Source organism: Electrophorus electricus, chromosome 1 (genome assembly GCF_013358815.1).
Source record: "Electrophorus electricus isolate fEleEle1 chromosome 1, fEleEle1.pri, whole genome shotgun sequence".
Lineage (NCBI taxonomy): Eukaryota > Metazoa > Chordata > Actinopteri > Gymnotiformes > Gymnotidae > Electrophorus > Electrophorus electricus.
Window position 1 is genome coordinate 12795348 of NC_049535.1, and position 58504 is coordinate 12853851.

The window sequence follows — 58504 nt, forward strand, 5'->3', positions numbered from 1 at the left end:
GCTCCTGGACTGACGTGAGGATGAAGAGGGGCGCGGCGGTGCTTCTCCCCGCGATGGCCTCACCCGCGTAAAACCAGAAGTGTGCTGAAGTGATGACAGACTCCTGGCTGCTTGGAGAAGACTGGAAATAGTAGGTGAAGTGAGTGGGGGACGTGTCTGAGGAGGGGTCTGATGTGTCTTCGCAGGTAGAGTCTACAAAAACATATCCGGAGGGTTATGCAAAGTGAAAAAGATATCAGGGTATTCCTGATGTGAACGTTCAACTCCTGCCCTCTGTCCTAACACGACAAATACGTTTAAAATGTAAAATGAATCATCATACAATGGTTTATTACCTTTTCATGACTTTTCATAATACTTTCTTGACTTTTATAGTATTTATGATTTCTAGAATATTTATTGCTCACTCCCTGTGGCTGAAATAAGAAGCAGTTTATTCTCTTATTTTGGAATTCCCTTTCCAGCCAAAGCAGTAAGACAATCTCTTAAAATGATTTTTTATTGTTCAAATACCATGGCACGATTACTGAAGTTTCAAATGACTCGCACTAAACAAAAAAAGGCAAACGTTAGCTAAATTGATCAGGGCTGCTTCTTGTGCCCACACAGACGCAGAGCTACAGACCTGAGTTGGGGAACAGGATGACCTGAGACCCGTCCTGATGCCTCCTCTCCGTTCTCGTCTCCCTGCTCATTCGCCGGGCCCCGTGTCGGGCCGCCCTGTCCACCCTCTCCCTGGGGAGGGAGGGCAGCGTGTGCGGGGGGGGCCCGTCAAGCCCCAGACCATCCAGGATCCGCGCCTTCAGCCAGTCCAGCACCACCTCCCGGGGGGGGTCTTCTCCCTGGCAGCCTTGGCATGGAAGACAAAGCCAAGCCAACAGCCCGACCAGGGCGTAGGTAAGTAGGGGGGACCACCTGCACCGCATCCCTGTTCCTCTCCTCACGCTGGGGGATGACCTCTGAGACGGTACAAATTCTCAACCAGGTTCACGGCGCTTTCCGATCCGTGACCAGTCTGATTCGGAAAGACAAGGGAGCGAAAGGCCAGGTGACTAGATAAAATGTGGCTAACTTCTCTAAGATGTGTCTGTCCTCTGCCTGTCTGTCTGTCCTCCGCACCTTTGAGGTTGCGATCTGCTGTCGTGGTTTTGTGCAGATCTGCCTACGAATCCCCCGTGGTTTTGACGCTGGTATCTGGATTCCCACTATCGGTGTGTGGCCAGTGGGGAAGAGGCTGGCTGATAGAACAGTCTGGAAAGCTGTTGTCCCTTTTCTCTGACCTTGGGAAACCCACAGGGTTACAGTGTATAAGAGCTTCATGAATAATGCTCGCCAAAACTCCCAAAAACATGAAACAAAAGGCCTTGCATGCTGAAAACGACACAGTCTAGGCACTGTTTTACTTTAAGACACTGTCAAAGTAAGAATTTCAACATTAAAGAGCCTGCCCTGCAGTAAGGTGACCTTCTATATGAAATGGATGTGAAAATATCTTAGACCTTAACTGTTGTGTGTATGCGTGGTTACTGAGTCCAAGTGTGGATAGCGTGGACAGTGCCAACAAGCCTGTGCTCAGGGACTCTCCCCATCATCACTGTTAACTGGTGGCTTTGCGTATGTCCGTTTTTTTTTTTAGGTTTTTTGTGACTTAGCGCTGGGTTGCAGCAGAACCCTTCCAACCCTGCACCTGTTTTCTCACAATGCACAATGTGAACAGTGTGAATAAGACAAACACAGCTTACATTATCATCACACCTGACCTTGCCCAGCGAAATGCGTGCATACATGGCGGGGTGCCAGGGTTCACATGAACCGTGTCACAGCAGAGGAGGCAAAGAAGCAGCCACACACTTCTTAAATCCAGCAGCACCGAGATTACACAAACACCAGGACAGATTAGAATCTCCTTTGTCTGTTCTATTCTGACATTCTATTTATGTGCATCTTGTCACACAGTTACCATTTCAAAGCGGGCCACTGAGGTGGCTACCTTAACCTTTAGTGGCCCGCTTTGGCTACCTTAGTGGCCCACTTTGGCTACCTTAACCCTTAGTTGCCCGCTTTGGCTACCTTAGTGGCCTGCTTTGAAATGGAGACATTGACGGACACGTCGATGGGGACAGAGGCCAATGACAAATAAACAAGTTGAGCCGGGTTCTCATCCCTGATGCAGGTTTGGAATGACGCTGGCATTGCGCAGCTGAGGTCTAGGACCAATTACTGCCTGGCTTCAATTCACCCCACTGTAGCTATTATTCTTTAAAAAAAAGCTTGCTGAATGAATAGACAAAAATAATATAGGGGTTATGAAGTTGTGGTTTCCAGAGTCAAGATGTAATATGAAGCACACACAGCCTCAGACGAGTGGAGTGTAAATAACGAGTAACTGAAAACAAAGACACACAGAGTATTGTAAGCACAGAGCATTGTTATCTCTGACCCTGCAAAATCGCCTCCCCCGTGCCAGCAGGCATTAGGCAATGCGCTTTTCACAGCTTACTACACTTATAACTGGAGGCGAATTACCTTAAGCGACCAGCAGGTGGCAGGCTCCACCTAGTAATTCTTGTGAGGACAGGTGGGGTTTAAAGGAGTAATAAGACATTTTACCACCAAAAAATGACAATATTCATGAAAGTGATTTTTTAAAATTATTTTTACATTTTTCTGTAAAGTGCGGCTCACAAGACACGAACAATCAAATTGCTTTGTAGTTTTCAAATGAAACGTTTTATGAAAAGTTGATGCTCCTTATAGCATCCCCACATGGAGGTGGCCATGTTTAAAATCAATTTAGTACAGAATCTCTGAAACATCCAGGCTACTAGGTGTCAGTATAATGGGTGCCTTTGGGAAACCCATGGTTTCATAATGTGAAACCTTTATGGTTTGGCAGAGTTCCTCAGCTCCATGCTATCCTGGTGTATGTACTTGACCTATCATGCAATCCTCATATGGACAGTTTTGCCAAAGGTGTAAAAAAAGATGAAAGAAATTCAATATAAGTAAGCCCATAGTAAAGCTGCTTTTTTGGTTAAGCTACATTTGTTCAATAAAGAAAACATCATAAAAGGCAGATTATTTATAAGAAAAATAATAATTTGCAATTTAAAGTAAACCAATTGAAGTGAGCTTTATACTTAATTAGATTTAATCAAGTTAATTAAGTCTAAGCTGAAGAATAAGGCCTCACTGTAGTCTTTTTGCTGTGTCACATGTGTGAGCTCACTGGTTCTGTTCCTGGTAGACTGCTATCTTTGACCAGTGAATCAGACAGCATTCATTCAGAGCCATGTCCTTGTGCGCAGGAACTGTGGAGTTGTTTGGTTGGATAACAGGGCCCACTTGCATGCTTTGCGGGGGGGCAGTGGCTCCAGCTGTCACTTCCAGCCTGGTGCTGCTCAGCCGTCACCTCCATGGGGTAGCCGGAGAGGGTTAAAGGGCACAAGCTGGAAAAAAGACACCGGAGAAGAGGCAAAACCACAGAGGAACCTGGAGGTCCACCGGGGCTGGAGAAACATTCCTAGATCAGGCCCTTTGACATTGCCATTGGAAGGACACAGAGAGAGAGAGAGAGACAGAGAGAGAGAGAGACAGAGAGAGAGAGAGAGAGAGAGAGAGAGAGAGAGAGAGAGAGAGAGAGAAAGAAAAGAGAGGCTCCTGGCTCTGAGGTCTGTAACACCACCTCAGCACACGCTGGTGTAAACAGAGCCCTGGCCCAGTCTGGCTAATGGTGCCTGGGGTGCTGAAAGGTTAGCACAGGGACCCTGCTGGAAGGAGGCAGAGCATTCCGCTCTCTTAACTGGACAAAAGCAAGACTTCTGGGTGTCAAAGCATTCATTGGATTTTTATGGGAATGAGAGATCACAGTTCTCAGTGCTGGTAAGTTAAATTCTAATTTTGTCTGAGCTATTTTGGTGCAACACACTGATCCATTTTTATTAATTAGACTGCTATATGTGACCATGAAATGTGTGAGGTAAAACTTATGGGTTTACCGAGTCCGCTGCTGTTAGAATTTATGAATCATAGATTCACATCACAAATTAAAAAAAGCACCGTTTTAACAAATCCAAATTTCAACTAAGCATACTATATGCAGTATATTTAAATACTCACACATAATACTCCATGCAGCTATAAGTCAGATCTTAAAATCTCTGCATGTTACATGCATTGATTACGTTATCAGCCCTTGACAACTGAATTTTTGTATGATTAGACGTCTTTATGGAAACCTCCGAAGCACCACGGCTCACGGCGTGGCATGAAGGATGTTCCCTGCTGCCGTAAACCATCTGAATCACAACCCGATGCTGAGCAAGCAGCTTCAGGTCTGAGAGAGCCCGGGTGGAGATGTCATTCAGCCGGGCCACGGCCAGCTCGGAACTGCTGGCTCCGGACCGGCAGCGTCCTGCTCCACCCGTCTTCCTCCGCAAGCTGCGACGGGCTGCAGTGGCAGTGGGCTGTGACATCCGACTGCGGGTGAGGGTGGATGGGCACCCACGGCCCTCCCTTCGCTGGTACCATGACGACATGGCCCTGGCAGCCGACGACCAGGACTACGGGGGGCTGTGGATCCGGGACTGCCAGCAGGTGGACAGTGGACTGTACACATGTGTGGCTACCAACAACCTGGGGGAGGCCCGGACCTGCGGTCCACTGGCAGTCCTGGACCTGGGGCAAGGTAGGACACCTGGGGAACAAAGATGTGCTGGGCAGAAGCTGGCCTGCATCAGACATGGCCTTAAACACCTACTATAGCTTAATCTATTCTCTGTAGCCTTAAACACCTGCTATAGCTTAATCTATTCTCTGTAGCCTTAAACACCTACTATAGCTTAATCTATTCTCTGTAGCCTTAAACACCTGCTATAGCTTAATCTATTCTCTGTAGCCTTAAACACCTACTATAGCTTAATCTATTCTCTGTTGCCTTAAACACCTGCTATAGCTTAATCTATTCTCTGTAGCCTTAAACACCTACTATAGCTTAATCTATTCTCTGTAGCCTTAAACACCTGCTATATCTTAATCTATTCTCTGTAGCCTTAAACACCTACTATAGCTTAATCTATTCTCTGTAGCCTTAAACACCTGCTATAGCTTAATCTATTCTCTGTAGCCTTAAACACCTGCTATAGCTTAATCTATTCTCTGTAGCCTTAAACACCTGCTATAGCTTAATCTATTCTCTGTAGCCTTAAACACCTGCTATAGCTTAATCTATTCTCTGTAGCCTTAAACACCTGCTATAGCTTAATCTATTCTCTGTAGCCTTAAACACCTACTATAGCTTAATCTATTCTCTGTAGCCTTAAACACCTACTATAGCTTAATCTATTCTCTGTAGCCTTAAACACCTGCTATAGCTTAATCTATTCTCTGTAGCCTTAAACACCTGCTATAGCTTAATCTATTCTCTGTAGCCTTAAACACCTGCTATAGCTTAATCTATTCTCTGTAGCCTTAAACACCTGCTATAGCTTAATCTATTCTCTGTAGCCTTAAACACCTGCTATAGCTTAATCTATTCTCTGTAGCCTTAAACACCTGCTATAGCTTAATCTATTCTCTGTAGCCTTAAACACCTACTATAGCTTAATCTATTCTCTGTAGCCTTAAACACCTACTATAGCTTAATCTATTCTCTGTAGCCTTAAACACCTGCTATAGCTTAATCTATTCTCTGTAGCCTTAAACACCTACTATAGCTTAATCTATTCTCTGTAGCCTTAAACACCTGCTATAGCTTAATCTATTCTCTGTAGCCTTAAACACCTGCTATAGCTTAATCTATTCTCTGTAGCCTTAAACACCTGCTATAGCTTAATCTATTCTCTGTAGCCTTAAACACCTGCTATAGCTTAATCTATTCTCTGTAGCCTTAAACACCTACTATAGCTTAATCTATTCTCTGTAGCCTTAAACACCTACTATAGCTTAATCTATTCTCTGTAGCCTTAAACACCTGCTATAGCTTAATCTATTCTCTGTAGCCTTAAACACCTGCTATAGCTTAATCTATTCTCTGTAGCCTTAAACACCTACTATAGCTTAATCTATTCTCTGTAGCCTTAAACACCTACTATAGCTTAATCTATTCTCTGTAGCCTTAAACACCTGCTATAGCTTAATCTATTCTCTGTAGCCTTAAACACCTGCTATAGCTTAATCTATTCTCTGTAGCCTTAAACACCTGCTATAGCTTAATCTATTCTCTGTAGCCTTAAACACCTACTATAGCTTAATCTATTCTCTGTAGCCTTAAACACCTGCTATAGTTTAATTTATTCTCTGTAGCTTTAAACACCTACTATAGTTTAATTTACTCTCTGTAGCCTTAAGCACCTACTGTAGTTTAATTTATTCTCTGTAGCCTTAAACACCTCCTGTAGTTTCATACTACACTGTGGAGAGGTTGACCACTTACTTCACCTTAAAGATTTCTGCCTTCAGTGCTGACACATATTTATTCCTTGGTGACCTCTGACCCTTTTGACCCCATGCCTGCAGTAACTGGTTTACTTGTTAGGAAGCTCACAAGTGTAATGTAACCTAGATATCTATGCAACAGTACTGCAGCTCCCCAAAATGGAATCCTTCCACTGAGGCAGATTTCACTGCTACGACTCCCTCTGAACTACACGACTATTGAGGCAGGTTTCACTGCTATGTCTCCCTCTGAGCTACACGACTGTTGAGGCAGGTTTCACTGCTATGACTCCCTCTGAGCTACATGACTGTTGAGGCAGGTTTCACTGCTATAACTCCCTCTGAGCTACACGACTGTTGAGGCAGGTTTCACTGTTATTACTCTCTCTGAGCTACACTGCTATGCAATAGCTACATTTTTTGAGTGACATTGAACAGGATTCAGGCGTTATTGTTCCACAGCAATGAGTCCAAGTGAAGTTCTGAGCAGACTGTTCTTGTGTATCAGAAATAAAGACACTACCACATAAAAATCACACGCATGCACGCACCACACACACACCCCCACACACCTACCCACCCACACACACACACACACACACACACACACACACACACACACACACAGAGAGAGAGTGTGTGAAAGTCATCTCTGGGTCAGTTCACTACTGTGTATGCAGGGCCATCAGCTGTCAGAACTCTTAGCACCTCTCTCTCTCTCTCTCTCTCTCTCTCTCTCTCTCTCTCTCTCTCTCTCTCTCTCTCTCTCTCTCTCTCTCTCTCTCTCTCCCGCTCTCTCTCTCTCTCTCTCTCTCTCTCTCTCTCTCTCTCTCTCTCTCTCTCTCTCTCTCTCACTGCCCCAATCTCTGTCTGTCTGTCTGTCTGTCTGTCTGTCTGTCTGTCTGTCTGTCTCTCTCTCTCTCTCTCTCTCTCTCTCTCTCTCTCTGCCCCCCCCCCCATCTCTGTCTGTCTGTCTGTCTCCCCCGCTGTGTCTGTGGTTATTTACAGTGCGGAATGTGCCAGGTGTTGAGTTACAGCTCTGCTGTCACACATCATCCACAGTTAGAACTCTAGAGGCGTGACTATGGCTGATTTGATCTACATCAGAGCGTCAGACTTCTTGTCCACTTTACTTGTCAGCTGCTGAATCAAATTGTCCTACCCTGCATCCTATCTTAGCTGAGATGACCCGTCATTTTGCCACATGGACAATAATGCCACTTTGTGCATTTTTAGTCAGGCTGTCACTCCTGAAATGGTTTATATAACATGTTACACAGGTTTGGTAATGTCATGGATTATGTTAGAGAGGGTGAAAAAATCCATGGAATTTGGCCTTCTTTCAGTTTGCTAAAGTGTTAAAATTTTGTCATAATCCCTACATATTGCAGCGAGTGTCTGTCACAAACTGTTGGATCGGACTCATTTTGTGTACAAGATTTGAGTAATTCTAATTTAATATCAGTAGCAGTGCAGATCTGTAATATAAACATTTTAGCCATGACATGCTGCCTCCTCATTGTGTCCTCTGCTGTGCTATATGAATAAATAACACATATTTGGGAAATCGCAGAAGATTAGTGTGATTAAGATGTATTTGGACTAGTGTAATTGTGTCATGACTTGTGAGGAACACAGGATGTGTGTATATTTGTGATGGAGCAGCACTGGAGGGCGAATGACCCCCAGTCATGATCTGCTTGTGGTAGGCAATGTCAGGGGCTGAGCTGAGCTGAGCTGACTAGTGGCATATAACGATGCACTTAAAATAAATCGGTAAACACACCGGGAAATGTGCGGTATAATACACAGTTTATATTGTTTGTACTTTTGGACTTTCTGGAGTTTTTATGTGAAGGGAAGAATACAAGAATGAGATCTTTTGAATGAATTTGATTTATTATTGTATTATTTACTGGTTTTCAAATGTACATCGTATTACAGCAAGTCTTGTCACAACCACACAACGGAAACTGAGGAGACATAATGTGGACATAAACGTAAGCAAAAGTTGATGTAACTAAAAGCAACAATCCAACAATAACATAGAAACAATAAAACAATATTAATGATGGAATATGGCAGAAACAGGTAGAAAGTAACTTATACATGAATTCTGAATCTATTTTTTAAATTTTGGTATCATACTTAATCATAAATAAGTATTATTAAACTTAAAATACGTAAAAACCTTCTTCTAAAATGTGCATGCTATAATTTTCTCCTACATTAAGCCTCAGGAATGTCCCACTTCAGTGTCCAGCAGTAGTCTGTCAACACAGAGGGGTATTGCTTTTCCATACGATACATAATGGCATAGAAGTGTACTGGAACAAAATAAATTATGGCTAATGCAAAAATTCTGAAAACATTTTTGGATACAGTATGCAAAAATACATAAAAAACATGTATTTGTGTTGCATAGGGCCAAATGTTAACCAATATACTAAAAATAATAATAGTAATAATAATGGTTCATCACTCTACAACACACTATATCACTCTACAACACAGCACACTACAACACACAATATATCACTCTACAACACATCACTCTACAACACATCACTCTACAACACATCACTCTACAACACAATATATCACTCTACAACACATCACTCTACAACACAGGATATAACTCTACAACACAATATATCACTCTACAACACATCACTCTACAACACACAATATATCACTCTACAACACATCACTCTACAACACAATATATTACTCTACAACACAGGATATTACTATACAACATATCACTCTGCAACACATCACTCTACAACACACTATATCAGTCTACAACACACTATATCACTCTACAACACAGCACACTACAACACACAATATATCACTCTACAACACATCACTCTACAACACAATATATCACTCTACAACACAGGATATTACTATACAACATATCACTCTGCAACACATCACTCTACAACACAGGATATAACTCTACAACACAATATATCACTCTACAGCACAGTATATTACTATACAACACATCACTCTACAACACATCACTCTACAACACAGGATATAACTCTACAGCACAATATATCACTCTACAACATACAGGATATCACTCTACAACACAGGATATCACTGTACGATACAAGATACCATTCTACAACACAGCATATCACTCTACAACACAGCATATCACTCTACAACACAGGATACCACTGTACAATACAAGATATCATTCTAGATAGATATCACACACAGGATATAACTCTGCAGCATGGGATAGCACTCTACAACATGGCATTCACATGCAAGACTTCACAATGTCTAAGGCAAACGTCAAGCCCGTATATAGTACTGTTTGGCAGGATCCATAATTGGACACAGGTGTTCGGTGTCCTGGAACAGTGGCGTGCAGGGACGGGTGTAGCAAGGCAGGGTGGTATAGACGCTTGTGACAAGTCTTCCACCATATCTGACTCCTTGTATTAGTATCTTAAACATAATAAATGATCCGCTTTGAGCGTCAACACTCATGGGTTTAGAAACGGTGGCTCATGGTGGTGGATCAAGTGTGTTGGGTCTCGCTGGTAATGTACACACCTCTGCAAACGTGAGCACAGCAGCAAAGAAAATGTGTGGTACATGAGAGAGGAATCTACTTGAGGTTAGTCATAGCAGGGTATTCCCTAAATATTCATACAAAAATCCAGACCGCTAGTAGTATTACTGGCAGGAGATGCAATGTTCAGGAAATTAACACATACCATTTTCATTAGGTCTCCTAATGTAAGTAACCATCTGGAAATGCACTCTGTTCCTGCAACTGCTGACCATGAGCACTAAATCAGGATTGTCAGGATGGTCCCATAAGGATGGTAATGATATAAAGAAAGTTTACTGCTGCAAGAGTGATTCACAATAATGCTGAAATGAACGGGAGACGGATTAGAGTTCTTGTATGGAACCTGGAGTTCCTGAAGCCATAGCCCTACAATGTAACTAATGCTGCATCTGTTTCATCTGTTTTTTGCATCTGTCAAAGGTACATCATTAATCTTCACTTATATATTTACATCTGAATGGTAGTAATTTAAATATTCACAGTTTGAGTTTTTTATATTATGTTTTGGTTGTTTTAACCAATCAGAAAACTGCAAGAACATCATCCTCCATTATTTTGAATGCGCAGGCAGCATATAGAAGGGCATGCTATGCAGAGGGAAGGGCTTTGGATGGAGGAGCCTTGATGGAAGGCATGGGGTTGAAGTGAGGGGGTGGACTCCTTCTGTAGTTAGATCGGGCAGGAATTAACCATATCTATAAGATTATTACCATCTGAATTAACCTATAAGATCAATACCAGCTGAATTATTCTAGAAGATCAATACCAGCTGAATTAACCAGAGCTATATGATCAATAACAGCTGAATTAACCATAGCTAAAAGATCAATACCAGCTAAATTTTCCATAGCTAAAAGATCAATACCAGCTGAATTAACCTGTAAGATCAATACCAGCTGAATTTACCATAGCTAAAAGATCAATACCAGCTGAATTAACCTATAAGATCAATACCAGCTGAATTTACCATAGCTAAAAGATCAATACGAGCAGCTTCAATGTAGTTGTTTCTCTTGGGACCGATGTTTTTGTGGCATCTGGACTTTGGTGGAAAAATGCTTAGTTCACTCCTTTATTAACTAGTGTTACAGCAATTAGCGTTCCATAGTCAACCTTAACTGGTGTTCCGTACTCAGCCTTAACTGGTGTTTCGTAGTCAGCCTTAACTGGTGTTTCGTAGTCAACCGTAACTGGTGTTTCGTAGTCAACCGTAACTGGTGTTCCGTACTCAATCTTAACTGGTGTTGCTGATGAAAAAAGTAGGCAAGTTCATGTAGAAGGTACTTTAACTCAGCTTGGTCTTTATCTGCACATTTAACAAAAACTTGCATTCTTTTTTTTCAGTTTGGCTAGTGCACATATTTAAAATGACATTAAAGTGCATTATACAAGATTCAAGACTTTTTTTTTCAACTGTTTCTTGTAGTTATGTATGCTGGCTAATTAAATCAGTCTGTATAGCCTCGTGCAAACGAGGGTAATGATCTAGCAACAGATAGTTTACAAGTCCCATAACTGGGGTTTATGTGGTCATGATGCTAGAATGTTTCTCCGTGTGTTCTGTTCGAAAGTTTCATAGCAGCAGACTGCATTTGAACTGGCACAGCGGCTGCTTACTCTAGGTCAGCAGTACTTTGAGCAGGCCTGAATTTGATCATCTTAAAACTGCACTGAAATAAGACCTATACGTGTTAAGATCACAGACTGTATATAGTCTATGGTTTAGATGTGAAACTCCTTATTTCATTGGCTAAAATAAAATCTTATTGAAAATATCTCGTCTTTTAAGCGTGGCCTTCTGTTGTCGAGACTCAGTGCTTAAGCTTTCATTACAAATAATTATTTAGCTTGCAGACATTTTGTATTTAAAACATCGTCTGCAGATAAATGTCTGCGCCGAGATGCCCGTTTATGTGCGGTCCCCGTGTGAGATCGAGCCCCCATAAATGAGACATGCAGGAGCCTTTCTGTGGAGTGGACTGCTTTTACTCATCACAGCCTAGTAGCGAGAACGACAGATGCGTATTGCGTGAGGGTTTGGGTTCGCTGATTGCGGAAGCTCACGAGACTGCGCGTCAATCAAAGTGATGATCAAAAAGCGCACCTACAGACCCCGGCGCTCGCGCTCTGTGGCTTTTACACCAGCCCGAGGGGACTCGACGCGGTTCTACTGCCCTGTGTTGTATGCATGTTGCTCGGTCAGCATCCGTCGTGTGGAATATTCATGTCATCGAGGCTTTTAATTCTTGAGCGTTCGCGTGGATCTGCAGTGGATCGCTCGTCGTCTGCTGATCCCGTTGAACAGCACGCATCCAAACACGACGCGTGTCACATTTAGACAAACGCAGATGCATTTGAAAAGGAGCGTGTGCGCGGCAACAGCTCGAGATGGGGCGATGCTGTGTTGAGCCGGAGGGGGCGAAGTTGCACGGTCTGGCGGCATATCTCCTGTTTCATATCTTCATCTCAGCGGCGGCGTCGTTCAGGGATTCATGTGACGTCAAGGCCAGACGGAATGTATAATTGATGCTTTTTGCTGAGAGCTGGTGGCCCTGCTCACAGTCAGCACCTAAACAAAGGGAGAGGAGGAAACTGGAGAGAGAGAGAGAGAGAGAGAGAATGGGAGAGAGATAGGAAGGGAGAGATAGTGAGAGAGGGAGGGAGGGAGAGAGAGGGAGCGAGAGAGAGAGGGAGCGAGAGAGAGAGGGAGCTAAGGCAGCAGAAAATTATGGTTTAGCTTTGATTGCACAAACCTAATCCACCATCTCTGGCTCTTCCCCTTCTTTGCTTATCTCTGCTCTCTTCCTCAGTACCCTGTTTTTCCTCTGCTCTTCCTCACCTCTTTTAATGGGACCGAGGGAGGAAGAGTGAGTTGCCACAGGCTGAGCGATTTTTCTCGTTGCTCCAGACCAGGGACTCACTTCCTGCCGTATGCGAGACCTCAGCTCGCTGGATTCCCTGTAGCAGAGTTGGGCTTCCATGCACTCGGAGAGCCTGTGCATGTCGGCTTGCTTTCTTTCTTTCTCAGTGCGGCAGTTGTAGACATGCTGGTGGGTGCCTCTCCCATGCTGGAATGCAGGTGGATCTGGGTAGGACCCTCCTCCTCTCTCCAGAACTGAGGATTTCAGCCAACGTGCTTTGTAAGTTCCCAGCGAGGCTCATCCAGTGACACAGATCCAAAGTGCTAGCATCTGAGGAGACTTAAGTTAACTCGGGAGTGAGTCCTAAATCCAGAACGGGTTCTGCTGGGAGACTCGGTGTCTTAACACATGCGGGTTGATGGGGAGGCTGTCGCCCTGTAGAGGAGATTCAGTTCAGCTGGGGTCATGAAGAAAATCTGGTCAAAAAAAAAGATTCCAGGTAAGTCGCTCGGCGACGAGGTCACACCTTCTACCACAGAGAATGTGCTTGTGACTATACTGGAACGCACAAACACTGGAGCATCACAACTTTGTTCACATTTTTCTGCCCTTTCCGGTGCCTGGTACTTCTGGTATATTCTAGTATATTTTGGTGTATTCTGGTATATTTTGGTGTATTCTGGTATATTCTGGTATAGTGTGTGCCACCCATCTAACCTTTATTTAACCTTCATCTGAAATGAATAGTAAACAACTTTTTTAATGGTTGTGATATGTTCATGTTGACGTAACTGAAGATACTGTTTTTTTTTATTAACTCTGAAATGAAATAGATGTTTAGTCTTGTTACGTTTATGGCCACTATTGCCAGTATAGCTATGCATCTGAAGAATAAACATTTTATTTATTTTTTTGCTGGCAGAATGGCAAAGCAGAGATCAAGAGAACTAAAGTATACGCCTGGGGACATTTATATTTCCGTGTTACCATGGTAATATAAATCCCTCTCTTTGAAATGCTGCAAAACAGCATGACAACTGACTAAAAGCAAAAACTGGTTCTCTGGCAATCTATGCATCTCATTTAAATCTCATTTAAGTCGATGCTTTTATTGTATTGTCAATCATACTTTTTATATATTTATAGTTTGAAATATAGTGAGAAATACTGCTGTGTTCTTGCTCTGTCTGAGGGGACAAAGCTTTAGAAAGAATCACAGTACTGGTGTCATTTTAAAAAGCATTCACAAGTTATAGCTGTTGTTGTTGTTGTTGTTGTTGTTGTTGTTGTTGTTGTTCTTGTCATCGTCGTCCTTGTTGTCATCTTTGTTATTGTTCTTTCCAGAGAGCTGGACACTCTAGCTGGATGCTTGGAAGACTCACTCATGGTGTGTTTAGCTTTATGATATAATTGGTTTGTTTAATAATAAAGATTAAATATACATTGAATGGGCATACAGGCACTTTTTTAGGAGTGGGGGGAAAATATAGATTCAAGAATGAACATATATAAACATGTACTACTGTACTGGTAGTTCACAACACACACACACACACACACACACACACACACACACACGTACATTGTCAATTATCAATCCCTTAATACATTTTTAATATTCCGAGTTTCTAAAATAACTCCATGTTCTAAAGGACTTTGAGGGATTTTAGATTATGCAAAGATTTGTGTGTGATGATGAAATGCCAGTGAAATGCTGTGTGTGTGTGTGTATGTGTGTGTGCGTGTGTGTGCGTGCGCGTGTGTGCGCGTGTGCGTGTGTGCGTGCGTGTGTGCGTACGTGCGTGTGTGTGCGCGTGTGTGTGCGTGTGCGCGTGCGTGTGTGCGTGCATGCGTGTGTGTGTGTGCGTGCGTGTGTGTGTGTGTGTGTGTGTGTGATCTGTGCTCCTGCACATGCCTGCAGATAGACATTTGTTTCTATAGTAACAGTGCTCTCTTGTCCACCTCTCTTTTCTGCCGCTATGGAAGTGAAGTTTTTCGCTTGTGCAGGAAGCAGAGTAATGGTAAAGGTTGCTTTCCACTCTCTCTCTCTCTCTCTCTCTCTCTCTCTCTCTCTCTCTCTCTCTCTCTCTCTCTCTCTCGCGCTCTCTCTCTCTCTCTCTCTCTATCTCTCTCTCTCTCTCTCTCTGTGCAGTGCACTACACTTAAGGACTAATAGTTCAGATTTTTGCTTGCAGGCAGTGAACGGCTCACTGGACACTGAAAGACGATGCCATATCATTACAGAATATCCACAACACACAATATTTTGGTCTGTAGCATTGACCTGTAGGCTTTTCTGACCTGTCCTTGCACATGGATTTTGTTACACCAAAACCCTGACACTGGTGTTGTTTACTGATATAGCATAGCGCTTATTGCTTTTCACGTGTATTATTTGCTTGTCCACCAGTTCAAGTAAAGTGGCATTCGACAAAGCTGTAGTTCTTTAAATCGTCACCCTTTGCTTCCAACAGACTCAGACAACACAGACGATGAGAATGGGGAATCCCAGGTCTCCATGGAGACAAAAGAACGATCCAGGGTCCTGCAAAGTCAGGCAGCCAGCAGTCAGATGTCAGGTGACAGAAACAGTCTTCTCCTGTCATTTACTTAAAACACTTCTAGCACATTTACTCATAAAGCCTTCAGCACAGACCAGCATGCATCTCACCTTCATCCTAATATGCCATTATGTCTGTCCAGGTGGAGGGAAGGCATTGGTGGCCCCCCTGCTGGGACCATGTGACGGTCCCGTAGTGGAGAGGGAGATGCACACACTGGGCTCCAGAGCCCCGGGGCCGCAAGACTCTCTCCAGCCCGCCAGGCAAGCGAGCGCTGGGTGTGTGGAGAGTCCCCCAGTCAGACACCTGGGGGTAGAAGCCCTCGTACGAGCCTCTCAAATCAGTGTGTACTACCCGGCAGTGGGGTCTGAGGAAAGTATGTCCTTAGCCAGTGACTACTATGGCAGTGTATTCAGCCTGTATCGACAAAGGACGTTTTCCATATACAGTGTCCAGGAGTAAACACACCTACTCCTGACATAGCACAGCACAAAGCTTTGTGGTTTAAATGGGCACAATCCAAATTTATTTAGTACATCATCATACATTTTATTTTAGTTTTACCATTTACCATTATCCTTAGTTGTCATGGTCTGTTAAGACATATTTAATTTATTTTTGATTTTGCTTCTATTATTACCTTCCTTTGACTCCACTTGCTTGGTGAATCATCTTCGTGAGTTCTGTGATAGCATGCGCCCAGGACTGAAGCTCCTGTCTTCTTGAGTTCTGTGGTAGCATGCGCCCAGGACTGAAGCTCCTGTCTTCTTGAGTTCTGTGGTAGCATGCGCCCAGGACTGAAGCTCCTGTCTTCTTGAGTTCTGTGGTAGCATGCGCCCAGGACTGAAGCGCCTGTCTTCGTGAGTTCTGTGGTAGCATGCGCCCAGGACTGAAGCGCCTGTCTTCGTGAGTTCTGTGGTAGCATGCGCCCAGGATTGAAGCTCCTGTCTTTGCATGACTTTGCTATCCTGAATCACTTGATTTTCTGTTGCGATATTCATGATATAAATATTGAGTTTTATGGTCTTTGACTTGTTTGTTTGTTATGCTAAATCACTGTAGACTGACCATCTCAAAACTCATCCACTCTACCCAGTATAGCATGTTTACTCTGTTCTGCCATATTATCTTTTTAATTGTTGTTGTCATGACATTACATTTCCCTCAATCACCCTCATTCCAGGAGCCACTTGTGCAATTGTACAGGGGGAGCATCCCCAGTTATCCACACACAGCCCTCCCAAAATGCCCAGAGCCCCGTATCTGCTTCCGTCTTTACAAGCACTGTAGATTCAACCACAGCCCACAATGGCAGCAAAAAGCCAGAAGAGGAAGCAGAACTCCCTGACAAAGCCAGACCCTCCCTATCCACCATCTTACCTCAGAGCAGTGGCTCCCAGGACCCAGTCGCGCTAGTGGCTCTGAAACTCCCTCGGACGGCTCCCAAAATCTATGACAAGGTTAGAGCATTTGAGCAGCGCAGACACAGCGTCGATGCACTAGACGTACCCACGAAGGGGGTGGCACGCACTGGGGTCGGCCAAAGGGCATCCTGCCATGTCGAGGATGGGGCCACCGATGGCTCCGGGAGTGGCTCTAAGAGGGCCGTGTTTAAACAGAGGGCCTCCTCGCTGGAGGATCGGCCCAGCTACACCCAGAAGGTCCAGTGCTTTCAAAGCCGATTCTCCGAAGAACTTCAGCGTATCAAGAAACACGCTGGGAGACCCAATATCCAGAAAGCATTCTCAACCGAGCGCCTCACTGTCACTGATGAGCGGCCGGCAGGTAAAGTCCAGCCGATCCTGCCAGAGGTGATTGCTAAGTTTAGAAATGCGTTTGAGAAAAAAGGCAACATTGCCGAAGTTTCCCAAGAGCTGGCAATGAAGGAACAGTCGTCGCAAACAAAAGCAAAACTTTTGTCTGAAGCTCCCCCAGCTGGAAGCGGGTTGAGAATAGATTGCCGAGCGCAGTCTCCTGACAGGCCTGAGCGCCCATTAATGAAAGATTCACAGCCTAGCCGGCTGGTGGAGGAAATTGTCCCTGAAGCACCAGGGCAGCGTTCACTGTGGCTTGCAGGAAAGACCTTGGGAGCCAGACAGTTGGCTTCGCCTGGCAAAGCGCAGCCTTCTCCGCATGTCGAGCAGCGTGAGAAAAAGCAAAAGAACACGAGGCCCGAGCCCAAAGCTGTGGGGCCCTTGCCTGAGGACGCGGTGGGCCCGGCCCCCCCAAAACCCCCGAGGCTTCTTGCCACAGCCTCTACGTTCCCCAGGTCGTGGAAGGAGAGAGGAGAGAAGACAGTCCCGCCGCACCCACCCGGGCTGACCGTCCCCGCCCTTCCACCCGAAGACGAAACCCCGGAGGACGGCGAGCCGCTGACAGGACGCCGTCACCAAAAAAGCCCCAAACAAAAAGAGGAGAGGCGAAGAGGAGGAAGAAGTTATGTGTGGCAAACAACAGCTGAAGAAGAAGGTGAGAAAACCTGTTCAGATCAAATACAAAGGCCGACTGGACCTGGTTGTCTCAAGGTTGAGCTAAAAATACACGTGCCGCATACTCTTGTAAATTTAGCAGAACCTGTCCATAATATATTCTGATAGAATGGTTTTGCATTTTCCGCTCTGTGCAAGGGCACCACAGGACACAAATATTTTAAACCCGAGGGAGTAGATTAAACAACGAGACTGATGGAGTAGAGTAGATAATGACTTCATTTACTGTTTTGTGATTTCTTGTGAAGGGCAAATGCACTCCGTGGTTGAGGGGTAAGAAGAAGAGAGTGAGAGAGTGCAAAAATTTGCTTTGAGAAACAGCATTTTGGAAATGAGGTCCTTATATATTTATGTAGATATCTGAGCAGCCAATTGCACAATTACTTTCGGTCCCTTAAAATGGTAGGATACATTCTCTCAGTGTGGATATGTTTCCTCACAGTAAAGCTGACAGCCTAAACTTAACTTAACAGTCACTTGAGCACCATGCAAGAATTGTGTCACCTGCCAACCACTTGCATACACACAGTATACATGTATGTACACTATGCAGTTACCGTGCAGTGCAACCTGCTTCGGCATGGAGAGACCAGACACGGTTGCCTCCCTGTGATGAGGTCACCGATGGCGCGTTGCAGTGGCTTCCTGATTAACAACCACCTCGTGTGCCTGACTTTCTCAGAGGACTCCTTGGACGACCCCTACATATCTGCTGAAGAGGTCCCGGCGGGGGGGCCTGTGTTCAGGCTCCCTCTGAAGGACGTCGTGGCAGTAGCAGGCTCAGATGTGACGCTGGAGTGTGTCATCGTGGGAAAGTCTTCCCAAGGCAAGGCTGTCTCAACCACCCCCCCTGGCCACAATAAGCGTAAAGGGTTAATGGTGTCAGTAACAGAAATGGATGTTGGGCAAACTCTCTCTCATGAGTGTGGCCAGGATAGTGCAGGCCTGTGTCTACCAGCACTGTCTCGCACAGCTGGCTGGGGGTCTCAGGTTTTTAGTCAGAGTTTTCAGATAAGCAGTTGATAATTAGATCTTGGATTTTGGCCAGGCCTCCTTCTAGTCGATTGTAATTTTAGAAATTTCCTGTTCGTTTAGGATTTAAGGATTGTCAAACAGCTGTACAAATAATTGTTTTGTTTGACTGTGCTTGGATTGCACTGGGAATTTGGAGGCAAAAACTGCATGTGTGCGCGTTTGTGTGACAGATTTGTGCGGTGTGTTTCTGGTGTGGTTCTGAGTTCCGGTTCATGTTCGGCAGTGACGTGGAGAAAAGGAGGTGCGAGGTTGAGCGCCGGAGCCGGCTGTGAGATGAAAACGGAGGGGGGGGCGACACAGTCTCCGGATCAGCCTGATGAGACCCTGCGACGCGGGCACCTACTCTGTCACGGCAGCGGGAGACGGGGGCCAGACGGTGTCCTGTAGTGCCACGCTCTTCATCCAGTCAGGTGAATAGATCGTTTGTCACCTTCTCACCTTTACAGCAGAAGGTGCAATTCAGAGATTAACTGTACCATAGAACCACTGCAGCTTTCAAAAGAACACGTTCCCTGTTTCATACTTGACATCGTCTCCAATGACAGGCCTTTGAAATTGTAATCTAAGATCCTCACTGGTTGCCGTTGGCAACAAATTTTAAAAAAAGGAGCTTTCAGTCATGGATCTAAATGATGAGACATCCTTTTGCTATTTTTGATTTGTGGTCTTCAAACGAAAAGGGATTTTAACTGTTAGTCCAAACAGTGCTCCACCAAATAACCAGAACTTGATTAAACAGAGTAAGCTTGAGTAAGCATTTAAATGAACTTTACATTTGACTTATTTCTGGGGTCAATAAACCACTTGATGCATCAGTGCACTAAGACCGAAGAATCTTCCTTCTTGTGAAGCCAATCGGAAAGGTCTGTGCATATTCTGTGTATTCATTTCCTGGATGCGGGAGATAATCTTGAACACGTCAGGTCCTTCTTCTGCGAGCTGCAGCTGCTTTCTTGGTGTGTGTCTGCTATGTGGGGCTAGCGCAGAAGCCAGGCCTGTGTTCCCATATTAGGCCAGTAAGTACACAGTGTATTTATAGTGTCCCTTGTTCCTTCAAGTAATTGCAGCCTGTTTTCATTTCCCACTACAAGATTAATGTGTCTTTATAGCCAGGAAAATCGGTCACAGGTCGAACCTATTCTGATTTTTCAAAAAAAGCAAAGAACAAAAAGTGTGGATGGAGAGATTTATAGTGATTAAATGTGTTTTTTTTTGTTTTTTTTGTACTGTTAGGCCACATTTCATGCACTGTTTGTAGTGTCGGCTGCAAATTGCATTTTGTAAACCTCAGACGCCACGCACGGCACCAGCTTTGGTATGGCAGTGCAGTTTGTTATTTTGAGTCTGAGCATAAGTGGCTGAGTAAAGTAGGGATTATGAGAGGGAGAGCGAGAGTGTGGCGGGAAGAGGAAACAAAAGGAAGGAGAGATTGCAAATATAGATTGGGAACGTGGGCAAGTTATGGTTATGAAGTAAACTATGACAGGCTGACTTTTTGGAGATGCTGCCCTGCTCTGCATTCTGCTCAGAGACGCTCGGTGAGTACCCTGCCTGTGTTGCCTTCAGCCATGCCCACTCATTCTCCTCTTCCCACTAATTCTACTCTTTCTTACTTGATGCTTTGTTGCAGAATTCAGGTAAAAATCCACCTCCCTCTTGGCTTCTTCTTCTTTGGCTAACAAAAAACAAATGCAAATGCATCCTTCTGAGAAAGCAATGAGGTGAATTCAAACAATACCTTTTGATGCTTTTGATGTTGCTGTGTCGTAATCCACAGTTTTTACACTGCTCTCCTACCACGGTTTGACACCATGAATTAAAACAAACTCTTTACAGATCTAGTGAATATGTGTTATTTCTTCTGCTTTTTATTCTGGAATCTTCTTATTAATAATGAATGTGTTAAACTCCTTGGCAGTCCTGACAGGTTATGTCAGGCATTGTTGTGTAGCCTACTGTCAGACCACTCTCAAATGAAGTATTTCTGGAATTTTCCACTCGCATCGTGCCTGCTCAGGCTCAGCAGTGTGTCCTGTGAGTGCAAAAACCCTGATTGGGTCAGAGACCGAATGATTAATCAGCCGTGTTGCCAGCTGTGGTCAGTTAGAGCTCTCTCTCCTTGCCATCTGTTTCTGTTCATCACCCACTACCATCTCTAATCTCGTTCCTTGGTTGCTAACCTCTATGCTGCTATGGCAACCTCCATCCTGGAAATAAAGTAAAATAGAGTGGAAGTGTAGGCTACAGTTTTGGTGTTGAGTGGGATGAATTATCTATCTATCTATCTATCTATCTATCTATCTATCTATCTATCTATCTATCTATCTATCTATCTATCTATCTATCTATCTATCTATCTATCTATCTATCTATCTATCTATCTATCTATCTATCTATCTATCTATCTATCTATCTATCTATCTATCTATCTATCTATCTATCTATCTATGCCTCTGTTTCTCTTGCCATCAATATATATATATAGGCCATATAGGTTCCTGCAGCCAGTTCTGCTGTTACAGAAGCCATCTGACGTACTCGCTGTGTTGTGTGCCAGAGCCTGTCAGGGTGCAGGGTTGCCCTTTGACCTCCACTCTCGCAGCCTCTGATGTCGAGTTCCTTGGCCACATGGAGGAGGCCACGGACTTTGGGGCGCTCAGCAGGACAGGAGCGATCCGTTTCAAAGAACCCCCCGCGTTCCAGGTGCCACTGCACTTCCGCCTGCTCCCTAAATAACGAAGCCATCACGTGTGCGGCTTTTGTCAGTTGATGTGAACATCTCTACAGGTTGCACTGAGTGACCGGGCGGCGAGGGAGGGGGAAGATGTCACCATGTGTGTGCAGGCCTGGGGACAGCCAAAGCCAATGGTTTGCTGGTGAGAGACTTCTTTTGTTGTTACATTTTTGTTTTTGTGGTTTATTTTGTATATTTCAGAATTCTTTTTTTATTATAGGTTATATTATTGAAACTATTGAAGCAAGTTTAACTTAGAGACAGTGAGACGTATCTAATAAGTTAATTATTATGTTCTTTCAGGCTGAAGGATAGAATGAATTTCAGAACAGATGGCCAACACGAGCTCCGTGAAATGGACAATGGGAAATACGAGCTGAAAATCAAATCTGCTGGGAAAATCGATGGCGGAATTTACACCTGCAAGATCATAAATGAGTATGGTACCAAACAGTCGGAATGCCGACTGGAAGTGAAAGGTGAGAGGGACAAAGAGAGAGAGAGAGAGAGAGAGAGAGAGAGAGAGAGAGAGAGAGAGAGACAAGAACAGACATAGACAGACAGACAGATAGAGAAATAGAAAGAGAGGGGCACAGATGGACAGACAGACAGACAGACAGACAGGCAGATCTGTCAAGGCAACACTCGAATCATCTAACCACAGCACTTTGGCAGGTTTGTGATCTCCATGGCAACCCCTCTCTTTCTCAGATCTTCCTCCTCCAGAGTTGCTCACCATCGCCAGCCCTCTGCAGGACGTGAGGGTCTGCGCCGGCAAAACAGCCCTGTTTGAGTGTCATGTGAGCGGACCGCAAGATGCGGACGTGGACTGGCTGGCCAATGGCAAGCTCATGCAGCCTGCTCTGCTGGACTGCAAGATGCACTTTGATGGGAAGAGGTGCTGTCTGCTGCTGAGGTCTGTGCATGAAGACGACAGTGGCTTTTACACCTGCAAAGTCAGCACTGCCAAAGGTGGGCTTCCCATACAGGCTTAAGAACAAAGTTTTAGCAGTCTACATGGTAACGCCTTCGTGTTTCGCTGAACGTTTATTAACGTAAGTAATAGTCCAACATTTGTGCAAACCAGTATTTAGCCTGAAGTTGGATACTTTTATAATATCTGATGCAAATGTTTAGTATGTTGAGTGTGTGTCTTTCATGTGTGATATTCAGAGGAGGTCACTAGCAGCGCCCAGCTCACTGTCACACCGTCGGAGGAACCCCTCTTCACTAGAAAGCTGGAGGCACTGGAGGTTATGGAAGGTCGATCTGCACATTTTGACTGTAAAGTCAGCGGCACACCACCCCCTGAAGTTACATGGAACCACTGTGGTGAGAAAAAACCCACTAACCAGAGGATTTTGTATAATGCATAAAACTTTACAATGCATAAAAGCTGCCAACGTAGATAGCTGTTCTATCTTATATGAGCTATGCTAGCTTATTTGGCTAACTTAGCACAGAAGACAGCATAACATTGCAATCGACTACCACTCGGTAGTGTCATGGCCCGTTTCAGGTGATGCATTCCTTTCAAGAAGCGTCGCTTCTTTCCATTTATCAGACCAGCCAGTGGTGGAGAGTGAGAACATTCACATTCTGACTGAGGGCGGGCACCACTCTCTGCACCTCTCCTACGTTACCCTGGAAAGTGAGGGGTCGTACGTGGCCACGGCTCGGAATGCTCACGGGTGGGCCGAGAGCTCCGCCGAGCTGTACGTGCAGGAACCGCGGCAGGTCGTTTCCAGTCAGATGTAAGATATTGGCCGCGTTCCCCTGTCTCTTGCCACTGTCTTTTGCCTGCAACTGTTGTGACTTGAATGGTGTTTCTCTTCTTGTTGGCTTGCAGGTCGAGGTTGGAGAAGATGCCATCGATCCCAGAGGAGCCGGAGGGGCTGGATGGAGATCTTGAGCGCAGGATCATGCCAGACTTCCTTAAGCCCCTCAGCGATCTGGAAGTGCTTGAGGGTAGGGAGGCCATGCTGGTGTGTAAAGTGGCGGGCACACCATACCCCACCATCACTTGGTACCACAATGGGCAGAAGATCGACAGCACCTATGACAGGAAGATGACACAGTGTAAGTTGACCTCAGAACCTCATCTCACAGCTAACATTTTTTAAACCTCAGGGAATGTAAATAAGTGTTTACATTATGCTGAGCAGCATGGTAAAAATTACCAGGGCTGAAGCAACACCTTAAATAAACACTGTAGGTGTTGGTTCATCTCTGTAGTTTTTTGTCCTTGTCTGTAGGTTTTAGTCCATCATTATTTGTTAGTCCATCTCTATAGGTGTTAGTCCATTTCTGTAGGTGTTAGTCCATCTCTGTAGGCGGTAGTCCATCACTAGGCGATAGTCCATCACTAGGCGGTAGTCCATCACCAGGCGGTAGTCCATCACTTGCTGTTAGTCCATCTCTGCAGGTGTTAGTCCATCAATAGGCGGTAGTCCATCACTAGGTGGTAGTCCATCTCTGTAGGTGTTAGTCCATCACTAGGTGTTAGTCCATCACTAGGCATTTGTCCATCATTGTTTGATGTTATTCAGTGCTGGGGATGTTGCTCTAATGTTACACAATTGTTGTGTGCTATTAGGAGGCATAACATCAAGCAAACTGCACCAAATTCTTAGAAGTTGCTGCATCTTACTGTCCAATCCTCTGTTAAAGATATTAGCCTCCAGCAGTGTCCTACCCTGACTCACTCTATGATCTGCCTTCTCTAGACAGGGATGTCCACAGTCTGGTCATTCGTTCAGTGTGCCATGCCCACAGTGGCGTGTACAAAAGCGTCATCTCTAATAAGGTTGGGAAAGCCACCTGCTACGCCCATCTTTATGTGACAGGTGAGAGGACAGTGAGACTGAAACAGAGTCTGGTGGCTTTATATTAGCTGTGTTCTTCCTACAGGAGTTACTACAGACATTTTCTCTCAATAGACATAGTCCCTGAACCCCCTGAAGGACCTCCAGTGGTTGAGTCCATTACGGGAAGAAGCATCACAATAAGTTGGAAAAAACCAAAGAATCTTGATCCGTCTATTGGTAAATTCCTTTTTTGAATATATTTGCATGTTAGTGCTTCCTGTGCGGTTGCCCCTTGCATGTGTAACAAGGCCTTATAGTTAAATTTAAATTTAATCTTCATATACCATTGATTTGTGTACTTATGTTCTTTGTGTACTTACTTGTTCTTTGTTCTTGTATTTAAAGTCATTGTATTGGTCTAGGGGGGTGGTGGTGGGTTGTGCTGCCCAGATCATCGCATAATTACTGTTTTTAATTACAAGTTTGTTATGAGAGGTGATCAAGCTTGGTGTAATTTGAATAACAGAAATCAGCAGTGGAAGCATATGCTGGTTATGTTGAGCTCTTATTTAATAGCTGGAAGTTAAGCAGAACAGCACCGTAAATGTGAAGGTGTGACGATCTCCCCATAGCTCTTTGTCACGCGGGTCTCTTGCATATCTTCTTTACTAGATCCTGGTTGCCTCATGTACGCGGTTCAGCAGCAGGCATTGGGGTCCATCCAGTGGACGATTGTGGCGTCCAGTCTGAGTGAGACGTCTTACACCGTGACCGCTCTCTCAAAAGGAGTCCGATATGCCTTCAGGGTCCTGAGCACCAGCGGCCGAACGTTCAGCAAGCCCTCGCCACCTACCGACCTGCTTATGCTCATCGACAGGGGTAACGGTGCCTCTGGGATCTCTCTTATTTAGCACAGTGTATGCTGAACACTCATTTTTAGTCATTTAAAGCTGAATCATTAATCTAAGCATTATTTCTAAAGAGTCGCATGTTGCTGTCCTGTCTATAAGCATTAGATGTGTGTTTTTCATGCTGTGACAACCTAATTTGTGGTTGCCAGATTTATCACCTCTATGCCTGAGTCACTTCTGCAGCTTATTATAAAAACGTTTGGATTTTAGAAGCGAAAGCTAAGTTGAAAGGTCACAACGCAAACTTTCGCACTGTATCTTACCAAGGGAACGACTCTCCCCCCGCTCCCAATTTCAGGACAATATTTGCGGAAAGCGCCAGTCATCCTGGAGAAACCTGATGTTGTGTATGCGGTGGAGAACCAGCCTGTTACCATGACGATAACCCTCAATCATGTTCAAGCATCAGTCACTTGGAAAAGGTATGAGACGCGATTCTGAACCAAGGTGCTTCCCTGTGGACTCAGTGGAAGTGAGCTGCCTGTCATTTCTCAGCCGGTGTACTCTGCTGTGGTTCGACAGGAGAGGTGCAGCACTTGTGAACAAGCCTGGCGCATACGAGATGTACATGCCTGATGATCATCAGCATGCGCTGAAGATATCAAGGGTGAAAGGAGGAGACATTGGCCAGCTGATTTGTATGGCAAACAACCAGTATGGTAGTGATCTTTGCACTGTCCTGCTGGCTACAGCAGGTGAATGCCCCTTCCTTCAAAGTTCACCTTTGACAAAACGTTTAAAATTGTAATACACCCAAGTGTTCAGACAGTAGACAATAGTAGACGGTAGTAGACAGTAATAGAAAATAAGAGACGATAATAGATGGTACATACTGGGATTTATAGTTGTTTTGTTTCTATCAGCTCCTCCTGCCTTTGAGACCATCATGGAGGACTTGGACGTGTGTGTTGGTGAAACAGTTTGCTTTACTGTAGTTGTCGGGGCAAAGCCTGACCCTGACGTCCTGTGGTACAAGGTGGGCTTTCAGTGACTACTACATATTAATTTACATTTACGGCATTTAGCTGACACTTTTATCCAAAGCGACTTACAATTATGACAACTTGAGTACAACTTGAGCAATTGAGGCTTAAGGGCCTTGCTCAGGAGTCCAACAGGGGCAACTTGGGAGTGGTGGGGCTTGAACCAGCAACCTTCCAATTACAAATCAACCTTAACCACTGAGCTTCCTCCATCTGCCACCTCATTCTCCATCTTGTACCTTTGTTGCCTCATAACCCTCAAACCTGCTGTGCTTTCAGGACAACATTCTGCTGGTGGAGAGCTGTCACTTCACCTTTGTGTATGAGGGGAGAGAGAGCACCCTGCTCATCTCCAGTGTGCAGCCTGCAGACTCAGGAGTGTACACATGCATCGCCAGGAACCTGGCTGGAGAAGTCTCCTGCAAGGCTGAGCTCACCGTCCACACTGGTAAGCATCAACACGCTGTCTACAGTGGTAAACGTCGACCACACTGTCCACACCACTAAGGCATCGACACACTGTCCACACTGGTAAACAATGGACACACTGTCCACACTGGTAAATCATCGACACACTGGTAGAACATCGATCAAACAGGATGGATTATTCTTTTTTACAATGCATTAATATTTTTACAAGCTTTGATCAAGACAACAGAGAAACCACAGCACTGAATGGTTGCTGAGTGGGTGGTATCAGGAACCATTAGAACCATGATTATTCTTCAGTTCCAGGAGTCCCATGGTCCCCATCTTGATTAGAAGGGTTATTAGTGATCAGTGAATATAACCTACCCTTTAGAAATGGCATTCAAAATCTCTTGTCTATATTATAATCTGCTTTCTTTTTTCACAAGTGCATTAATTACAGTATTTTAATGTGAAATTCTAATAGTTTTCATGTTGAATTTCTGATCTACAGAAAAACAGGTCGAGGAGAAAGGTGAACATCTGGAAGACAAAGGTGCTATTCTGAGAAGGATGCGCAGACTAACAGATTACTACGACATCCACAAGGAAATTGGCAGGTGTGCACAACCGTGACCTTCTTGGCGCTTGGCAGGAGTTTGTTTAAAAACCCACCAGATATGCGTTGCGTCTGCCTTCTAGAAGCTGTGCTTAATAACGGCGGGATTTGTGCAGGGGGGCGTTTTCATATGTTAAACGGGTTACCCAGAAAAACGGAAAGCTGGAGTACGCAGCGAAGTTTATCTCCACACGAGTGAAAGGGAAGAGTGCTGCCTTGAGAGAAGTGGAGCTGCTGTCTGGAGTAGACCACGAACGGATCCTCTACTTCCATGATGCGTTTGAGAAGAAGAATGTCGTGGTCATCATCACAGAGCTGTATCCTTGCTCTGGGGTTGCTGTTGTGCTTGTCATTCATTTAGTTTCATTACTGCATCACTTTCTAAAGTCAAGGGATGGCTTTATTAGCTTCCTTTACTGCTGCTATAAAGGTGTCGTGAGGAACTTTTGGAAAGACTGATGAAGAAGACCACCATCTTGGAGACTGAGGTTGGTTAAACTCTTAAAGTGTGTTCAGTGAATCAGTGCAACTTTGTTCAGTGAATCAGTGCAACTTGTGTAAATGTAAATGCAACTTGCATAATGACGACCCAAAAAAAAACAAAAAAACAAACAAACCAGTGTATATCTTGCAGATCCGGTCTTGCATATGGCAGATTCTAGAGGGGATCATGTATCTGCATCAGAATGACATTATTCATTTGGATATAAAGGTAAAGTGGATCAAAAACTGGGGGAAAAAAAAAAATAAAAAATAAAAATATATATATATATATATATATATATATATATATATATATATATATATACACATACACACACACACACATACACACACACACACACACACACACACACACACACACACACAGGCGCATCTCAATAAATTAGAATATCATCAAAAACTATTTAAAGCGTTTATTTCTTTTAATGTTGTTGATTATGGCCTACAGCCAATGAAAACCCAAAAGTCAGTATCTCAGAAAATTTGAATATTATATAAGACCAATTCAAAAAATGATTTTTAATACATAAATGTTGGCTTACTGAAAAGCATGTATAGTATATGCACTTTTGGCAGTGTGGTCAGGTGCCAAGTCCATAAAACTTGTCAGCAGAGGGAAGCATGAAGTGCTCTAAAATGTCCTGGAGACGGCTGCGCTGACTTTGGACTTGATATAACACAGTGGACCAACACCAACAGATGACATGGCTTCCCAAACCATCACTGATTGTGGAAACTTCACACTAGACCTCAAGCAGCTTGGATTGTGTGCCTCCACTCTTCCTCCAGACTCTGGGACCTTGATTTCCAAATGATTTCCAAAATTTACTTTCATTTTAAAACAGGACTTTGGACCACTGTGCTACAGTCCAGTCTTTTTTCTCCTTGGTCCAGGTAAGATGCTTCTGACGTCTCTGGGTCATGAGTGGCTTGACACAAGGAATGCGACAGTTGTAGGCCACGTCCTGGATACGTCTGTGTGTGGTGGTTCTTGAAGCACCGACTCCAGCAGCAGTCCACTCCTTGTGAATCTGCCCAAAATTCTTGAATCACCTTTTCTTGACAATCCTTTCAAGGCTGTGGTTATCCCTGTTGCTTGTGCACTTTTTGCTTGGATACAGCACTCTGTGAACAGCAATGACCTTTGGACTCTGTGAACCCTACTTGTGGAGGGTTTCAATGACTGCCTTCTTCTGAACAACTGTCAAGTCAGCAGTCTTCCCCATGATTGTGTAGCCTACTGAAGCAGACTGAGGGGTTAGGAAACCTTTGCAGGTGTTTTGTGTTGATTAGCTGATTAGAGTGTGACACCATGAGTCTACAATATTGAACTTTTTCGCAATATTCTCATTTTCTGAGATACTGACTTGGGTTTTTATTGGCTGTAGGCCATAATCATCAACAGTAAAATAAATAAACGCTTGAAATAGATCACGCTGTCTGTAATGAATCTACATAATATACGAGTTTCACTTTTTGAATTGAATTACTGACTTTATATCTTAACTTTTTGATGATATTCTAATTTATTGAGATGCACTTCTATACATCTTCAAAGAAGATTTCAGGTAATTACTGTAGAGACTATAGAGATATTCAAAATTGTATTGAAGTATAGGGAGAAACAGGATGTTTCAGGCCAAGGTCCTTCATCAGCTTTGCAAGCACTTTGCAAGTACCTTTTCAGGCAAAGGTTCTTCATCAGCTGTGTAAGCAAAGTACTTACATAACTGATGAAGGAACTCTGTACTCTGTGTGTCTGTGGGTGTTTATACACATTTACATCACTGCTTATGAATTCCAGCCTGAAAACATCCTCATGGCAGACCGGAGGAGTGACCAGATCAAGATTTGTGATTTTGGGAATGCTCGTAAACTCACTCCAAATGAAGCCCAGTACTGCACATATGGGACTCCGGAATACATCGCCCCTGAAATTGTCAACCAAACACCCGTCTCCAAAGCCACAGATATTTGGTATAAAGCCATATCACATCGACTATTTTGATTACTTTATGAGCTTTTCATTTGCTCTCCTTAATCTGTTTACCTTTTTTTTTCATAGGCCAGTGGGAGTTATAACTTACTTGTGGTAGGTGTATCTCATCTGTAGTCAGCTGCTTTTACAGACATGGAATCAGTCTGATTGTCAGTATGAATTTGAATGGAATGAAATCCACCATAGTTCAGCAGTGTTTGTTCACGGCAGCCTCACTGGGGTCTCTCCGTTTGCTGGGGAAAATGACCGTCACACACTGCTCAACATCAGGAACTCTAACGTAGCGTTTGAGGAGAGTATGTTTGCAGAGTGCCGAGAGGCCAAAGGATTCGTTATTAAGCTTCTTGTGACAGACAGATTGTGAGTGCTTACATTACCAATAATATATTTCATTACCAAAAATATATTAAATGTAAATAATTTAAAAATGTCAATAGTTGACATTTCCTTGTATAAGAAGTGTCATGCATATTTTTGTCTTTTCCCAGGAGGCCTGATGTGGCAGAATGTCTTCACCATCCATGGTTCAATGTACGCAAGTATCAGTGTGCAAGAATATCTACCAATGTATTTATATTCGTTTCGATTCATCAGCAGTAGCTTTGCTTCTCTTCAAAACCATCACAATGTTTCTCTCCCAAGACTCTAACAAAGGGAAAGAGTATCAACACATCGTTGCACAAGCATGTGCTGGCCAGGTCGAAATGGCAGGTAACCTGGAAACCTCTACTGTCGTTAAAAATAAGTTGCTAATTCTCACTTAAAATGTCCTCATCAACATCTCTGTCCATCCCAGCGTTCACTCATCAGCTATAAATCTAAAATGATGATGAGTTCCATCTCAGAGCTGCTCAATGACTCATGCAGCCGCGTGTCTCTCGCTGTGCCGAGGAGCGTTAAGGAGGGCTCTCCACCTGTGTCGTCGTCATCCGACTCCGACGAGGATATTGACGAGCTGCCGTTCGTTCCCATGCCTCTCACGATGATGTTCTCGGGGTCCCGCATGTCTCTCAACGAGATCCACGAAGATGACACTGTCTCAGTGGGAGCAGCCAAAGTCCCACAGCGAAACCTCCGCGAGAATGAGGAAAGCGAGCACCACGTGCTGTCTGATGGGGAAGACGGCATGGAGGAACGCATAGAGGCTGCAGATGGGACTGAGCAGGCTGAGCTGGCCCTGCGGAAAGGCTCGAGCATGGAGGCGGAGCAGGCATCGACCAAACCCAGGAGGCGTTTAATGCGCAGGGGAAGTTCTGCTGACAGCGCCCTTCTTCTCCACATCACACCCATGGAAGGAGCTGCTTCCCACATGCCTTTGGACGAAGGACAGAAGAGCATGAAAAAGGCAGCGTCCATGGACTTACCGCAACGGAGCAATAGTCCCAGCCCGGGGAAGCCAAGCCAAGAGGACTACGCCCTGAAACTGGAGCTCCTGAGACACAGACTGATCAGAGGGGGCTGCATGGATAAGAAGTTGAGTGGGCTTCGTGGTCCCCTGTTTGAGACTCTGGGCATGGATGAGGAAAAGAAGTCTCAGACGCTAGACTGCAACTTGCGGACACTCCGATTGGGTGGCTTGGCGTGTACCTCCTCTGCTGACAGACCCGGAGAGAGCCCACCCAAGACCCAGGCATTCCGGAAGAGCATCTCCCTCAGCCAAGTTGAGACAGAACCTGTGTCCCTTCGCAGAAGGTCCGGAGCACCTCTTGAAATCCCATCAGCTGAGGCTGGACAGTCCAAGCTGCACAAAGAGTCATCTGTACCTGCAGTTCCAGAGCAGACCAAGCTGGAAGCTCCACCTGAGCTTCCAATAGAGCATACTGAAGGAGTGTCTTCTCCAAACCTGGAAGAACAACAGGTAACAGGAGAAGAGGAGAAAACAAGAGAACCTCTCTCTCCTCGTTTGTTACAGCACAATATTAAGAAAATTGACAAGATGGAAGAGCTCAGGTCTCCTTTACCCACAAATGAAAGTCATAGACTTCCTGAATACAGTTTGTCACATGACATATCCTCATATGATTCAAGCACAGTACAGCCAAATGCTAAGTATGATCCTTCAGGTAAACATATACCAACCTCGAAGATCTCAGAGCAAGAAACAAGCACAGAACACCTCGCTGTCTTTGCCAGCATGTCTATTTCTTCTCCAACTCTCAGAACCGATATAAAAGACATTGATTCAGAGGAAGTCTTGAAGCGAGGTTTAAGAAGCGAGAATCATCTCTAACACGGAGCTTGAAGCGTTTAAAACCAAAACCAAGACTAGAGGAAAAATCCCTGTTCTTCCACGGAGGGACAGGTGAAGAGGTTTACCGACCTGGTCCAACTGGTGCACCACTGGAGTTTGTGTCAAGAGGACTGCAGGAGAAGTCAAAGTCATTCCAAGACCTTCGGGAAGTGGACAAGGATCCTGGCCTCGGACTAATTGTAGGCTCTCTTTGCGTGTGAAAAAAAATTACAAAAAAGAGGAAATGCCAAACGAGGAAAACTCAGATTCTTCTGCTTCCAGACGAAGAGTGACCTGGGCTCTGGGGCGAAGTAAGTCCCTGGATAAAAGAGCAGCAGAGACTGAAGATAAGCACAGTGAAAGAAATTGTCAAGAAGTGGAGCACAAAAAGGTAGCTGACTCACCAGTCCTTGCAATGCGGCGCAGATTTGAGTCAAAGGTCTTGGGTATGTCTGACCGAATACATAACAAGTCACAGGAAAGGAAAGACAGTAAAGTAGTACAGTCAGAAGTGAGTGCGGAGCTCCCAAAAGATGAGGAGATACAGGACATCCAAAAAGTCAGTGATTCACCAATTCTAGCAATGCGCAAGAAGTCTGAATCAAAGTTCTCCGATTCTTTATTAAACCGAAGTCACTCTGAAGAGAGAAACATAGGAAAAGGAGCCAAGGACGAGGGAAAGAGGACGCCCCTGCTTTCACGACTCCGACATTCCCAGTCCAAAAGCATTGGTTTAAAGAAGATGGCTGTTCCTGAGAACCAGTTATCCTCACAGACTTCCTGCACTGCATCCAAAGAGTCACTAGACTCCACATCCAGCACTCAGTCTACAAAATCATCGCAAAGTACGTGTTGCTTTTGTTTCTATGTAATAAGCATGATTTAAGATCATATTCTTTCATTTTCTATACACAATACGGTACATAACTACCCTGAGTACTATATATAAACAAAATACATTCTATAATGTGGTGATTATTATGCAAGGCTTCTGATTTCTTGATTGGTATAAACAATGATTGGAAAGCACTACTTGTAATTAGGTTGATGTTTGTTGGTCACAGCCCACGAGAGAGACTGCAGGTCTAGGTGGGACAGGTGGGGCTTGTCAAGAGGGAAAAGAGACAAAACACCATCCAAGCCAAGCAGTCCCTCCACCCCTGTAGAAGACCAGTCTGCGCAGCAGTACACTCCATCTGCCTCTGGTATGGACATTATGACCATCATGCTGTTTTAGCGTCACATGCTTCTAAAAATGCATATGGGGCAACTTTTTGTTTTGTTTGTGTTTTTGTTTGTTTGTTTGTTTTGTTAGATTTCCCCCCAGTATTCCATATCAAACTGAAGGACCACATTCTTTTGGATGGCGAGCCAATCACCCTGACTTGTCTCCCAGCTGGTAGTCCCCATCCAAGCACTGTGTGGATGAAAGGTAAGTTCTTTTTGACTCATCCTGCTTTTTCTGTGTTGACAACTTTAGATGCCTGTAGTTGTTAAGGCATGTTTCCTTATGTCTTTAGACAAGAAACTTTTAGAGACTGATGACAGAATGAACATGATGGCCAGCCCAGATGGACGGCACCTCTTGATGATTATAAACACAAGCCAGAAAGATGCTGGACTTTATGAGTGTGTGGCCACAAATAACTTGGGCTCTGCCAACCACGTCCTGCATTTTAACCTTAGCTCGTAAAGTTTAAGCACAGTGTTCATTTCTCATAGGAAAGAATCACACTAAAATGTGCTGTACACTCTTGCAAATTATTCTGAACCAAAACTCTTAATGAGCTCAGTATCTATTTCTGTTGCCATGTTGGCCAGTTTCAACAAACCCATCAGTTGTTATTAAACATGTGCCAGACAGCCTGCAGCTTTTTAAGTAAATCTAAACTCATTACCTTCATTAAACTATTTTGTGTTTTCCAGTTCAGTAACCCAAGCGTATGTTTATGCTCCCTTATATGATCTGATCCAGATGTTCCAAAATGCCCAGGGACCCCCGAGATTCCTCAGATATATAACAACACGGCGCTGGTTGTGTGGAAACCAGCAGAGAGCAAATCCCCCTGCACGTACACGCTGGAGAGGAGAAGTGAAGGTAGCGTCATTTTCCCCCATTTCATCCTAAGCGTGGTGATGCTCTAGTAGAGACAAACCGTCATTTTGTTCAAAAACAACATGTGACCTTTCCCAGGTGACCCAGGCTGGCTGGTCGTGGCTGCTGGGATTGCTGATTGTTACTACAATGTCACCCGAGCTCCCGAGGGCCTCACCTTCCGTTTCCGTGTGGCATGTGTGAACAAAGCAGGACAGGGCCCCTACAGCAGTGTCTCAGAGAGGGTCGACATCAGTCACATCCCAGGTATGAGCCAAACAGTAGCTCTGGTATGCTCAGGGAGAATTCCTGGTTGTTGCCATAGGTTTCGTCACTCACAGCATTGTTCCATTTGGCTGTTGTTTTCCTAATTAGCGAGAGATGCAATGTATTGCAAGGTGAGCTTATCTGTTCACAGCAGGCACCCTTCCCCCTCCCGCAGGAGGACCAATGACTCCTGTAAGCTCCGCCTCCTGTAGCTCCGCCTCCTGTAGCCCTGCCTCCCCATGCCAACACCGCTGCTGGAACACTGGCGCAGCCAGCCGTGCACAGTCCCTCTGTCCCAGTGTCTGTGGTGGCGTCCGTCCCAGCCTCTCATGGGCCCCTGCAGACCAGCGCAGCCACAGCCCCCTGGCGGAAGACCGCTACGAATACTGCACCTGAACCACTCTCCTCCAGTTCTGACCCCCAGACTGCACTATCACCCCGCTCACCCACTCACGTCAGCCCTGTCCCAAAGGATGCCAAGGCATGGCCTAACCTCACCATTAGCACCGATCCAGTGGTCACTGTCACCCAATTGCCGCCCAAGGTCAGGTCCATCCCTCCTTTGGTCCCTACCAAACCAAACAGCCCCATAAATGTGGTTCCCCCCATCACGCAAGTCCAGTCAGTGCCCCAGAGGTCGTATACAGCTCCTCTCTCAGTGGGTCGACTCAGTTCTCCTCTCCCAAATTACATACCAGCCACCAGTGTTCAAACGGTTCCAGCCCCTGTTGCGCCTGTGGTTCTAACGAACAGCATCAGTCCTATTGGGGACAGCACAGCCTCGCCCGGGACAGAGACCCCCACGGGGAGGGTGACCCCTTCCACCAAAAGTGAGACCATCTTGAGACAGGGAGTTCCACAGAAACCATACACATTTCTGGATGAAAGAGCTAGGTGAGAGAAATTGATAAAGTTGTAAATACAGTAAAACAATACTTATTCTGGCATGATTGAATGATTGAACAAAAAAAACCTCATCTTCTTCTCTTTTTTCCCTTTTATATATATATATATATATATATATTATATATATATATATTTTTTTTTTAGAGGTCGATTTGGTGTGATACGGGACTGTCGGGAAAATGCCACTGGGAAAATGTTCATGGCTAAGATTGTGTCCTATGATCAAGAGACCAAGCAAACAGTGATGCGGGAATATGAGATCTTGAAGTCCCTTCACAATGAGAAAATCATGGCATTACATGAAGCGTACGTCACACCTCGCTACCTGGTTCTCATTACAGAGCACTGCATGGGCAAGGAGATCCTTTACAGCCTTAGCGACAGGTGAGTGTGTGTGTGTGTGTGTGTGTGTGTGTGTGTGTGTGTGTGTGTGCTTGTGTGTGCACACGCATGTGAGTGTGTGTGCATGTGTGCCTTTGTATCTTTGTGTCTGTGTGTAAACATGTCTGCTAACTGAAAGCGTGTTAGACGATCTGTAAGAATATATTTCTTCTCTCTAGGTTCCGTTACTCGGAAGACGATGTGGCAGGCTATGTTGTCCAGATCCTCCAAGGTCTGGACTATCTGCACAGTTGCCGAATTCTCCACATGGACATCAGGCCAGATAACATTATGGTGACCCGCACCAATGTCATTAAGATTCTAGACTTTGGTAGCGCTCAAAGTTTCAACCCCCTCTCCCTGCAGCACTACAGCCGAGATCTGGGAACTCTGGAATATATGGGCAAGTACTGCACTTTTGTTTTGGTTTGACAGACAGGGATTGTGGAGATGTGGATTGTGGTTTACTGCAGCAGTTTTAATCAAAACACTGCATAATGAGTTTGGAATATTCTTCATCCCCTGTCTGGACTCGTTGAGAAATATGTCTATACCTGAGAACAGTGTGTTTGCATCATTGTGAAATGTTTGTGTGTGCATAAGAGACTGGAGTCTTATCTGTGACCACCCTCTCCTACGCTACAGCTCCTGAGATGTTGAAGGGAGACGTCGTCGGACCTCCAGCAGATGTGTGGAGTTTAGGAGTTCTCACCTATGTTATGTGAGTAGGAGGTATTCAGATTCACTGCTGCATAGGTGTACAGTTCACAGACAGCCAGAGAAATTCATTATTTACTGCTGATGCTACAATGACAGTTTGTCTTAATAACAATTAATGTGCCCATAATTAACATGCCATACTGAATTAGTTGACGAGCAAAGATTAAGGATGAGCTCAGCCGTTGGCTATTATTGTCTGTCTGAACCGTGTCTGACTCGTTGTCACTGTGTGTAAAGGCTTAGCGGCAGGCTGCCATTCCAAGAGAAAGACCCACAGCAGACAGAGACCAAAACACACGCAGCAAAGTTTGACCCGACCAGGCTCTACCCCAACGTTTCCCAAAGTGCCTTGGCTTTCCTCAAGAAGACGCTAAACGGCTATCCATGGTGAGGGTGAATCCGCTGACGCTCCCCTTTAGAGATGACTGTGAATGGCCATCCATCCATTTTTTTCTGGTGCTTTTCTTTACTTGCGTCCACTCTTCCACAGGTCGCGACCTGCTGCCAAAGACTGCATTGTTCACTCCTGGCTTCAGGACTCCTACCTGTCCAAGCTGCGTCGGCAGACGCTGACGTTCACCACCACGCGGCTGAAGGAGTTTCTGGCTGGGCAGCAGCGTCGGAGGTCGGAGTCGGCCACCAGGCACAAGGTCCTCCTCCGAACCTACCAAGGTGGGCCTCAGTCCCTGGCCTCGCCTTCAGTACCCAACCCACCAAGCACACCCGTCCCCCAGTGCGAACCTTCAACCCGGGCGTGGGCTCCGCCAAACCAAAAATAAACAGAGGCTCATTTTTTCTTCTCTGCCACTTTGTGTAGGAGTGGAGAAGGTGGAACTGGTCCAAGTTTTGAAAAGCTTTAGACTTTAATGACCGCTGTTAATGTGTGTCGTTAATAGGATCGTAGTGGCAGTTTGAATTGTAGTTGTTTAAAAATCGTGACACAAATGTAATAAACATTACAGACCACAGAGCAATATGTGTTTGGCCTTTGGCTGAGAAGTTTATTGACTGTTTAAATTTAGTTTCAACACACCCCATTTGAAGAGAATCTATGAAACAGGTGAGCACTGCAGAGAGACAGGTATCACTGGCCCGTGTATGAAGCAGAAAACCCAGTGTCTTCCACACGTCCACCGCACACTTTGATGTTTGCTGTTGCTCCCCGACTGAAATTTCTCCCCTGGGGATGTTTATGAATGGATCAGAAATGTAGAGAAATCCTCTGTATACTGCCTGTAAATGGTCTCCTTTGTGTGGAAGGCTTCCAGGCTCACGTACGGTTTCAGAGTGCGATTGTAAAGAGGATGATGGGTTTCAGTTCACAGAATGACTTCCTGGAGATCTGAGCGTCACGCAGATATGTTCTATGCGCCTGGTGTTAACCTCCAGTGAGTCTGTAACTAAAGACTGACAATTTACATCGTGCATGTCCGATTTGTTTTGGAATGACGTTGGCTGGAACGTCTGTATCTGAGTAAAGGGAGAAGGAGCAGGTATAGGATATATTGCACAGTCTCATGGTGAGCCCGCTAGCCGTGATTACCGTTCCAGTGTCATGACGACAACATTTCCTCCACTGCAGCTGTGTTAAGTTATTCTGTTTAAGTATTTACTTCACTGTAGCTGCATCTGCGTGTGTTACTCAGCCCCATGAGTCAGCATGCTTTCATAAAGCACTCCTTCAAGCAATAGTCAATGTGGACTCGAGTGAATTGGAAGTTCAGATCATATTTCTGCTGCTTCTGTAAAAATTGAGAGTGGTGTTATGCTGAAGTGTAAATATGTTTGCAAAAGTTTTCTTTTACGTTTCCTTTTGAAAGCCTCCTTTTGCAATTTCTTTAAAATATGTCATTTGAAAGACAAATGTGTTCATTAAAGAAAAAAAGACTCTCTTTCCACGTTTAATATAAATGTTTATTTGTTCAGATTGTGATGTATGCAAATCTATTATCTGGCATAAACATATATCAGTTTCTGTACTGCAGGTTTTGATCCGTAATGTTGCTGATATAGTGAGCATTTGCACTAATTAACAAAATAAGTCAACACACTATTTTCATTTCAGATGGATAGAAAACATAACGCCATGTGCATCTCTCCAATTTAACTGAGATCTTTGTTCAGATTACTTTCCCCTGCACTTTATATACTGATAAATACTACAAAATCATTTGATACAAATCAGACATAAAATGATCTTCTGTTAACATTTTCTTCCACAGAAAGCCTCCATACTGCTGTTGTGTAGAGGCACCATGTGTTCTTGTTTTAACTGTATTCTGATGTTTCCTTACTTTTCTTTGTTCCTTTAGCTTAAGTTAGTTTCTCCTTTTTAATCAGCATTTTAATTCATTGCTATCAGAACCACACCAAATGCATTCAGTCATCTTGAGCCCAAGACGCGCTACAGTAAAAGTGCTCTGACTGGGGCCTCTACATAGACATGCAAAGATACGGATACAGAGACACTTGTTTTTTGTCTTTAAAGGTTGAGAGCCACAGAGTCAAAGGGCGCTAGCGCTAGCGGCTGGCTAATGTTGAGACTGCTACTGCCTGTGTCTGCTATCGCTCTCCTCCAACACCACACACCTTCACACACCTTCTCACACACCCTCTTACAATACATCTCTCTACATCACCCTCAGCATTGCACTGCTTCTGGCTTTCCCTGTGGTGAACTGAACCGTACCACTCATGTCCTGAGCTGGTCTTCGTGAATGTGAGGTTGTAGACCGTCCCCTTGCTCTCCAGACGGACTTCGGCTCCCGGCTGCAGTGTCTCCCCATTCAGGGTCCAGACAGGGGGTTTGATGAGGGGCACAGACACCTCGCACCGGAAGCGTGCCGGATCCGGAGAGCTCACCTCCACGTCTTCTAGCTCCTTCACCAAGATGATGGACTGGGCTGGACATGGTAAGTGCTCTATTACTCTCAGCTCCTTAACAGGGCTGCAGTTCAACGCTTTTCAATCTAGTCCTACGCCACTCCAGATTCAGTACAGGTCTTTGTTTCATTTTAGTATTTAAAGACTGCAGAGCCGCCGCATGGGCCGAGCAGGTCCGGAACAAAAACCTGATCTGGTCAGCTATCCCCAAGGACTAGACTGAGTGTGTCTGCTGTAGAATCCTATACTCTGTATACCCCAAGCTTCATAACCCAATCCTTCATAGTCCAATTTACTGTATTGTGACATATTTATCACAAGAATATGGTATTAATTAGTTATGGTACTAATGTCAATCTGATTCAAACATGGCGCTATATATTGGTTAGTTTGTCAAGGCGTGCGCTCTCTGCAGCACAAATGCACCCACCTTCCACCATCAGCTTGGCCGTGGACAGGTGCTCGCCCACCTCGATACTGTAGGCTCCCTCGTCCTCTATCGCCACCTGGTGGATGACCAGCTTGTGGCAGCAGTCCTCGCTGATGAAGTCCATGCGCTCGGAGGGCTCAAGCTCCTCGTCGCCCTTGTACCAGCGGACGGCGCAGCGTGGTGAGGATGTGGTGCACTCCAGGATGAGCCGGTGCTTCTCCAGGGCCGTGCGGTCTCTCAGCCCCCGTACGATACTCACGGGCAACTCTGTCCAGACAGGTGCAAATAAACAGTTTGTGTTCCTTTGACATGGACTTGAGTACTCCACATTCATTACCGGATGTTACAGCCTCATGTTTACAGTGGTTAATTTTTAAAATTAAAAAACATTACAAAATAAATCTCACGCATAGTACCTTGGACACTAAGATAGGCAGCCGATTCGACTTGTTTGGAGACAAATTTGATCTCCCCAGCATCCTCTGTCCTTACGTTACATATCAGGAGGAAGTGCTTTGTGCCTGTTAACCAGAGGAAACCGTTTCCGGTGACATACGTCAGCTTCCTGCGTGCGTTCAGAGTTCAGTGCACGTCTCCATGTGCACCGACAGGTGTCATGGCCTCACCTTCCGTGCGAATCTTCACGGTGTCGCTGGGCCGGATTCTGTGACCGTCCTTGTACCAGTCTCCAGGCACGTCCTCCAGAGACACTTCACACATGAACACGGCATTCTGGTCCTCCTTAATGTACAGGTCCTCCAGCTCGGTGACCACCTCCAGCTCCCGCTCTGAAACCCAAGACACAGACGCCATCTGCTGGACGGCTGCATGGTAACACCCTAACCCTAGCCTTAATCCTAACTTATCTCTAGCTTTATCTCCCTCTCTGTGTCTGTGCACAAAAACTCTAAAATACTGAAAATATATCAGAACAACATCTATTTCAATTTTGGTAAATTTCAATGATGTGTTGCAATTTCATTTTCATATGAATAAGAAATCATGTTATAACATAAGCTATAAAAACACATTCAAAGACACTTGAAATGGGTGAGCGATGTCCCACAGACGAGATAAAATATACAGCAGTGTGTTGTTGATATTCAGATGATATCTCTAACAGGTGGAGCTTAATCTGTGGTTGGGAGGTTGCTGGTTTGAGCCCCACCTCGGCCGGGTTGCCGCTGTTGGGCCCCTGAGCAGGGGCCTTTACCCTCGGTTGCTCCTGTCTAGGTTTGAGTGGCCTGGTAGTATCCTAACCCACACCCGTTGATGACGTTGCAGTCCACAGTGGTATTCTGTACCTCTGTTCTACTGTGTATTGGTTGGTTGGTGATATTCTTAACACTAGAAGATGTCTCAGTAATAATTGTGGTGGACCTTTTTGTCTTTTGTCCTTTTTAAAAAATTTTTTTTTTTAACATTTTGTAAATGTCTAATGTCTAACACGTGCTTTAAGAACCTATAGATATGTGGCTGTTTGGAGTTTTTGTGCTGAAGCCTGTACCGTAGATCTCGACTTTGCAGAAGGTCTGCAGGTCTCCAATGTCACAGGTGTAGAGGCCAGAGTCGCCCATGGTGCTCTGGGCGATCTGTAGACAACGCCTGCGGCCTATGCTGAAGACCCTGGAGCCCTTATCTGCCTTGACCTCTGACCCGTTCTACCATAAGAGAAACCATGAACACAGAGCCAGAGAGCAGACATTCAGATGACACGCATTGGTGGATGTCAGGGTGGGACAAGGGGACAGTCTGGACCTGCAGTACCTTCAACCATCTGACATTCACGTTTGGCCTGGACAGCTCGCACTCCAGGGTGATGGGCGAGCCCTCCTCGAGCCTGACGTCACACAGCTTCTTCAGGATTGCCACGGGAGTCTCTGCATTATGACAGGCAAAACCCCCATTTCTAAACACCCAAGTCAAATTCAACTCAACAGTGATGTTTACTGAAGATCTTATTATTGGGGATGATGCATTCTGATTTAAACACCATCTCCAGTCACGAGAACTGAAGAGCACTTTACGACACCAGAGAGCCAGAACATTACAGTCTGGGTTCCACTGAGGTTTTGGTTCAGTATCACATCCAGCATTCAGACTGCCACTGCCAGTCTGGAGCAGCACTATGGTGAGATAAACATGTCAGGCTATTGTTATGCGCTACACCACATGACTCATCCATGCACTACTGGGTGAGTTCACCCCGAGCTCATGCCCTAGTGCCTTTAATGGCAAGACCCCGTGTGACTCATGGAGAGGTTCAGAAACTAGAACCCAGAGAGCATCTCTGACGCTTCCCTTGATGAGGTTACTATTGTCATGTGTGTGATAATGAGAAGAGCGCCGCTTGTTTTCAGTTGAATAAGTGTCCTCTCACGTCATGAACCATATATAGCAGCATCAAAAGACCTGCAGCACCACTGAACGCTACCGGGGTGTCGGCACGTCGTGAACACCCCACCTTTCACTAGCAGCTGGGCGGAGGTCCTGACCCCCTCGGCGGAGAAGGTGATGGTGCTGGAATCCTCCAGGGTCAGGTTGGTGAGCGTGAGGCTGTGCACGCGTCCGTTGGCACTGACCCGAAAGCTGTTGCTGGGTTTGACCCTCAGGCCGTCCTTCTGCCAAACACCTTTTACGTCTGCGTGAGATAACTCCACCTCAAGTGAGGCTGTCTCCCTCTCGAACGTCTCAATGTCTGTCAGCCCCTTCCATATGGTGATCTTCCTGGCTATAAAGATTAACAGGATTCTTTCACTAACTGGATCATTCATGCTGCCATTAAAACAGCAACAACAACAACACAAACTATTTCAAACACACATAGGGAACACTCGTCATGAGAACAGGTCACAGTTACTTTTGATAAAATTCAAATCTTGGCGTGGCCTGATATGAGGACATTCCAGGAACACAGTGCATGTTGGGCAGGGACAACCACACTGACCCTTTATGGAATGCCATCCCAGTGTTAAGACTGGGAATGCCATCCCCATGTTTCAACAGTCTTCCCTCACACAGACCCTGTTTATCCAGCCAGTAGGCTGAGTTTATTTTTGTAGGTGCGAGTATTGTCCCACATACCAGCAGCAGAGGTCAGGACAGGGGAAGTACTGTGGTGTGCTGGGGATGTGCTGGGGATGTACTGGGTTGTACTGAGTGCATACTGGAGATGTATCAGGGTGTACTGAGAGTGTACTGGGGCTGTACTGGTGTTTAATGGGGCTGTAATGAATCTTGTTTTCGGGGTTTCCATGTAGCACAGAGCAAAGTTTCTACTCAGTGCAGCCTTGAATGGAAAACCAAATCCAGCCTGATTCTGAAGATATTCTAAAATGTGTATTTTTACCAACATGTGAATCAAAGCAGTATACAGTACATCAGCTAAATAAACTCTCCAATATACACATTTACTCCATAACCTTAATCTGTTATTTAGTATGTTTTTGATCCTTAAAATAATTTGAACTAATTATCTCCACATGTTTGTGAAGCAACTAAACCTTAATGTCTGGTTACTATTTGGAAATGTGACCCGGTCCCTTAGTCATTCATCAAAACACTAAAGCTATTTATAGTCGCATATAGCAAAAAAAAAACCCAGAAATAGATACTCCTCAGACTCATCATGAAATATATATAGAAATATAAATATATAGAGAGAGTGCAAACAGGCAGAGGTAATGATATTTCTACCCAACCCAGTGTCATGGATGTTATCGTGTACTAGTGCCTTCTGAGTTCCACTTACGCTCCACATTGAGTTTGACCTGCGTGCGGTCGTGGAGGGTCTCGCAGCGGTAGGTGCCGCGGTCGGACATGCTGAGGCCTGTGATCCTGAGGATCCTGGAGCGACCGCTCTGGGAGAGTGAGTGGCGCGGGCCAGGCTGGATGACCACACCCTGACGCATCCACTGCACCTCCCCGGACTCCAGGCTCACCTCCGTCTCCAGCGTCGCCTCGCCAAACTCCTCCGCCATCACCACCTCCATCTTCTTGGTGAACAGCACCTGAGCCTCTGGACATAGGTGATGGGTGTAGCGTACGTTGACAAGAAAAAAACCAAAACAAATAAACGCAGCGCTACACAGCACCTGTGCTAGGTGGGTGGCAATATTGCCCCCTTGTGGAGAATTTGCATCTGAAAATGATGTAACTTTGATCCAATGTAATTGTAATTAGTTTAGTACTACATACTATGTACTGGAGAACCCCTGACTGTATACATCACGTACTGGAGAACCCCTGACTGCATGCATCACACTCATGGTGTTCCCTCACCCTGCACCCGGAGGCTGGCCTTAGACGTCAGCCCTTCTGCCTCTGCTGTGATGCGGGAGGCATCGAGCATCTGCACGTTATGGATGAGCAGCGTGTGACACAGGCCATTCTGCTCAATCGTGAAACGCCCGCTGGATTGGATCATCTCGTCGTCCATGAACCAGAGCATCTGCACGTCGTCCGGGGACACCACGCACTTAAAGGCAGCGTCCTCCCCCTCCATCACAGTGGTGTTGTGGAGCTCCGTGAGGAACTCCACCACGCGGGGCACTGCAGGGCAACAGCAGAGGCTCCTTCAGGATCTTAATGAAGTTAATAAAGATGACTAGGAAGTCTGTGGGTCTTCCAATTAGAATCAATATTCCATTAGAATAAAGATCCAATTAGAATTGAGATTCCATTAGAATCAGTCACATGACTGTCTCCTGGCCCACTCACTCTCCACCCTGATTCTGGCACTGGTGCAGTCGTCCCGCGTCTCGCAGGTGTATTCTCCAGCATCCTCCTTGCTGAGGCGGTGGATGGTGAGGCTCCGCTCCATCCCGTCGGCGCGGATGGAGAAGCGGCGGCTGGGCATGACCTCTGTGCCGTCCTTCAGCCACTGCACGTCGGCTTTGGGTTTGTTCACCTCGCAGCGCAGGGTCACCATGCCGTCCTTGTGAGCCACGCTGTCGAACAGCGGCTTCAGAAACTTAATACGCATCTCTGCAAGGGGCACACACAGCTTTCTGTGTGACTTCATAAATGGTGCATTACAGTAGAAAAGAAAGTTAATTAAATTGTAAGAACCTGCTGAGTGGAGGATACACACTCTTTTAACTACTGACCTTTCACAAACATGTCTGAAGTTAACACCGTTTATGAGACTCATTTTAAAAATGCATTCAGCTGTTCATAATTTCCTTTGTTCTGGAAGTGTAACACCGAGCCGTGTGTGCTCTCAGCAGGGCGAGGCTCCCAACCTTTGACCAGCAGGCTGAAGTGGAGCTCGTCCGTGTTGGCGTCGCAGGTGTACTCGCCGCTGTCCAGCCTCTTCAGGGGGCTGATCGTGAGTGTGCGCGTCAGGCCCTGAGCTGTCGCATGGAAGCGTTCCCCATCCACAGGCGTCCAGTCTTTCAGCCAACGCACCGGGGCGTTGGGCCTGGACACTGTGGCCGTCAGGGTGATGCTTTCTGCCTCGTAGCCCGTCAGCTGGACTGGCTCTTCCTTGTTAAGAAACTCCACAGGGGGCTCTGGAGGAAGCAGAGATGCTACTGAAGTGTTTACAAAAGCTTAAGAAACAACGCTCACACACCTTCGTCTAACAGCTGACTACACTTTAACCACACTCTTTATATGCAGCTCTGAGGTCGTTATTCAACCACACTCCTTTCAGGGTTTCCTGCCCTGTCCTCACACATAGAATTCGAGTAAACCTTGTCAAAGCTATTTTTGCTATATTCATGAACTCTATCATAATTAAAATGGTTTTGCTGAACGCCATGGAGCCAAGATGCCAATGTTCTTAAAAAGGATTTGAGGCAAAATATTTTTATACCTTGTACTTTGACGGAGGACACCATTTTGTCATCGACTGCGTCACACGTGTATGTGCCTGAGTCGGAGGGCTGGACATTTGACACGATGAGTTTACGTAGTGTGCCGTAGCTCTCGATGTGCATGCGCGAGTCAGACAGCAGAGCAGTCTCGTTGAAAAGCCACTGCACTGGCGCGTTTTCTCGTGACACCTCGCATGCCAGGATAAGGTCGTCACCTGCTAACATTTCCTGGTAGTCGGACTGGCCTGAATTTCCCAGAATCTTCACAGGTGGCTCTATGGGACAAAAATACACCAAGCATCATTCAGGTATTCAGAAACGGCATTATCAAGAGGAGCAGCTGCACGTGTTTAGAAGCGTATAGCTTCATACCTTGCACAGTGACCTGAAATGAAATGCTGTCATCCTTTGCATCGAGGAAATATTTCCCAGAGTCCTCCGGCTCTGCACAGAGGATCACCAGGGATCTGAAAGCCCCCTCTTCCTCAAAACAGAAGCGATCATTTTCCTCAATGTGGTCTCCATCTTTGTACCACCTGACTGCCCCATTGGGCCTGGACAGCTCACATTCTAACACAATGTCGTCGGACAGCAAAGCCTTGAGCTCTGTCTTAATCTCATGCTTGTTCAGGATCATCAGTGGAGCCTCTGAACCAACAAGAAAAGGTCCGTTAGAAGTGAACGGCTCCTTCGCCAGTGCGAATGTCACAGGGTGTATGCAGCATTGGGCCATACCGCTGATTCTCACGTGGAAGTCCACGGCGTCGTCCATTGCATTGCAGGTGTACAGACCGGAGTCTGCAGGCGTTGGGGACCAGAGAGTCAGTTTTCGGACAAGGCCTTCCACGGTGACAGTGACATCACTGTCCTCCTCCACCTTTACTCCATCCTTCATCCAGCACACCTCCGCGTTCTCACGAGAAACCTGCAGCTCCAGGAACAGCGGGTCTCCGGCAAAACTCTGTATGACACTGCCTGTCTTCTTAGAGCATGACAGTTTTACAGGAGGCTCTGTGGGTAAGAAACAGAAAGGATTGCTTTTAAGTTTTACACGCATCTTCCTGAATTTAAAAAAAAAAAGAAGTTGTATTTTACTGGTGAACCAGCCCAGGTGTCAAAGGTCATGACCGATATCAACAGAATAAGTTGACTGAGATGAACAGGGAGCTCAGTGATTTTGCTAAGACTATAAAAAATAAATACTGCTGGTCTTGGTCTCTGTCAGAGTGCGTGTGCATGGATACCTTCTATTTTCACCCAGAAGGTCACGGCGTCGTCGCGGGTTTCGCACACGTACTCGGCGGAGTCGTCTATGGTAGTGCTGGGTATGATCAGCCTGCGATGAGGCCCATCTTCCTCTAGGAGGAGCCTGTCACTCTCCTCCACTTCCACACCATCGCAGTACCAGCAGACCTGAGCCTCTGCCTCTGAGATCTGGCAGCTGAGAACCAGAGTCTCTGAGCTGAGCAGGCTCACCTTCACCTCTGGCTGGCTCGGGAGCACGAAGCGCACCGGGGCCTCTGGTTGGTCAGGATGTGTTCGGGACGTGTTCAGAGACAGACAGGACATGTTCACAGAGTAGCCACTATGAGATAACCAAGCCATAGGGAGACTACGTCTGGGGTTTATTCAAATTAATGTTGCTCTTTTGTGCAGACAGTGCACTTATGAAAATAGTCTGTCCCATGAATACCATTCCAATTCTACTACATGGCCAAGCTATTTCACCAGAATTTCTCCCCTTATGATGTAACATGTGTAAAACTGTGTTGAGAAGCAGAGCAGACTGCAGGCCTGGGACAAGAAAACTGACAGTAGAGCGTACAGGTCTGGGACAGAAGACTGACAGTCGAGCGTGCAGGTCTGGGACAGAAGACTGACAGTCGAGCGTGCAGGTCTGGGACAGAAGACTAACAGTCGAGCTTAGAGGTCTGGGACAGAAGACTGACAGTCGAGCGTACAGGTTTGGGACAGTTGGGCATGCAGTTCTGGGACAAAAGGCTGACAGTCGAGCAGGTCTGGGACAGAAGATGCCAGTGGAGTATGCAGGTCTGGGACAGTGGAGCGTGCAGGTCTGGGACAGTGGAGCGTGCAGGTCTGGGACAGTGGAGCGTGCAGGTCTGGAACAGTGGAGCGTGCAGGTCTTGGACATTGGAGCGTGCAGGTCTTGGACATTGGAGCGTGCAGGTCTGGGACAGTGGAGCGTGCAGGTCTGGGACAGTGGAGCGTGCAGGTCTGGGATAGTAGAGTGTGCAGGTCTTATACAGTGGAGCACTGAATATTAGGATGATGCTCAGCCCATTCTCAGCTAGGACTGAAGAGCCAATGTGGATGGTTTTTGAGCAACATTTCATAACATTTCTGTCCTCTTTTAATGGAAAATATGCTGAATGTTAAATTAAACATTGTAGTATCATACAAATATTTTAAATATTTTACAGTTTGTTTCCTTAAGCCATCATTTTTAAACTGGTGGAAAAAACTGCAAAACGTACTATACTACTACATGCTATAATATATAATAAATATATAAAGTATATAAACAATTTAAAATGACTATTTAAATGAAACTCGTTATGTTGGCTAGGTTCTGCTGAACGGTAGGTTCATTTGTCCTGACTGCAGCGGTGTTCACCTGTGACACACAGCTGGAAGATAACGGAGTCGCCGCCTGTGTCACACATGTACTCCCCCGTGTCCCACACAGAGGCGCACGGGATGCTAAGCCTCCGGTATGGGCCCTCAGTGCTCAGACGGACGTTCTGGCTCTCCTGGACCTTCAGGCCATCCTTAAACCAGGTTGCTTCTCCGTTTGTGCGAGAGAGCTCACAGCTCAGCACGATCTTCTCAGAGACGTAGTGGTCCAAACGGACGTCGTCTTTCGGGTCCACGATCGTCACTGGCGGTTCTGTTTGAAGTTTAGAATATGTGGCATTTGGACAAGAAAAAAACATCCAGAAACAAAACTGAATCTTGAACTTTGCAACCTTTATCAGAAGCTCGCTTATAAAACTCTGATGCCATATGAGATTCTATAGATCTCAATTCCATCTAGATCTCAATTCCAGCTTGCTTGTATGAATCTAGATCATCAACCCTCAGGATCTAGCCCACAAACGCACGTAAGCATGACACCTCTCATGCCCGTAGGCACACCTTTGATATAGACAGTGTAGGACATGGTGTGATCTCCCGCCTGGCACGTGTAAGTTCCCGCATCTGCCAGCTCCGCTGAGCGGAGGATGAGCCTGTGCATGGTTCCCTCCGCCTGGATGGTGATGTTGTCCCCGGGGAGCACCTCCAGGCCATCCTTCAGCCAGCGGGTATCGACGTCTGGCTGGGACAGCTCACAGTGCAACACCACAGGGTCCAGCTCTGTGGTGATCTTGTGCCTCTCGTCTTCTGGGATGTCCTTAAATGACACCGGGGGACCTGGGAGAGTAAGGAACACAGGTCATCATGTCACCATCTGTGTGTAAAGCTGTCGACTACGTAGTTGTAAAGATGACGAGAGGGATTTAGTTTCTGTGCCAGCCATGCCGATAGACTGTGGGTGGGTTACTCAGGGTTTACAGCATGGAGAAAAGGTGGTTAGGTGGATGGAGGGGGAAAAAAAGGGGAAAAAAGAGAAAAACAGAGAGAAAAGGTTTTAATGGATGAATCAGAAAGAGGTACCACCCACTGTGAGTTCTGTAATTCAAAATGATTCAACATAACATTCCGTGTGCACACTTGCTTTAACAAGAATGACTGGGATAGACCGCAGAGGATTCAGGAAGGGAATTAAAGGGTTAAAGGCTTGTCACCTGTAACGTCCACCTGAAACACAGCCACATCATCTGCAGACTGACAGGTGTATGAGCCAGAGTGAAGGAAACCAGCTTCATCGATCACTAGTGTCCTCACATTGCCTTTTGCCTGGATGTCTGTCCCACTGTGGGGATAGATGGGTTCCCCATCCTTGAACCAGCAAACATCCGCCTGCGGGTCTGATACCTCGCAGTGGAGGACTATGGGATGGCCGATGTCCACGGACCTGGTCCACTCTGACTCTGTCAGACTCTCAAACATGGCCCGTGGGGCTGAGGAAGGTTGGTTAGTCAGTGGAGCGCTGCACTTACTGACATCACAGCAGCTCTTACTGACATCAGAGGAGCATTATCTGACATCACAGCAGCTCTTAATGACATCACTGCAGCTCATATCATATTCAAACTGAGAATATAAATTAGATTTACCTTTAACATCCACATTAAAAGTGATGACATCATCATTTGATTGGCAGGTGTACACTCCAGAGTGGGAATACTCTGATGACTGGATGACGATTCTCCTCATATTGCCATCCGATTGGATATTCAAGCCGTCCTCTTGGAGAAGCTCCCTCCCATCTTTGAACCAGCGCACAGCACTAACAGGGTGCGAGACCTCGCAGTACAGCACAATGGGGCTTCCTGCTTCAACACGTTTGTTGCTGTCCGCCTCTGGCAGAGGGACGAACTTCACCGCAGCAGCTAAAAAAAAAAACAACAACCCACAACCGTCATTATTCCTTTGATCACGAGGTTTGCACATAGACTCAGGATGAACCGAAACCAGTAGGACTAAAATTTCTTGATCCTGAGGACATCACCTGTCCTTCTTGCCAACCATCATTGGACAATCAGAGAGTTTTTATTACATAAATGTGTGACAGAGAAGCACTTGGGCTGCAGCAGGATTCTGTATTTGGGAAGCAGGCTTACAGTCCCTGGCTGTGACTGTGTATATGATGTAGTCACAATAACTTACAAACTCTCTCTAAATACAGTGCTCTGTTGTTTTTGTTAGTAACATTTCTGTGTAAACATTAAATTATGGGGTGTCTCTGTGTGTGTAAAATGTATTACATCAGCGTTTTTGTTAATAGTGTTATTACTAGATATCGCGCAAGCAGAACAGCTCCTTTTAGTCATGCGGAAGTGAGTACAGAAGTGTATGTGCTTTTTGGTTGTAGAATATATATATTTATTTTACAATAAGAACAAAACATGTTTTTTAATGAGCAGGATTCAAACCAAACATCTCTTATCCACCACAGTGACTTGTCTAATTCACCCTTGCGCTACCAGCTCAGTAACAGATATATGAGGTACATTTGAGGGTTGTGTATGATACGAACTTTAAAGATAAACTTGCCTCTCGTTACAGATGTCTGGTTCATTATTGTCAGATTGTACGTAATTTCTGTGGATGTGGGGGTCATTACCAAGATGACAGGCAGTAATGGGTTCAGAGCTGGGAAAGAGGGTTATTGCGCGCTTGGTTTGCCTTACAAACATGTCCGTAGCTTTCGTCATTCCAGGAACTGAAAGTGCGGTAGGATCCAACTCAGCCTCTCTGTACCTTGCACGTGCAGGGTTGCGGAGTCGCGGACCCCTGTGGCGATGAAGGTGATCTCGGCTCCATTGTACACACGCGGGATGCTTCGGATCCGCAGGGCGTGGAGGTTCTGGGACTGGCTGAGGTCGAAATGCTCGCCTTGCTGCAGCTGAGTGCTGTTAAGGAACCAGGTTCCCACCATGGAGGTCGAGAGCTCGATGGAGAACACAGCATCCTCACCCTCCGTTACCACAGTGTTCTTCATTGGGGTTTTGATCTTTGGACCTGGGACTGCGGGTATCCAGACATCTGAGTAATTCTACTGAAAACTACTGAACAACTACTGAACTACTGAAAAACAACACTTCAGACTGACATCATTCTCAGACTACATTGGCTTATAAAAGGCACTCTGCAAAGTCTCGGACTCTGGTATCTCCTGCCTCTGTGAAACACAGTGCAGCTAATCACAGACATCAGAAGGGATCAGGGATCAGCCCCTTACCCAGATGCACTGCTCCAGGGAACTCCACGTGCCCACTTCGGCCATATTTGTTCATGCAGCAGACCCGAAAGCGGTAGTCACCCTCGCACGGCACACCGTCGCCCAGGATCTCGGCAGAGGTGCCAGTCTCAATGGTGAGGCAGCGTTGCCAATCCTGCGATCCGGCTTCCTGCCGCTCCAGGACGTACACCGACTTGCTGGAGCTCTGCAGGTTGGGGGAGGGTGACCACGACAGAATGGCGCTGTTTGGGCTGTCCGTCCTTATCTGGACCCCCACAGGACAGATGGGGGGGCAGTGTTTGATTGCTGGATGGAAAATAACCGATGATCACATAAAATGTGTGCGTTTGCTTTTTACAAATGCCAAACTCAAATGTTGTCGAAAGGAATAGAAATATATGAAATCAATAACAAACCTTAATTTTTATAACCTTGGAACATTTATAATCTCGAAAATATGTCTCAAAATGAGTTCGCTGTATGCCATGAATTCAGTTCAGTTGCTTTTTCTGGGGCTTATAGTTTATATGGTAGGTAGTAGCCATTTATTTTTCTCAGAATATCATTGATATCGGACTACACTTTCATAGTAGTAATGCACATTAGGAGAGTTCACAGACAGATATGTGATCCTTAAAGAAAAGGATATATTGGTCTACTGTCCAGTTTAACTTACTGAAGCAAAGTGGTGTCACTCAGTGACCATTGTTAGGGATTTCACCAACCCTCCCACACTTGACAGTTTGTGGTGAAACATTATTTTAAAATGTAATGAAAGGAACATTGATGAACATAACAGAGTAAAAGTACATTTCTGACATTGCAAATATACTCGAGTAAGTATGAAGCACACTCTTTAAAAACAAATCTTAAATTTGTAAATGTTTTAACATTGCTTTATGTAGGTTTTAATGTGGTCTCTTGCCTTTGACACGCAGCTTGGAGCTTGTCTTCGATCTGCCTGCGATGAAAGTGATTGTGCCGGAGTCTTGGTAAGAGCTGTTGACGAAGACCAGGATGTGGGTTTTCCCAAAGGACTTGATGATGGTCTGGTGCGTCTCTCGCAGTTGCAGGCCGTCTTTGAACCAGAACACCTCCATCTCCTCCTCCTCGACCTCCACACAGAAAGCAGCATTCTCACCTTCTAGCACCTCCAGCCTACGAGGAAGCTTCTTCACGATTGTACCTGGAAGGTTAGATTATCCACATCACTAGCCATTTAGTGCTTAATGAAGTCACTTACATAACCAAAACCAAAAGGGTGACTGGCATCATCAGTATTCTCACTGGAACAATAAACACAATTTTTATGTGACAATTTTGTGTTGTGCTGTGCTCAGCCTGTTCAGTTGGACTGTGCGTTCTACTCAAGCTTTGGAGAAAGGTACTTTGTTTTACTATATACTTCCACATGGATTTTGCTTAACTTGAACTGATAACTTGAAATTAAAATGTGAAAATTCCATTTACAACTATCCTACCAAAATTACGAATAACATCGCCAGTAAAATTGAACCTCCACTCACCTTTAACAGCCAGCTCAGCTATGCTCTTCCCGCCGTCGGGCATCTCACACAGGTAGACTCCGTCGTCGTCGATGCCCACATCACGGATGGTGAGCCTTCGCCTTGTGCCCTTCTGATCCATGCCGTATTTGCTGCTGGGGTGCAGCCTGAGGTCCTCCAGGTACCAGGCAATGGGCATGGACTCTTCCGGAACCTCACACTCCAACACAGCGACATCCCGCTCCCTCACCTCCACATCCTGCAAGCCCCGCTTGAACCGCACCATAGGCCCTAGCCGTGAAAAAGATCCAGATCAGAACCCCTCCAGATCAGAACCCCTCCAGATCTGTTCAGGGCTAATGCTGTCTACAGCACAAGACATGTAAGAGGATTTGAGATGTGCTGACTTGTGGCTCAGTTTCACCGACGCCGTCTCGCTGGTATGCTCAGATACTTTGATGGCAATGTGTGACAACGTTTGGCGCTTGTTTGCTGATCACATAGCTTAGCGTATGAGTTAGAGGGCAAATATATGACTCATGAAAGCAGAAGGCTGTAGAGGTTTGTGGCAGCTCCTCAAGAAAGTTCAGTGAACCTGTTTCCAAAATATAGCTACTTTCTTACTACATAGGGAGGAATAGTGAATGGTAGTTTAATTATTGTTAAGTTATTGTATTGTTTCAACATTGCACTAACAGTCTGTTTATGGTATTTTGTATGCTTCATATCCAGTGACATATCTGTGTTATACTGCTTGACTCTACCATTACTACATTACCCAGCAACCTGTTCATCACCCAGCCAACAACTCAGCCAATCATGGACGTTCAATCAGATCGTCATCACCAGAGTTTTGAACTCATCTGTGTGTTCAGAGAGACTGTTGTATATTAGACTGTATCAAGCACTCATTCACTGCAAAGTAATGCCTCTAGTATTTTAAGCATATTGAGTGTTATTTTCTTTGACTAGCTTCCTTTGTACTGTACCCTGACTTTGTCTTTCTCATTGCCGATTTAGCCTGACCCCCTTTTGGATTTACTACCTGGTTTTTGTACTGATCTTCAGGCTTTACACACAGACTTTGACCTCTTTATGATCTGGATTTTCCCTTATGTTGCTCTTTTGATTTTGACCCTGAGTTAGCCTGCTACCACCAAATGGAACATTATAAAGTTCATATTCTTAATCTGTGATCGTCTGATTCTGCTTGGCCCGTCACAATCTGAGAAATACTTGCTTTAATCTCCTAATGTGTGTCTATGTTCAGTTAAGATTCAGTTCTTTTTCAAGTGCACCCTGCAAGACTAATATGGAACAGGTGTGAATGAGTCATTATTGATGATAGCTGTTGTCTAGTTTTCAAAGAGTAATCACACTAGTACCATGACCAGTTAGAGAGCTGAATCAGAGCCTTAACTCCACATTACTGCAACATGACCAGGCACAGTGCAGTTCAGCTGCATTATGTTTAAAGCCAGTGACCTCAGTGCTCATCACTACTACATTTCTGATCATGTAGTCGCTCATGTCACTGTTCTCATAGTCAGTCCTTAATTACTGCGTTGTTTCTGAAACCGGCCCCATGCACTATAAAACAAACTGTTTTAAAGACTTGAAATTAAAGAGAATGGTTCATACCTTTAACAATGAGGTTCACAGCGCTCAGTGTGTTCCCCAGCGCATTGGACGCAGCACAGATGTAGAGCCCTGTGTCTTGTTGCTTGCAGTAAAGCACTTTCAAGGTGTAGTACCCCTCCCTGTCCTCAAACAGTAGGTGGCGCCGTCCGGGCTCCACTGGCTCTCCGTCTTTCTTCCATACTATCTCTGGTTTGGGTTTGCCTGTGACATAGCAGCGGAACTTGGCGTGCTTGCCCTCTGTGATGGTGAACTTCTTGGCTTTGGCCACGTTGAGGTAAGCGTCTTTGGAATGTTTTGCTCTTGGGTGCTTGTCTCTGCTCTGCTGTGGGGACCAGTGACCATTGGTGTAGCCGTATCGGTGGGCGTCGGCCCTGCTCTCCGGCACGGCTTCCACCAGCAGCACAGCCCCGGCCACGGTGTCCCCGTGCTCGTTTGCTGCCCTGCAGGTGTACACGCCTGCGTCAGGGGCCCTCGTCCGGAAGATCTTCAGCTGGAACCAGCCCCCGTCCTGCTGGTCGACGCGGAAGTGCGAGCTCTCGTAGATTTCCTTGAGGTGCTTGCCGTCTTTTTCCCACACCACCTGTGGTAAGGGCTTCCCCCAAAGCTTGCAAGAGAAGGCGGCATCTTCACCTCGATCTACTCTTAGGGAGAGGGGTTTGATGAGGAAGTGAGGCTTGTTGCCATGAGACAGGCTGTCCTCCCTCTCTGGCTGTGGCTGTCGTGCCTGCTTAACATCCTGTAAATTCTGTTCTGGTGGAATCACTTGAACCTCCTGCTCGTCTGTGTGCGGGGGCCGTGTTGGCTGAACTTCTGGACTTTCCTCCTCCACTTTCAAAGTAGCCGCCGCGTATGTTTCCCCGATGCAGTTCTTCGCTCTGCAGATGTACTGTCCCGCGTCTTCCAGAATTACCCCGACGATGGAGAGGGTGTAAACTTTGCCATCCTGGGCAAGGATGTAGCGCCCCCCGGGGATAACAGGTTCGTTCTTTCTCTCCCACACCACATCCGGTTGGGGGTCTCCACTGATCTGACACTTGAGGACTACGTCCGAGCCAATTTTCACCAGAATTGGTCGTGGGTAGGCAAGTACACGAGGGGCCCCACCAAAGACATCCATAGCTGCTGCCCTCCCCTAACCCTCCACACAGTGACACTCTGACAGAGCGCGATCGTCACTCAGGTTAAGCTGTCTCGTCTTCCTTTACTACATACCACTCTGTGGGAAAACACACAGCAATGAACAACATCCAAGTGTGAGCTAACACTGTGGACAAGCAGTGACTCTTTCTTTTCGGTTTCTGTCCCGAACGTGTTTTGAATATGATCAGAAATCCTCAGATGACACAAAGAGAACTCAAGTACATGGAAAGAGAACACACTAAACTGAAAGAAAAAACCTCAGGAACACTTTTTTTAATGACTAACGGTGAATACAAAATATTTACAAACTCCCCTCACTCCTTCCATGCATGAGTGAAGCCCTTGTCCAAAAGCAAGAAATCCCTCCCATGGTCCTCTGACCAGCCATAGCAGCTGGTGCCATACATCATGGGGAAGTATTTAAAATAGGCCGTCCAAATAAAGACGCGGGAGATGAGGGGACCATGTGCTGGATGAGACAATGCATGCACACGCCACCACGCTCCACACCACACACCCACCTCCTCATCCTGACATACGCAGAACAGTGCATCCATCCGTACGCCATGTCTGTCTGCGATAGTGTATTCGGTTTAAATTTCAACATGGCATGGAAATATATTAAGGTCTGATGGACTAATGTCCTTTACATCTAATGAAGCAATGACTGGAGAATGGTCTTAAACGTCGCTGGCAGTTATGACAGTGTTTTATCCTGTACTGTGTCATCTCCTCAGGGCTGTTGTGTGTCATGCCAAAGGAATCTGGCTGGCTTAAAAAAGTCAAATTTATCATAGTCCCAAAAGCTATTTTTGCTTCCTAACAAATGACAAAGTGTATTGAAACATCTTTGCATGTTCTTTATATAAAAGACAATTGAATGCGACTTATGATTCTTTCTGGTATTCCTCAATGTTGTTGAACAAAGGGCGTGAGGACAGGTTAAAAAATAGACTGTAATGGATGATGCAAAACTATTACACATAACTTTGGAATGATGGAATGGTGAATCCCCATTACATTTAATCAATGTCTGAACACATTGTAAAGCCTGTTCCATAAAATGTGTTTTGTTTTGGAAAACAAACCACAGTAAATCAAAACAACAACAACAACAGTGAAAATACCTGCGCTCTTCACAACTTCCTCTGAAGCCTAAGAGGATATTGACCCCAATATCAGCCTCTTTTCTTCAGTCAGGTTGACCTTTCACTCCCGCTGTGGTTCGTAGGTTGTCAGAGATAGTGTTCACACACGTGGACCTGGGCTGGAGCTCCAGTGTTTTGGTCTTCAGTAAGTCCGAGAGGTACGCTCAGTTCACGATGACTTGCTCAGCTGGACGAGTGTGTGTGTGTGTCGGGGCCTCACAGCAACCTCACTCTGTGTGCACACAGGCTCTCCCTGTGGTCCACGTCACCAATGGTGGCTGAGTTACTTTGTCCATAGTCACACCGGGCTTCTGTCGGCCCAATGAACTCCTTCACAGCTGCCCCCTCACTCTCCTAAAATACCCCACCCGGCCCTCACTTCCACCGGGGGAGGGGGGAGATAAGGTCGCACCCTTCTCTCAGTGTGTCATATGCGCTAAACTTAGACAGATGGATGGCTTAAGTGCTTCCTCTGTGGATGAGGGACAGGAAGGTCTGTCACCTCTCAACTGGCAGTGATAAGGCGTGTCAGGAGAGAGCGTTGTCTGTGCTGCCTGTTTATCTTTAGGCACCTAGTGTGCGTCACCCTTGAAATGCCTCGCAGTTCTCTAATATGACACAGTATGAAACTGATTACATTCTTTTGAGGAAAAGGGAGACCTTGACTAGATGGGTGGTTAACAGCTGACGTTCTACAGGCAGAAGAAGTACAGAAAAACCAAGCAAGATTAAACGTTTCTGTTCTTGAGGAGAGAGAGAGAGAGAGAGAGAGAGAGAGAGAGAATGAGAATGAGAATGAATGTGAGAGTGAGAGTGAGGGGACAGAAAGTGCTAACTCTCAAACATATATTTACGACTTCCACATCACAGAATTAGTTTCGCTTGCTTTTTCTGTTCCAGTGAACCCATGCCTGTATCAGAAATGTGTCTGTGGTTTGTGTGAAAGTTAGAATGTTTCTGTTTTTTTGCTGTTTCTTTTTTTCATATATTTTTGTAATATTTCATGTTTTTAAAATTCTTTTAAAATGTCTTGTAATTTATTTTTGTTAAATCTTAATATGCAATATAATATTTTCTTCTTCTTCTTACTTTTTCCTTGGCATAAAAAGTGTGATTACAACCCCACAAATAAACCGCTGTAAATGAGATGAAAAAGAGCGACGAAACCCTTCCAGATCTGTGCCAACTTCCCGGTACCTAGCCGAAGGGCGGACCCAGTTACGTCCGTGTACACATGCAAGCGCGAACAAGATTTCATTTCTTGATGAAAATTTGGCAGACTCATCAGCCATCATCTACTGTCGGGACAAATTTTTAAATTCCTTTCAAAGAAAATGAAGAGTTATGTCTCCTTGGCACTTAAACGTCACCCAAAGGCATTTTGCATTGATGGACAGAAATTTGTTAAGTTATGGGATTTAACGTTTTGACAAAACGGGCATGTTTGGCAAGTATACTTATTTCAGCAGAAACAATATATTTATAAGAATTACGAATATTAAATATTTTCATATTATGAGTATTTT

The 58504-nt window shown here is 45.5% G+C and overlaps 3 protein-coding genes across 3 annotated transcripts in view; 1 reads left to right on the forward strand and 2 right to left on the reverse strand.

Annotated features, from left to right (window-relative positions):
• inha (inhibin subunit alpha) overlaps nt 1-926 on the reverse strand; it is a 1477-nt gene extending 551 nt beyond the window's left edge. Inside the window, exons 1-2 of the mRNA XM_027020169.2 lie at nt 626-926; nt 1-192 (exon numbers count right to left, since the gene is read on the reverse strand). The exon at nt 1-192 is cut by the window's left edge and continues 551 nt beyond it. Of these exons, the coding sequence (XP_026875970.2) occupies nt 1-192; nt 626-926 (493 nt within the window). The remainder of the gene's footprint in view (nt 193-625) is intronic.
• Nucleotides 927-3390: 2464 nt separating this feature from the next.
• spega (striated muscle enriched protein kinase a) lies at nt 3391-38440 on the forward strand. Its single transcript, XM_035536035.1, is given in 46 exon segments — nt 3391-3882; nt 4223-4687; nt 15372-15476; nt 15601-15736; nt 16642-17927; nt 18630-18773; nt 19206-19267; nt 19269-19392; nt 21540-21685; nt 21770-21858; nt 22020-22195; nt 22428-22688; nt 22890-23048; nt 23281-23470; nt 23566-23795; nt 24443-24562; nt 24656-24760; nt 25196-25402; nt 25733-25856; nt 25957-26129; nt 26298-26410; nt 26697-26865; nt 27340-27445; nt 27561-27761; nt 27875-27932; nt 28079-28156; nt 29753-29925; nt 30014-30040; nt 30158-30307; nt 30436-30478; nt 30590-30658; nt 30744-32139; nt 32142-32375; nt 32378-33022; nt 33242-33382; nt 33493-33609; nt 33698-33837; nt 33839-33866; nt 34153-34275; nt 34372-34566; nt 34737-35433; nt 35590-35829; nt 36006-36229; nt 36472-36547; nt 36784-36933; nt 37037-38440. Coding segments are annotated over 45 exon segments (10050 nt in total). The 5' UTR covers nt 3391-3882; nt 4223-4356; the 3' UTR covers nt 37326-38440.
• Nucleotides 38441-38442: 2 nt separating this feature from the next.
• Nucleotides 38443-57337, reverse strand: obsl1a (obscurin like cytoskeletal adaptor 1a). The gene is given in 26 exon segments (XM_027020159.2): nt 38443-39245; nt 39247-39449; nt 39860-40126; nt 40276-40380; nt 40486-40647; nt 41367-41520; nt 41627-41739; nt 42324-42590; nt 43611-43877; nt 44141-44410; nt 44579-44845; nt 45103-45390; nt 45678-45953; nt 46051-46326; nt 46414-46689; nt 46923-47198; nt 48314-48586; nt 48835-49110; nt 49485-49760; nt 49917-50192; nt 51064-51330; nt 51545-51850; nt 52470-52730; nt 53071-53340; nt 54691-55906; nt 56958-57337. Coding segments are annotated over 25 exon segments (6858 nt in total). The 5' UTR covers nt 55808-55906; nt 56958-57337; the 3' UTR covers nt 38443-39176.
• Nucleotides 57338-58504: the final 1167 nt, after the last annotated feature.